Here is a 72,089-nt window from a genome sequence, read left to right as displayed (position 1 = left end):
CGGTGATCTAAAGGGCCCGGAGCTCTGCTGCAGTAGCAGCGGACAGAGCCCGGGGCCCTTTAAATCGCCCCTGAACCCGGGGGCTCCCAGCTGCCTCTGCAGCTGGTAGCTCTGGGGGTGATTTAAAGGCCGCAGGGCTCCCAGCCGCAGCCGGAGCCCTGGGGCCTTTAAATATTGATTTAAAGGGCCTGGGTATTAAATGCCTCGCCTCGCCTCGTTCGGTTGAGGCCACGCCCCCTGCTCAGGACTCCGGAGTACCGGTAAGTCCTTTAAGTTACTTTCACCCCTGACTGGAAGGGAAAAATTGGGCATGCAGAGCTCACGTCCTCTATCATGCTCAATACCAATACCAAGGGTCAAAGTCCATATAGGGATATAAGGTACAAGAGTGGGAAGGTTAACTGTTGCCCCTGCATGGATATGTAGTTCAAGTCGCAGTCAAGCCCTTTCTCTTGTATGCTAGCCATATTGCTACTAGTACTGTTCAAAACAGCTCCAATATTACGCAGCGTACTTGTTGAAAATTCTGTCAAGCCAGAGCTAACGGCAAGGAGGCACTATATGTACATACATCTGGTATGTACACAAACCATACTTCCATGTACAGCTGTTCCCTTTATAATATAAGTGCCTAATCCAGCAATAACCAAAACAAATGTAGAAGTAGGCCCATTCCTTCAGTGCCTTGATGTGACTGAACATGAAATTGATCCAGTGTTTAATCTAAGCTGAAGGTAAAATGAATGGGTGTTAAATAATACTCTAGGTTCCTCTCAGCTTGCTTCAGTGACTAATTCCATTTTAAACAGTTAAATGATTACAAGCTTTGAAATTAAATTTTAGAATGAATTATTAAGCAGCACTCTCCAGTGTCTGTGAGAAATCACATTCCCTCTTGTAGAAATACTTGGGATAGTAGATATGGGAGTAGATTGGTAACAGACTTCGGATTCAATTTGCTGAGTGTTGAGTGACTTCTCATACAATAGTGAGCAAAGCACATTGCTACATGTTTTGGTAATTCTGGAAGAAATTAAGAAATCATGAAAACAAAAATCCTCAGTGGAAACCATCCCATAGAAATGTTTTATTTTTACAAGTAGTCACTTTGATCGGAAATTTATTTAGAGGTCTTTAATCTGTGATCAAACAATTAGTGAGTACAAGCCCTCTGTGCCCCTTAAATCCTCAAAATGGGGCTTACATGGGGTTTAGGCTTGCAAATTTCAACCAGAGTTTCTGCACTTTTAGTCTTTCTTACGGAGCTGGGGGGGGGAGGGGGAGGGAGAATAAAAACCAAAATATTTTAAAGGTCTGTTAATCAGTGTTTGATATTGGGGGTTTGCTGGCTGTAACATGCACCAATACTTAATTTCAGCATTGCAAAATGTGTGCAGCAAGTTGCAACATTTTGGTAAAATGTATGGATTTTCATGCAATGCATTCAAAGTCATGAACCCAAATACAAAATATCAAAAAATGTATCCCCTGCATTTATTCGGTATGTTGTGGTTTGCCTTCTGGCCATACACTTGATTATCTTATGCTAGACAAAAAAAATAACATTTTCAAAAATGCCTAAATAATTTAGGATCCTAAGGTATTGTGTCCAGCCAGGGTCATACCAGCCTGAGATAACCGAGTGTGTGGTTAATTCCCACCGTAACAGCCCCGAAAGCTACAACTGCAATCAACTTCCTAATATTACCAGTACTAGGTCCTCAAGACTGTGGGAGTGCTGCAACCAGTCTTCCAATAACAGTTGTTTTCAATTAAACTTAACTGAGATTCATGTGAAAACAGCCCTATGGATCTTTCTAAGCTAAATCACATGCTGTGCACATACTGGAATAGCTATGAGCAAGACCTAGGCAATGGTAATGCGTATCAGTCACTCATGCTGTAGGGGCAGCAAAAGCAAAGTGCACTCTCTATATCCTAGCCTTGAAATCTGTGAACTCATTGATACATTCCAGACTTCCAGGCAATGAGTGCTGAGGAAGGTGTGTGTGGTTGGAGTAATCCTGTGGATTTTTTTAGGTCTTCGTAATATGTGTTGGATGCAGTCATGTCCCCCTTAAGCTGTGATCTCATCAGATTTAATTCAATACATGGAACTTTTCCTTCTGAGTCGTTGCTGAATGTTCCAACACGGTGCCAAGGAACATTCCGTACTGTCTGTCCTTAGCTCTCTATAAGTACTGTATACTCTAAGCTTCAAAGAAAACAGGAGGAATAATTATGAAGTGAACATATCATACTCCATATGGGTGTTATGCTGTTCTCTTATTGTCTTTAGTATTCATCAAGTACAGTTACTCTTCTGCAAACACACTCCAAAACTCCAAAAAGTTCTTGGCTGTTCTGCACCTTGGGAAGCGTTGCTGTTCCTAATTTCTCCCTACCATTAATAAGCTGACCCCACAGAGTGGCAACTTGGTGACTTTTCAGCAGGTCCAATAGCCCAGCTGAGTCCAGGTCCAAATATCAGAATCTAGGGCCAAATCCAAAGCTTAGTGAAGTCAATGAAACATTTCCATTGATCTCAATGGATTCTGGATTAGGCCCACATTTTCAAAAGAAAAGAGCACCCAGTACCTGGGCCAGATTTTCAAAGTAGGGCAGCTCCCATTTTGACACAAAAAAAGTATGTAGATTTTGAAAAAAGTTCAGTACATTAACAGCATGGCTATTTTGAAAATCTGGCCACAAATGTCACAACGGGAGTTGCTGGGAACTGAGCCCTTTTGAAAATCTGGCCCTTAGCTTGTGATCATATAACAGTATATTCACGGTTGCATTTACCTGAATGAACAGATTAATCCATAAAAAGTGTGTGTTTCTTTAAACTATTGCGTTTGTTCCTATACAAGCTAAGTAATCAGTGAACATTTCACCTATTTCAAGTCCTTGGCTTCTGTGTAAGGAATCTGCAGATGTTATTTTTATTCGCTAATACTGTATTTCAGCTCTTCAGATGTGGCCTTTTGTTTTGCAATTGTTAGTATTAGGCTTCCCAGATTCATTCCCCCCTCCCCCCATTTATTACAGATATAATAATTTGGCCAGGAACAGAAGAACAACTATGAAACAGAGGCACTGACTCAAATTCTCTTGGCATTTTTCTCAGTGGTTTAAGGTGTTAACCCAATGCTTATGGTCAAATTACAGTGATAATAAATTTCATGTCTCTTCATTTTCCAATCACTATGCAATTAGAAAGTAATTATGATCTACCTACCTATTTTACTTTGTTACTCCACCTATATACAGTATTCACCTGGACACATCCACAGAATGCCTATTGGGGTAGGAAAAACTATTAGTTAGGGCCTTCATGTGGCGTAAGTCAGAGCTGTAGGTGCATATCACCTCTCAAGATCAGGCCCACAGTTGTACTAGCAATGAGTTAAGTCACATAATTCAGGTCAGATTTAGAGATCCAGTTAGGAACTTTTCCAAAGTACAGGGAAGTTTGGCATTTGTGTTCTGGTTTGGTCTGTTGGGCCTGATTTAAGCTAAGGAAAAAGTGAGTCTAGAACAGAGGCTTCACTCGCAGACGACACACAAAAGGCTGTTTTTCATTAAGATTTTGCAGACATAGACAGATGTTCTCAGATCAAAAGCAATTTCTCTGGTGGTTTATGTTTGCTGCCAATGTTAAATTCCACTATAGTTACATTTTCATGCATGGAAAATTTTCCCATTCAAGATTTTTTCCTCTAGCATTTTTTGCTTTACCTTGTATCAGCAGAAAACTGGCATAGGTTTTGCATATCTAGAATGTCTAAAATCTGCCTGTTCTTTGCATTAAGTCTGATTTCTAATTTAATGAAAATAGCAACAATTTCAAATTCCCTCTTTCAAATTCCTATTCTGCTTAGCGTACAAGAAATTAAAAAAATCAAATTAAGGTTGTTATTAAAACATATTTTGCTTAAATTTCCATCATTATGGGTATCATAATAGTTTAACACAAACACAGATATTTCCAGTACCTGCTACATAGCACAGTAGTTCCAGAAAGGTAAACTTCCCTCAGCACATAACACATGGACAGGCATATTTCCAATACATGTCCCTCACTATGGTTTTTAACCATTTCAGTTGCCAAATTCTTTTTAATATTTAGTGAGGATATACGGCTGAAACTTTCAATGAAAAATGGGAATCCAAATCTCAGAGGCAGCTTTGAAAATCTCATGTGAAATGTATAAGGTATATCATCCCTCATGCTCTAGAGCTTAAACCAAGCCAAACCTATTGTTCAATGTGCAATATATTGAGCATTCATTGATTTTAATGTTATAAAATATTTGCTGTTCTATAAATAATGGCTTAAGGAATGTTTGGGACTTCTTTTTATTGTAATCTCAGAGCAAATGAGGAAATTAGCTGTCAGTATGCTTTGGTGTAAAACCAATAAGTAACAGCAAGCTAAATCCTAGACAGGGTCCTTGCCTCAGAGAACTACAGGTATACAGTATGCAAATAGCAGATGCCATGAACATGTAAGTCCTTAAACTCTAGAGACTAAAGTGCTCTCTGATCCCATCTGTGGGCAAACAGGGGGAAGAACAGCAACAAAGCTGCTGTATCTGCAAGAACGATTAATCCAGAGCTCCAGTTGGACAGAAGCCCCAGAGGAGAAGGAACCCTCCTCCTTCATATATGGGTAAACAGGGGGAAATACAACTGGGGGGAGCTTCAGGGCATAAGCTTTGTACCCAGAATTCCTCTAGTGGCTCTTTGGGAGGCACCATAACTGAACACAAACTCAGAATTGGTTGGGTAGTGGAACTGACAAGAGAAAGGAGAAAAGGGCTTCTATTTCACAGTAAGGAGTGTGTTTGTGCTGGCAAGGATTCTGTCCAGTTGTTCTGTATGCTACTGGTATTCCTCCACTGAGAATCTGGTGCTATTAGGAGGATTCTTCAATTAGAAATAATGTGGAGATAACGCCTTGAAGGGGTAATAATACAGAGAGTCTCTTCACTGAAGCTATAGAGGACAGCAGCAAAGCTCTAGTGAGGCCCCATCTACCCAGCCACTAAATAAAGCAGAAATCATTATGGATGGGTTAGGTGAATAGCTAAGAGTGAGGTCATGCTTGCGGGTCAGGACAGTAAGCTCTTCAAAATAGCATCTCTGTGCGACGTGACCTCATGCACCGTGTGTGTGAGATCACGTCAACCAGGACAGAGGGGCGTTCTCTTCAAAATGGCATCCCCCATTAGTGATATCAGACTAAATCTCACCCAGTTTTGTCTCAGTACCAGATACACAACAAGCCATTTAAACACCGGATGGTCCGGCTTAAAACTGGAGAAATGGCCTGCCTAGATCCTACCCATTTAATACCATATGAAACCATACTATGTGCCTGTGTTCAGAGTGCACAGCATACTTTCCAAGCAATGAATCTGGCATTATATACACCAGGCAGAAGTAAAGCGGTTCTGTAATTATCACCACTCAAAAAACACAGCTCCTCTTCTTTGGCATCATCTCTATCTTTAGCTTTAAAATCCACACTCCTTCCCATTACAGGTTCTAGGTTCATGGTAGCAGTCAGCACCTTTTTAGCAGCTTAAGCTAATCAATTCATGGCTGACAATGCTCAGAATTCTTACCCCAGGGCATAATTGCTAATTAAATTCTCATTCCAGATTTTATAGTTTCTAGTTGCAGTCATTCATGAGATGTGAGGAACGAAACCAGGTTTGAACAACAGTGCTCTTCATCTGGCGTCTTAAAGTGAGTCTACAAAGCTGAAGCTAGGCCTTTGAATGGTGCCATTGGTGCTGTAAATCTAGTAGATGAGCTTGCGTGGCTGGAGATATTAACTGCAAAAGGATTAAATCTTGACCACCTTGTGTGATCAGAGATTTAGTGTAATTCCACAAAGCTCATGCACTCATTGAAATGTACTGTCGGTGCTTGTGGAAAAAAAAGCTGGCCAAGTGGTTCACTACAGGAAACATTGTGATAGTGTGAGCTGTCACGTGTGGGACAACACTACCGTCACTCCCAAAGCAGGTGTTTCCAATTAATCCCTCCTCTCAGGGGCTGTTAGGAGTGGGAGGGGACCCAGCTCATTCTAGGAGGAGAGACAACATTCATGAAGACTGGAGGCATGCCAAGGTGAAAAAATAGCTCCAGAAAGGGGTAGGAGGAGAGATACAATCACCATAGAGGGAAAAGGTACTGAATTTGCAATGAGTTGGGCACAGGCTGGGGCCTGCCTCCTTGGGAAACTGTGGACTTGCCTTAGAGGTTAGAGAAATTATGGGGGAAAGGGACTAAAGACTTTGGTTGTAGACAATAAACTGGATACTGTGATGCCCCCTGTTATAAGTACTTCTACAGTCTCTCTGATCTCCTTTTTTCCACACCTTTTCTGTGGTGATCAGGTCATCCTGGTCTACCAAGCACTGGCTTGGTAACATTTGAAGCTGCAGGATTTGGGGCTTAGCCTGCAGGCCAAATCACTTTATTGATTGTCTGCCAGAGACTGGGAATGCACTGGTTCACATGCTGCTGGCTATAATCTGAATGTATCCGGTTACCATCATGTTTCCCAGAGATTGTGTAGGGAGAAAGCAGGTTTATTCTGTGACTGGGCTCAATAGAAGTCCATCTGGCAGAGGCTTCCATTGGAATCAGCACATTTCCCTAAATGCTGTGGTCATGCCCCCTCTCCACCCAATTCTGGAGGTGCATGAGCCATCGGTGCAGTTCCAAGTGAGGTGGAGATGTAGGCACCTTGCAGTGACACAACTCCATCCAGGTGAGTGTTCTGCTGCCATGGCCCTGCACAGGGGTTCAAATCAAGTACTGACAAACCAGGTCCCTTATCCATTTACCTGTACAGACATGAGCTTGGAGTAGTTTCCCTCCACCCAGGAACTGATATGTCAGTCACATACAGTATAGCAGAGAGTAAAGGCCTCCTGTGTCTGATGAGATCACATTTGGCAAAAAAAAAAAGCTTTGGATTTCATAAGAAAACCTTTTAAAGATGAATCCCTTGTAATTTGATTAGAGCCTGGTACATCTAACAGCCACTTCCCACAACAGGGAACTGATACAGCATGACATCTGACTACAAAGAGAAGTTGGGTAAGTAATAAGGAGACACAGACTCCAAATTTCAGGATACAGTTGTCATGTCAATGTATAAATTCGGTTTAAAATTCCCATTTCATTATGGAGGGATCTGCAATTTCAGTTCATTAGGTTATATTTTATATCTGTTGTGCGACACAAGCCTTCTCTGTGCGTTGACTGGTGGAGGATGGATAGCCATCTGTCTTGGATGGTTTAGACACTACAAATCCTGCATCTTGGCAGGGGGTTAGACTAGATGACCCTTACAGCCCCTTCTAACGCTATGGTCGGGGTGCTGGAACAATTTTTATAGTGGGGGTGCTGAGAGCCATGGAACCAAACTGAAAACCCTGTATACAATGGAAACCACTTCAAGACAGGGGGTGCTGCAGCACCCCCCGTATCCCTAGTTCCAGCACCTATGCCTATGATTCTATGCCATGTGAGAGTAGTGAGTAGAGCACTGGACTGGGACTTAGGAATCTATATACAGCTCTGCTGCTGGTTTCCTGGATGATCTCCGGCAAGTCACTTCATTTCTCTGTACCTTGGTTTTCCCCATCTGTAATGGGGGAATAATGTTAGGGACTTCTTTTGTAAAATGCTTGAAATCTCCTGATGACAATACCTAGTTCTATATAGTGCTTTTCATGTTGGATAAAGCATCTGTGATTGTGCAGGCTGAATGATTCACTCTGCCAAATGCACCTGATGATGGTAACTTATTGTAAAAGTAATAATTTTGCCTTCCCTCTTCCAACCACTTTAACAGCTGCCAGACATGTCCGGTGTATTGGGTGCTATGCTGTACTAGAAACACTGTAACGTTCCATTGATATCAGGTGGGATTTTCAAAGCTGCATTAGGGCACAACTACACCATTAAAACAACTACCCGTGACAGCAAGTCTCCGAGCCGATGTCAACTGACTGGGGCTCACGGGGCTCATGTTGTGGAGCTAAAAATAGCAGTGTAGATGTTTGGGTTTGAGCCGGCGCCTGGGCTCCAAGACCCTCCACCTTCACCTCTTTCAGAGCCTGGGCTCCAGCCCAAGCCTGAACCTCTACACTGCTATTTTTAGCCCCACAGCACAAGCCTCACAAGCCTGAGTCAGTTGACCTTGGCGCTGAGACTTGCTGGAGTGGTTTTTAGCTTTTTGCTGTGTAGACGTATCCTTAGACTGCTTTGAAAATCCTAGCCTTACTAGTTTTTTTTAAAGATGGATTCACAAATCAGATATCAAGCATAGCTGCTCTTCTGATTACACAGATTTGATATCTAGCAAAAGCAGGGCAACCCATATATTATGATGAAACAATCACATGCACAGAACTCATCACTGCAGTAGTATGTTAACAGAGCTGGGTGAGATCATAATAAAAATTTCAAATAAAATAGAAAAGTCAACCAGGAGCGGATCTTCCAGCTAAAAGATCCAGTGCCATAGAAGATGGCACAAATGCTGCCACTTCTGGGGGGGAGGAAGGAGAAAATCCCATTGATTTCAATAAATTTCCAGAGAGAGAAAATATCTATTTCAACTTTCTTAAATCATTCATACTCCATGGAAGTGGCAATGTGGACACCTGATCTTTCTAGCAGTTCTTGGAACATTAATGCTAGCCATTAAAATTCCATTTCTAAAATATGCTGGTAAGGGACTTATCAGACTACAGAAAGCAAAGAACAAAATCAGGAGTACAAAGAACTAAACTGCCATTAATTTCCCGCAGGAAAAACACTCAGTGTATGAATACTCAAGGCCTTTAGTATTGTCAGGATGCAGCACTTCGGGAATGCTAAATGAGCGTTGCTCTACCATGCACAGTAAGTGCTAGGTAATGGAGATGCTTATTAACTCTTCACCACTTTTAACAAAGTTAAAAGATTTCTTGACTTGGCTATTAGTGTTCATGAGATGTTAGACGAGCTAAGTAATAAATGACAGGTTTCAGAGTAACAGCCGTGTTAGTCTGTATTCGTAAAAAGAAAAAAGAAAAGGAGTACTTGTGGCACCTTAGAGACTAACCAGTTTATTTGAGCATGAGCTTTCGTGAGCTACAGCTCACTTTATCGGATGCATAGCATATTGTGGAGACTGCAGAAGACATTATATACACACAGAGACCATGAAACAAAACTTCCTCCCACCCCACTGTCCTGCTCGTAACAGCTTATCTAAAGTGATCATCAAGAAGTTTTGTTTCATGGTCTCTGTGTGTATATAATGTCTTCTGCAGTCTCCACAATATGCTATGCATCCGATGAAGTGAGCTGTAGCTCACGAAAGCTCATGCTCAGATAAACTGGTTAGTCTCTAAGGTGCCACAAGTACTCCTTTTCTTTTTTCTTTTTAAGTAATAAATGTCATTCATCATGGTGAAAGAACTTTAGATGAAAGAATAGCTATTTTGATTAGTTTTACTTCTTTTCATTTTGTTGTTCTCTTTCAAGCTGGCTTGTCATAATAGTTATTGAAACAGAGAAAGGAAAAAACTTCTTCCATTTTTATGTGTTCCTGGAGCTAATGTTATACAATACAGAAGTCTGGCACTTGCATGTAACCCCCTTGATTTGTTTTTGCATCCCCCATAGTAAGATGACAGGGAGACTGGTGTTTTGTTTGATTACTTCTAGAATCCTTTCAACAGGTTATGTGAATTTGATAGTCAGTGTGTCCTCATCCACTATAGAAAAGCCTTTGGCACTGACCTCAAGGGGCACACTTTACTCAGAGGCTTCAACAAACCAAGAGATCACTAGCTGTCTCCTGCTACTTGTATAGTATTCCAGCGATCAGCTCTCCTCAGACCAGACTCTTTGGGGCTGACATTTCAACAAGACACTCTTGTTTCAGAATGCTACATTTAATTAAACAAGACATTCAGTGATCAGGTTCAGGTTGGCAGACTCAACAGGGCTTATGAGTTTGATTCCTCATTCAACCAGCCCTAGATTTTTCTGCAGATGTTTTACTATACAGAATCCCATTTTGTCCAGGTGAAAGGGAGGCTGGGATAACTCAACGGCTAGTGCACCACTGCAATTTTTAAAATCACAGACCATATCACTAATTCTTTTATATGAGGGAAGGGATTGCTTCGTGACAAGAGGTGGTGAATTGCTCCAAGGCTGCCCGCAAGCAGTCTGATGCAGTGACTGGTAGGGGTAGGGACACTATAGAATTGAAAAGGAGGGGGGGGGAATTCATCTTATTTGTCAAAGCTTAGCTTGCTAAGAAGACAGCTACATTTGAAGGAAGGATGTTATTATTTCTCTGGAGTGCATTCTGGACCCATAGATATTTTCAGAGCATAGGCACAGATGGGACATAATGGTGCTCATGGGTGAAGAATCGTTAGACTTTAATAAAGAGCAAATTAGTATCATTTTGCAAATTAACTTCCCTCATATGCCAGCTATGTTCTGTGGGAATTAGATTGCTTAAAGGGTATTTAAATTACATCAACAGTAGGATCTGGGAAGCTTCATACCAATAGTTACAAAAAACCTGAAGATCTGAGCTACAGCATTAAAATAAGATTCTTTAACTTTCCTGTCAAGACTGATATTATCAGAGTTCCTTGCAAGGAATTGGAAATAGGAAAAATATTCACTGATTATTAGGCTTGCAAAGGAATGAGCTGGCAGGCTAAAGAAATGCACATTGTATGGATGAGTTTGTTCACTCAAATACAAGCTTAAGTAGTTAAAGTTAATACCCTCTAAACTTGATAAAGTTAATACCCTCTAAGGGTGTGTGCTCCAAAGTGCAATGCACCCAGTAGTGTATGCAAATTTTTAAACTGGTGCTTCTCAGAATCTATAGTAAAGCTGCCAGACCTGGGAAATGTGATGGATATTAAAATGTAGGGAGAAAGCAGGAATGGGATGGACTCCCTTGGTGCAGGCAGGGCCCATACTAGCTAAGAACCCTATGCTCCTACAACTTTCAATGAACTAAACACATTAAAATTTCCAAATAAAAATATCCAAAGGCAAACAAAATAAACTCAGCTTCTGGGCTGACAAGCAGCATGAGAAATTTCATGCCTGAAGGTAATTTGAGGTTTGGACCAAATAGTGGTGTTCTCATTGTGTTCCAGAGTATTTAGATGCCTAACATTTTCATCTGCATTAAGGCCATGCTGCACTACACAGTTTTTCACGTTGGCATACAGATGCTGCAGTTCGTATATTGCTTGTGCGCATGCATACGTGGCTCCTTGCATTAGTGCAGTATGTATCCACCAGGAATGCTTGTGTCGATGCGCAGTGCGGTGCACCATGGGTAGGTATCCCAGTGTGCAACCTACCACCGTTCAGCACATTGTCTCTTGAGTCATTTTAGCTGGAACAGAAATGACTTGCGCAGTGGTGACAGGGAGCAAGGGGTCGACTTTCCAGAATGCAATGTTCTCCATCCCATAATATCATCTCTACCCCATAATTTTGCACCTATTTCCAAATTCCCGTAATCCTGCCCAGGTCTTGTCACTGTCTACCAACTCTGACAGAAGCACAGCTCTGCACTTTGTCGTGAACATTGGAAGCACAGGATGCCTGATCCTCCAGTATTTGCAGAACCACAAGAACTACTATAGAGAATATGATCATTTCCTGGTCATCAGATTGCTATGGGGACCTGGCGAGAACCACTTCAAGGCTGTGGGTAGCATTCACGGAGCAGCTACAAATGATGGAAGACTGCTTTTGGGACCAAGAAAAGAGCGCTGACTGGCGGGATCACATCATAATGCAGGATTGGGATGATGAGCTGTGGCTGCAGAACTTTCATATGCTCAAGGCCACATTCCTGGATCTGTGTGCTAAGCTCACCCCAGCCCTCCAACATGGGGACGCCAGCCTGAGAGCCACACTGACAATGGAGAAGCGAATGGCAATCACACTATGGAATCTTGCAGGGCTGAATTGCTACTGGTTAGTGGGAAGTCATTTTTGAAGTGGGAAAATCCATTGTGGAGGCTATTGTCATGCAAGTGTGCAGGGCCATTAATCATCTTCTGCTACGCAGGAGCGTGATTCTCAGCAATGTGGAGGATACAGTGGATGGCTTTGCAGCTCTGGGGTTCCTGAGCTGGGCTGGAGCAACACACAGTATGCACATCCCCATTTTAGCCCCAGAGCACATCAACAGAAAGGGCTATTTTTCCATGGTTATGCAAGCATTGGTGGATCACTGGGGGCACTTCACTGCTATCAGTGTTGGCTGGTCAGGGAAGATAGATGACACTCATCTTTAAGAACACAGGACTGTTCAGAAAGCTGGAAGCAGGGACCTTCTTTCCTGACTGGGGGATTACCATTGGCGATGTTGAAATGCCAATAGTGATCGTGGGGGACCCAGCCTACCCCTTACTCCTATGGCTCATGAAGCTGTACATCAGCCATCTTGACATCAGCAAGGAAAGATTCAACTACTGGCTCAGCAGCTCCAGAATGACAGTTTGAATGTGCTTTTGGTAGATTGAAAGGACGCCAATGTTGTTTACTCATTCGATTGGATCTCAGTGCAAAAATTATCCTAATGGCTATAGCTGCCTGTTGTATCCTGTATAATGTTTGTGAAGCAAAGGGGGTAAACTTTCCACAGATGTAGAAGGTGTAGGAAGAGTGGCTGTCTGCTGAATATGAACAGCCAGACACAAGGGTTAATTGACAAGCTCAATAAGGAGCTATATGGCTTAGAGAGCCATAGTAATGTACTGTGCTCAAACTGGGGTGGCAGTTTGGGGGCCTGTTAGGAATTGTATGGTGCTTGCTGCACATAGAATCATAGAATTATAGAATCATAGGACTGGAAGGGACCTTGAGAGGTCATTTACTCCAGGCCTCTGCACTCATGGCAGGACTAAGTATTATCTAGACCATCCCTGACAGGTGTTTGTCCAACCTGCTCTTAAAAATCCCCAATGATGGAGATTCCACAACCTCCCTAGACAATTTATTCCAGTGCTTAATCACCCTGACAATTAGGAAGTTTTTCCTAATGTCCAACCAAAACCTCCCTTGCTACAATTTAAGCCCATTGCTTCTTGTCCTATCCTCAGAGGTTAAGAACAATAATTTTTCTCCCTCCTCCTTGTAACAACCTTTTACGTACTTGAAAACTGTTATAATGTGTCCCCTCAGTCTTTTCTTTTCCAGATTAAACAAACCCAGTTTTTTTCAATCTTCCCTCATAGGTCATGTTTTCTAGACCTTTAATCATTTTTGTCTCTCTTCTTTGGACTCTCCCCAATTTGTCCACATCCTTCCTGAAATGTGGTGCCCAGAACTGGACACAATACTCCAGTTGAGGCCTAATCAGTGTAGAGTAGAGTGGAAGCATTACTTCTCATATCTTGCTTACAACGCTCCTGCTAATACATCCCAGAATGATGTTCACTTTTTTTGCAACAGTGTTACACTGTTGGCTCATATTTAGCTTGTGACCCGCTATGATCCCCAGACCTCTTTCTGCAATACTCCTTCCTAGGCAGTCATTTCCCGTTTTGTATGTGTGCAACTGATTGTTCCTTCCTAAATGGAGTACTTTGCATTTCTCCTTATTGAATTTCATCCTATTTACTTCAGACCATTTCTCCAGTTTGCCCAGATCATTTTGAATTATAATCCTATCTGCCCCAGCACTTGCAACCCCTCCCCGCTTAGTATCATCCTCAAACTTATACATAAGGCTACATTTATGTCACAGAGACTTCCATGACATTCTCTGCTTCAGTCCCAGGGGCTGAGGGACTGGAGCTGGCAGCCACCAGGATCCCAGTAGGGTTCCAGAGGCAGGCGACAGCCTCCTGAGGGAGCCCTCCCCAGAGTTCCAGCAATGGGCAACGGGGGGTGGGGGGAGGAGGAGGAGGGACGCCTCGAGCGAGTGGCTGGGGGTGTCCTGTTTTCTGTCCGGGAAATATGGTCACCCTACGGCTCCCAGCCACCACGGTGCTGGAGGAAACCATGGAGCTGCAGCAGCAAAAGTCAGACAGGTCAAGGCTTCTGTGAATTTTTATTTATTGCCCATGAACCGTCCATGACTTTTCCTAAAAATAAACATGACAAAATCTTAGCCTTAATTATACATCATGTTTTGTAAACTAAGATGAATAACTCAAAACAAAAGCATTTTATTCACTAACAAAAAGAGCTCCAAAATAATCTGAAGAATGTAAAAGTAAATACATTGTAACTTAAAAATATTTAGGAACCCTAATAAATAAACAAGAGGAAGGAATACTGCTGTCCATTGTAGCTACACATACATCAACTGTGCCTTTCACAGGTCAGTGAAGGTGAAGGCTGCAGTGACCACAGCTACAGAAAAAACACGCAAAGGTACCACTGTCAGTATAGTAAGATTGGAAAGCAAAACTTAAGCTTCAAAATGCCCCTTTCCCTTGCTCCCCTAAAGTGTTAAATGAGACAAACTTATGACACTTCTGCTTTGGAGTTCCTGATCCCTCGTGCTACTCTCAGCTCAAGCCATGGTGAGTATGACCGGCCAGGGGTGAGGGAAATGAGGGGGGATGGCTTGGTTGCAGGAAACTATGGGTATAGGGCCATGGCACTGACTACTGGTACCATTTTCCACAGGTAGTGATGATTTTAGTTGATATCTCACTCCTGGCAGAGAGAGCACAGCGGCTGTTGGCACCCCAAAGGCACCCGGGCCTATATACCACTAGCCTGTTTACTGCAATGGTGCCTGCTGAAGTTATAGCCATCTGGAGCAGGAAAGTGACCTACTGCAGAGGAAGAAATAAGGCTGCCATTCCTAGAAACCTTTGGGAGAGGATTGCAGCCTACCTCCACGGAAGTTACATCAAGATGTCCCAAGAGGTTTAAAGGGATATCCCTGTGCACATAAACTGTTCCGCATGCCCTCTCCCACCCTAACTCTAGAGGGAAATGAAAAGCAGGTAGCGATTCTACCTCTCTTTGTTGTACCACTACCTCTTCTACTCTGAGTAAATTAATGAAAAGTCAGAAGACGTGTCCTGCTGATTTGGTGGTGCCATCCCTGTACTGGAAAATTTCTTTACACACTTACCTGAGGTTCCATCCCCTGCACTGGGGTCACCCATACTCAACTGGCAGAACTGCTATGGAGTCAAAAACAGGTCCTGGATCCCCTGGTTGCCTGTCCCCCATACTCCTCTTCCTCTTCCACCTCCTCCTTGCTGTGCATGGCAGGGCTCTGTGATTCATTGCAAATTATGGATTTAACGCCAAATGATTTTTTCCCCAATTATTCAGATGTGCAGGTGAACCAAAAAATCCATTATTCACCCAGCTGTAATTGACTGGACTTTTTTTTGTAAACCTAATGGTCACACCCATAGAAAGAAAACTGCTGCTAAGTGATGAGATAAGTTGAATTGCCATCAAGAGGGACTCAAACATAAGCCAAGAACAGTAGCACTATTGTTAGATTCCTTTGTTAATAAGTCACTTTGCATTGAATTGGCCATCACAATTTCAGGAATCAGAAAAAAATATGCTTACACTATTTCCATATAAAATACCATTCACGTTCATAATCATTGGCCTCTATTAAAGGAAGCTGTTGTATCCTCGCGCAGAAGTGAAACATGAGGCATGGACCACCAGGATACTCTATCTGAGAGTGAATGTGAGCTGTAAGTGGAATGTAATTGCACAGCTGTTGAATAGGGCTCCCTGTTTCTTTGAAATGTAAATATAATCTAGAATGCTGATTACACTACAATTACAAAAAGGACAAGCGATAATCTTAGTCTTTGGCTTTTTATATTTCTTTCAAAAAAGCTTTTTTCCTTTCTTCGAGAAATTACTAGATGCTGCAATGTGCACAGGAGCATGTTGTGTGAGCAATAAATGTCTCAATTAGCATGACTATTTAGGTCACACCTAATGATGGAATTCATATACACACACAAGTCCTAAAATAGGGACAGGAAAATAATACAAAGCCTTTAGAGTTTAACAGTAAATGACTGTGGCCTCACAAATGGGTGTGGACGGGAGTTAAGAGTATTTGTTTGCTCAAAATGCGCTAAGGTTTTGTAGTATTGAGCCCTAGCTTAGGTTAAGCACCTGGTTCAGAAGAACATCAAAGTTGGATGAAATTGACCCCAAATGTTTGATTCTGTTGGGGGAGAAGAGTGAATATGGGGCTGCAAACCCTCCCTTTCATCCTAGTATTTTGGCTAAAACCATGGAGGGGTGGGGGTCCCAAAAACTTCTTGAATTTTACAGCATACTGAAAATGAACTGGAATGATCCAGAAATGTCCAGCCTGTGTCAAAAGGATAGATTTTATACTGGATTTGGGGGGATTTTCTCACTCCGCCTCAAAGATACTTATCACCATCTTCTCTGGTCAGGACCACCAGCTACCTCTTCACCCCAAGTCATTCCCATCCAGTTGGTTTGCATCCCTGGGATGCTACTAGGGAACACTCTTTCCATACCACCTTTCTGGGCCTAGTTACTCTGTGGGTGAGTTAAAGACTTATTGTGTCCTACCTATGAGTATAGTAGCCAGGCATAATCTAACCATAATGTTAGTAATGATGGTGCAGAACAACTGTAGTGAGTTTATAGGCATAGCACCGATTAGCCCAAACAATATTTATTCATGCGTATTGGGGGGGTTGAGTGATGAGAGCTCTGGAGGACTTTAGTGGGGATTATTTTAATACTTTTAGTGTGCTTTAACTTCACAACAGGTTGGCCAATTATAGCAGGTCATAGTGCACTCAGTTGCCTGCCCACAGAGACACAAAGGCACATGACTATGTGGAACACGGCAATTTTGTTATAGACAGGTATGTGAAAAGCTTTTCGTTTACTCAAGCCCTAAGCAGTTAAACTCAAGGTTAACAAACAGTGCAAGGCTTTCATCTGAAGGAAAATAAGCTACTGTAGTGTCAAACAGCAGGGACTAACAGGTATTTATATTTCATTCCAGTGTTGCAGTGATGGTGAACTTATAACTACCTGGGAAAACAGGAGGGGAAGGGACACTGGTTGAATGAATCACTTCCAACAGGACAAAAAATTAGTTATAAAAGTGCAAATGGTGGTTAAATGATAGAAATGCCCAGGAAGGAAAAGATTTTATGGCATAAATGGAGGCAGCAGCAGCTGCATCAGAGCATTGTAACTAGACATTGGCATTTGCTAGTTCACAACTTACAAATCAGTGGCTGCTGTGAACAGATGACAGCGTTTCCATATTATAGACAGAGTCAAACAGAACTAGAAATGTAGCATATGCTCATTAATTTGCCCTGAACGCTATAATGTGGGTGGTAAGACACTGAGGTATAGATTGTTATAATTATAGAATATTCTTATGATGCACACTGTATTTGTATCTGTGCTTCAAAGTTACTGCACACAATCAAATTCCCAGAGGTCAGAATCTCAGAGAAAAGGTACTAACTGAAATTTATGATATATTTTCTTGGGCCCTGTTCTGCAGCCCCAATAGTCTGAGTAGTATCAACTCACGTGACAAGTCTTATTGACATCAAATGTTTCATCTTCACAGAGTGGACCCAAACCTTTAGTAAAAGTGGGAAACCACCACTAGTAATATAGCATAGTGCAAAGAGTTGCCTACCCACAGAGAGAAGGTGAGTGCTAGGGCTGCAGAATTGGTATTACTGATAAGTACTAAGGACAAGTCAGTTTTATACAGTTATCTGAATTGCTTGGTGAGCTGGGCTCATTTGAACAACATGTACATTAATACAGCTACCTGCAAAGTCATGCAACTAGGAACACTTGCATGGTAGTGCACTATGGTCCTAGAAAACAATGTCCCTGTAAAGGCCTTTAGTTAGTTATCCACCATGACCCTGAACTTGAGTGCCTAGCGTGATGCCATGGCTGAGAACTAATGTGACACTTGTATGTGTCAGAATGGGAATATCAAGGAAAAGTAGTGCATACAGTCTCAGTGAGAGCATTATTGGAACTTTGTTTCTAGTTCCGGTGTCTTCACTTTAAAAAGGATGTTGAAAAATTGGAAAGGGCTTTGAAAAAAGCTACAAGAATGATGTAAGGTCTGGAAAATAAATCTGCCTCACAGTACGAGACTTTTATCTAACTGACAAAGGCATAACACAAATCTAGTGTCTGGAAGCTGAAGCTAAGCAAATTCAGGCTAGAAATAACACACAATTTTAAAAGAGAGAGGGTAATTAATAACTGTAACAACTTACCAAGGGAGGTGGAAGATTCTTTGTCACTTTAAGACTTAAGTCAGGATGAGACGAGGTCTTTCCTAAAGATATGCTATTGCTCCAACAGAAGCTATGGGCTTGATGCAGAAATTGATGAGTGAAGTTCTATGGCCCGTATTATGCAGGAGGTCAGACTATCTGGTCACAATAGATTTTAAGGCCAGAATGAACCATGAATTAGACTCCCACTCTCACTGACTTCAAAAACAGTGCAAGGAAAATACAAATTCCTGATAGTTGCATTATGTTTGAAGGCAGGTGAAGGGGCTCAGAAACTCACACTACCAGACTCTAGATGAGTATTCCACTCTAGAATATATTAAAATGAATTAGTTTTTATGCTGCTTGAGAAAGAACCATATATTTAAATAAGGACCAGTTTCTCCAGAGCAGCTGAGTTGTGTTCAGTGCAAGTGGGTGGGGACAAAGATGACACTAAGACAGGGACATGCACAAATGGTTCAAGCAGAAGCAGCCCCTCCAATCAGTGGGGCACAGAACTCCTCTGGGGCTGGAGTGGGGAAAGCAAGCTCCACCGCCCCCAGACTGGTGCAGGAGATGATTGCTCCTCTGGCCCTGGGGCCGCTGGGGGAGAGCCAGCTCCACCAGTGCTGGGGCCGCGGCAGGGGAGAGGGGAGGCAGCTCCTCTGGCCGCGGGGTGGGGAGGCAACCCTTCTGGCCACAGGGGGCACAGAAAGTGCCCCTCCAAAAGTGGCCAAATTTTTATTCCTGTGCACGCCCCTGCGTTAAGCCACTTTTACATCTACCTGATCCCAGGGCCACTGGTATTAATCTTTAAGGATTGATCCATAGAATTGGCTCAAGCTACATTGGAGTGTATCTCCCTCTTTGCAATAATATCCTCCCTCAACAACTACCTCAGTCAGCCTCAGGGTGAGGCTAACTGCAGGAGTCAAGGCCTTCCAAGCATAGGGCAAAGGCTTTGGATCTCATTCCCAGAAGTGACATATCTTAGGTCTTCAGCACACAATACAAAACTCACTTCTTCAGCTTAATTTTCCCACAGCTACAGCCATACACAACAAAGAAGAAGAGAGAAGCAGTAAGGAAAAGAAGTAGAGGAAGAATCAGAAAGGAAAGGAGGGGGGAACAGAGAAAAGAGAAATCTTTAAAAAATTACCCCCATCTGCTACAGGAGAAGTAAGGAGGAAACTAGAATTGGCAAGTTCTGATACTGATGACAGCCTCTTGGATTATAGCGGATACCTATTTAATAGTCTAGATAGGTAGGTAGTCACTGAAATGTCTCATCTCATAAAAAAACTAGGTCAGAGAATTCATTTCCACAAATAGCTACAGGCTTGACTTTTGTCACCCTTACATGGAGGATAGCCTTTGTCTGAGTAGTCCTATTGATTTCAATGGAATTGTATGGATACCAGAAGCTGGTTCTAAATAGGATAATAGAGCAGATGAATAATGAAAATCAGAAACTGGGACTGAAGCTAAAGCTCTGCCAAAGAAAAAAAGCAGTGAAGAAAATAAAATTTAAAAGTAAAAATTACCTGTCACTAAATTGAGGCACCTTTTGAAATTTGGAACAAGAAAGGCTTGGGTATTACTTTCAGCCTGTTTGGATGGAAGCAAATAGAGCTAGGACATGTTTGGACTCTACATATCAGTCCCTTTAGCATGAAACTGAGAGCCAAAAGCTATGTATCCCTTCAGCATTGACATTACGTAACTGGAGAGGTGGTCTGTCAACAGCAATATGAAGCACTAAGTTCCCATCACCCAGGGCAGGGGGAGGGAAAGAGAAGTAGGTGAAGAGATAATGGACATGACAATGAGTTAAGATATCCGACATCTCAGAGCAAGATCAAAAAATGCACACACTATAGTTAATGCGCATAGCCAGAAGAAAAGATTAAGAGAAGGCTGTTCACATGTTTACCTTGTTGGAAGATAGACAGATTCCTGAAAGAGCGATAAAACCGATAGTAAAACCTATGGCCACTTCAATTTTGTAAATTCCTAAACACAAAAATCTTTGAGGAGGTATTTATCTAGCACTGGAGATTTTGATGATGATGGATAGTAATGATTAGAGAGATTGATTTGCAGCAAATTCATTTCATCATCACTTCTGATGAAATTTTAAAGGCACAAGTCCTTCAGACCTGCCAATTTATTAAGGGGCTGATTCCCAGGACTTTACATGGGCAAATGGATACATATTTGCATGCCTACGCTACATATCATAGAATCATAGAATATCAGGGTTGGAAGGGACCCCAGAAGGTCATCTAGTCCAACCCCCTGCTCGAAGCAGGACCAATTCCCAGTTAAATCATCCCAGCCAGGGCTTTGTCAAGCCTGACCTTAAAAACCTCTAAGGAAGGAGATTCTACCACCTCCCTAGGTAACGCATTCCAGTGTTTCACCACCCTCTTAGTGAAAAAGTTTTTCCTAATATCCAATCTAAACCTCCCCCATTGCCACTTGAGACCATTACTCCTCGTTCTGTCATCTGCTACCATTGAGAACAGTCTAGAGCCATCCTCTTTGGAACCCCCTTTCAGGTAGTTGAAAGCAGCTATCAAATCCCCCCTCATTCTTCTCTTCTGCAGACTAAACAATCCCAGCTCCCTCAGCCTCTCCTCATAAGTCATGTGCTCTAGACCCCTAATCATTTTTGTTGCCCTTCGCTGGACTCTCTCCAATTTATCCACATCCTTCTTGTAGTGTGGGGCCCAAAACTGGACACAGTACTCCAGATGAGGCCTCACCAGTGTCGAATAGAGGGGAACGATCACATCCCTCGATCTGCTGGCTATGCCCCTACTTATACATCCCAAAATGCCATTGGCCTTCTTGGCAACAAGGGCACACTGTTGACTCATATCCAGCTTCTCGTCCACTGTCACCCCTAGGTCCTTTTCCGCAGAACTGCTGCCTAGCCATTCGGTCCCTAGTCTGTAGCGGTGCATTGGGTTCTTCCATCCTAAGTGCAGGACCCTGCACTTATCCTTATTGAACCTCATCAGATTTCTTTTGGCCCAATCCTCCAATTTGTCTAGGTCCTTCTGTATCCTATCCCTCCCCTCCAGCGTATCTACCACTCCTCCCAGTTTAGTATCATCTGCAAATTTGCTGAGAGTGCAATCCACACCATCCTCCAGATCATTTATGAAGATATTGAACAAAACCGGCCCCAGGACCGACCCCTGGGGCACTCCACTTGACACCGGCTGCCAACTAGACATGGAGCCATTTATCACTACCCGTTGAGCCCGACAATCTAGCCAGCTTTCTACCCACCTTATAGTGCATTCATCCAGCCCATACTTCTTTAACTTGCTGACAAGAATACTGTGGGAGACCGTGTCAAAAGCTTTGCTAAAGTCAAGAAACAATACATCCACTGCTTTCCCTTCATCCACAGAACCAGTAATCTCATCATAAAAGGTGATTAGATTAGTCAGGCATGACCTTCCCTTGGTGAATCCATGCTGACTGTTCCTGATCACTTTCCTCTCATGTAAGTGCTTCAGGATTGATTCTTTGAGGACCTGCTCCATGATTTTTCCAGGGACTGAGGTGAGGCTGACTGGCCTGTAGTTCCCAGGATCCTCCTTCTTCCCTTTTTTAAAGATTGGCACTACATTAGCCTTTTTCCAGTCATCCGGGACTTCCCCCGTTCGCCACGAGTTTTCAAAGATAATGGCCAAGGGCTCTGCAATCACAGCCGCCAATTCCTTCAGCACTCTCGGATGTAACTCGTCCGGCCCCATGGACTTGTGCACGTCCAGCTTTTCTAAATAGTCCCTAACCACCTCTATCTCCACAGAGGGCTGGCCATCTCTTCCCCATTCTGTGATGCCCAGCGCAGCAGTCTGGGAGCTGACCTTGTTAGTGAAAACAGAGGCAAAAAAAGCATTGAGTACATTAGCTTTTTCCACATCCTCTGTCACTAGGTTGCCTCCCTCATTCAGTAAGGGGCCCACACTTTCCTTGGCTTTCTTCTTGTTGCCAACATACCTGAAGAAACCCTTCTTGTTACTCTTGACATCTCTTGCTAGCTGCAGCTCCAGGTGCGATTTGGCCCTCCTTATATCTTTCCTACATGCCCGAGCAATATTTTTATACTCTTCCCTGGTCATATGTCCAACCTTCCACTTCTTGTAAGCTTCTTTTTTATGTTTAAGATCCGCTAGGATTTCACCATTAAGCCAAGCTGGTCGCTTGCCATGTTTACTATTCTTTCGACTCATCGGGATGGTTTGTCCCTGTAACCTCAACAGGGATTCCTTGAAATACAGCCAGCTCTCCTGGACTCCCTTCCCCTTCATGATAGTCCCCCAGGGGATCCTACCCATCCGTTCCCTGAGGGAGTCGAAGTCTGCTTTCCTGAAGTCCAGGGTCCGTATCCTGCTGCTTACCTTTCTTCCCTGCGTCAGGATCCTGAACTCAACCAACTCATGGTCACTGCCTCCCAGATTCCCATCCACATATGCAAATGACCAGTGAGATGTATTTTTATATGTACATTTGTGCAGGCCAAGTTTTGAAAATCTGACCAATTCTGAGTCTCTGTGTAAGTGTAAGAGATTATACAATGTATTTAGCCAAAATTTCTCTGTGCTGTTGTGCATTGTGCTGTGCACGAACTGGTTGCTGCCTTCCACCCTAAAATAGTTGTATGTATTTTAGTGATGCTGTATATATATGGTTTGTTGAATTTTTGGTATGTATAAAATCCATGCAAAATAATAGCAAGGGGAAATGTCTTCCATTATGTCGAACTGCTTGCATAACTGTACATTAATTTCTTCTCACAATAGAGTACAGCTTTAGGGTCTGATTCAGCCGTTTTACAACAGTATAAACTCATTGACATTAATAGGTACCCCTGTTTTACACCAGTGCAAGAGGAGAATCAGGCCCACAGATCATGGGGGCACATTTTTCAAATTTCAAGTCAGCTGTATACAAATAATGAGTTTCATACCATATGTTCCCCTCCTGCTCACTGTTAGACTTGTGTCTCGCCATTTAATAATCTCTGTTCAGAGTTTGGTCATGTGCCACAGCACTCAGCACATGATTAACTCCTCAATATCCATACTGGGGCCAATAAATGTGATGTGTAAATCTCATCTTATGTGCCAATTTTAAAAAAACACTTTGTTTATTGTGGATGTGTGGTTGTTGTAAGCATCTCTGATTTAGAGAATGACAGCACAGGACTGGCACATATAAATGGGATACCCTTGTCTCACATACTGTGGGACTCAAACGCATATTTTTTTGCATTCCAGTGAATGCAAGACTATTGGCATCTACTCTTTGTATACATCAACTATCTATACCAAGTTAGAAGCTTGCTGTGCTCTGAAAAATGCCAACAGCTCCTAAAATTGGGATTGTCAGTGTCAGATTAGGTTAAACTACAAAAGGCCTCCCTTGCAGACTGGTGCATGACCTAAGGAATGTAAGAACATCAACATTTATTTGTTTTCTCTTTGCTTCAGCATTCACTAAGAGAACTCCAGAACAATGTGGGAAAGCCCGATAGAATAAAATTAGACCAATAAGATTCTATAGACATTCAATAGGATTGGATAGAAATTACCCTAAAGACTTATAGGCAGGGGTAGAAATCGCTATTTTAGCAATTCTCAAACTCTGCTCCATGTACAATTTAAACACTTAACTAGAATTGGCTACTTAGCTGGAAATGTTTATACTTGCTCACTGGGAAAAAAAATAGCTGCCAAATTTTCAAAACTGACGAATGATTTTAGGTGCCTCACTTTGTGTGTTTCTAAATTCAAACACTACGTAGGAATCAGATTTTCCTAAAGTTGGCGCTCAGCCCTGAATGCCAATGGAGTTGGGCACCTAACTCCCTTAGGGCCTTTGCTAAAGTACATTAGTACAGGGATGGACTTGATAATCCATCATTGTTATAGGCACCTCAGGCCTAGCGTAGCCCTAGGAGCCTTTTAAAAAAAATACAAGAAATATTGGCATCAAAGTACTTAAAGGACTTCAGTTTATTTCTGCCCTTAGGCTGTCATTTGACGCAGGTTTAACTTGTTATTAGTCTGTAGCATCAGTAGAGTGTCCTTTGTTTCACTGTTAATTCACTCTGGAACAACTTCTGTTTGGGAGTCTAGTGCCCTGAAAATTGACAAACTAGCTCTTTTTACTTGTTTTTTAAAATACTCTGTTCTAGCTGTAAAATTTGTGCACAGAGATTGGGATTTTCAGAAGAGACTAGTGATTATAGGTGCCTAGATTTTGGGATGCTCATTTGGAGGCAATTAAAATGCCCTGATTTTCAACAGTGCTGTGCATCCACCTTCACATCCAGCCTCTTTAAGGTGTCTCAACTTGGGCATCCAAAACTTGAGGGATCCAAAGCATTAGATACTCCTGGAAATTGAGGTATTAACATACGTATGCAGGAAGTACTGTGAGTAACCAAGAGATGAAAGACAAGTGCCACTGTACAACAACCACTGAAATCATAGAAAGGTAGGACTGTATGGGTCCTCTAGAGGTCATCTAGTCCATCCCCCACTGAGGCAGGATTAATTTATCAGACTATCCCTTTTCTCTAACACAGTTATGGTCTACACTACAGACCTATATGGGTATAACTACCTTGCTCAGGGATGTGAAAAATCCACACCCCTGTTATACAAGCGGCAGTATACCTATCTAGCCCCTGTTGTACACAGCACTATGTTGGTGGGAGAGTTTCTCCTGCTGACATAATCCACCTCCCTGAGAGGAAGTGGCTAACTAGGCCAACGGGAGATATCTCTTCCGTCAGGATAGAGCATCTTTATTAAAGCACTACAGCAGCACAGCTCCATCTGTGCAGCTAGGCTGATGCAGCATTTTAAGTGTAGACTTGCCTACAGTAAGGCCTGGTTGTGACAATCTGAAACCCTATGTTCACCCTATTATACAGGACTTTGATGAATTTTGTACAAAGTATGCCCTGTGGGGTGTCATTTGAAAACTCAATTTGCTGACCATTATTGTCCTGGTAAAATGTGTGGCAATATTGTATGTAGAGTTATTAGATTCTACTGTACGATGTTACAAAGACATGTTGCAGATCTGGGGAGCAGTCACAAACCAGTTCCTCAGCCAGATGTCAACAAAATCAAATGGACCATCACCTGGTTAAGTGGCCATTCTTTGGCAGGAAAGAGGATGCAGGCAAAAAATCTAAATCTTGATAAAGAAACAGCTTGGGATTCCCATCTACACAGACTTTCTGTCTCCTGAACCTCAGATGGAGATGATTCTTGAAGAAGAGAAAGTATTGTAAGAAGGGAGAGGAGACACACTTACCTCTCCTTTTCTCTTTACCCACAGCATCAACAACACTTGAAGAACAAAGGAGGCAGCACTGGATTGAGGAAGGAATCCTGACTGAAATGAATTCATCCAGTAGAGACTGCTGAAACATGTGATGAGAGAGACCTTTACTTTGAATTCACTTAGCTTGTTAAATTAGGTATTAGTTGCATTTTATTTTTATTTTCTTGTAACCAGTTCTGACTTTTATGCCTCATTACCTGTAGTCACTTAAAATCTATCTTTTGTAGTTAATACATTTATTTTATTGATTTATCTAAATCGGTGTGTTTGAACTGAAGTGTTTGGGAAAATATTTAACAGGATTTGTGCATATCATTATTTACTAATAAAGTGACAGACTTTATGAGAGCTTGTATTGTCCAAGAGAGAGCGGGGCAGTACAGGGCATACATTTCTGGGGAAAGTCTCTGGGACTGGAAGTTGCTGGTGTTACTCTGCAGTGTAATTCAAGAGCGGCTGGCTGCAGTACTCATATGCTATAACTGGGAGTAACTTACATGCTGGCGGCTGTATCTGAGCAAACCAGGAGTGGTTGCTCTCACAGCGAAGCAGTGTAACAGGCACCCCAGGTTGGAGAACTGAGGGGACACAACTGTTCATTAGTCCAGATTGTACCGTGGGTAATTTCCTACTGGTCTACACTCAGAAGTTTTACCAGCATCACTATGTTAGTCTGAGGTGTGTTGGAGTTTGGTTGCTTGTTTTTTACTCACATAGCTATGCCAGTAAAACCCCTAGTGTAGATACAGTTATACCAGTATAAGGCGCTTTATACTAGTTTAGTTAGTTATTTTGTTTGGCCAAACTGGCATAAGCTATACCAGTATAAGCTGTATATAATGAAGAGATCATCTGCAATTATTTTCACCCCAGGCAGCCCTTCCAGCACTTGGGTGAGTCTTCTCTGGAACCCCGCTGGTGCTGGGCCCATCAGCAAGCGCAGTCATCTGTAGTGATCAGATGGTGTTGCAAAGTTTGTCAGCATGCTGAACTCTTTTTCAGGCTTATATGCCAAAACCTGTTCCTCACATCAAACCATAAAGACGCTGGCTTTGGAAAGTTCTGGCAAGGTGTCATCGGTTGTGGGCAGTGGACAATGGCATCCTTTCTGTGCCCAGTTCAATTGCTTGAGGTCTGTGCATATACCTAATTTGTCTGATGGCATCTTTACCAACACCTTGCTGCTTATCCAGGCGGTACTGGCCTGTGCAGGTGCTATGATACCCCTGCTCTGCAGACTTTCGAGTTCCTTGTGTACTGCATTGCATAGTGCCACTGGAATTGCCTTCATAATAAGCACGGGTTCCAGTGTAGAGTCAACTTCCAGTCACTGCTTTTCCTTGAGACACCTATTACCTTTGGAAACATCCCCATATGCTTTTAAAATTCTTTCCATTGTCATGGGACTACTCATTTCACTTCTTTCACTGCAGCTATATAATTCTGACTCTGCATCCTGACCAGATCTATGGCTTGTATAACTATATTCACCCAGAGAGGTCTGTGGTACTTGCCATCCTCCACCACAAACTTCAGTTTTTTAGGTTAGTTACTGTTAGATCGCATTTTCCTATTGACTGCACTATGCTCCTATTGTAGTACATTAGATTGCTCCTGCTCTCTGTAATGGTTGTGTTCGAGTCCAATTCATCCTAAGGGGTCACATTGAGGGTCCCCACATTGAGGGTCCCTAAGGAGTCACATTGTTTCCCTAATAACATTGGTGCATGCATGGAGGTTGATATTTTTCCTGTCCTGACAGCCTGAACTTGATACGCTCTTGGACTCAAGGACATCATGACTCTCTCATTACCTCCCTGTAATGTGCCGTCCCCCTCTTGTACAAGTCTGACTGAATCCTTCTGAGACCTTCCTCTGCTCTTGCACGCCCTGCCATAATGGTTGCAATGTTCTCTTAGTAAGGGTACTTTTCCTTCACCCACTTACGTTGTTTCCCACAGTAAATGGATATGGAACCCTGGCCACCTGCTCTCCTTTGCTGTTGTGTCACTGCATGTACTTCTGGGGGTCCTAGGACTTTCATCTTTTCTCCTGAGGCTTCAGCTACACACCCCATGACTAAACATCTGTCCAATGTGGATAAAAAAGCTATACTGGTGAACCAGTGACACCGGTGTTGAAAAAGGTGCACGCCCAGGCAGGGGCAGGCCATGCCACATGGAAATGGCACAGCATGGGCTACATCCTTATCCTTGCCTCAAGGAATGAGAGGACAGTCCCAATCTCCTTTCTAAGGAATGCATGGCCTCTCTGCTGACATGGGTAACAAGGTTGTCAGTTAAGGCCAGTTTTGATGGTAGATTTTTCTCTACTCAGAGCTGATAGAAACCACTGACTCACTTCACTCCACTGCCAAACAGAAGGTTAGATTGTACCCTATTGATCAGTGGTAGCCCTTGAACCCATCAAGTCCAGGGATTCACATGGGGGTGAGGGGCAGGGAGAGGGAATGGTGAGCAGGCTGGAGAGTGGAGATCTCTAAGGGAAGGTTGTGGCAAGGGGTAGTCCCAGGCAGGGAATCCCTGGAAATGTGGCTTCAATGTCCTTGCTAATCTTTGAGATCTCTACAGATCTTAGGGAATCTATGAGGTTTGTGGGCTAGGCACAGTTCTTCTATAGGAAAAAGGAGCAAAATCCACCTCCCCTGATGGAAGGATGCATAGGAAACTCCACAACAGGATCCTCGCTTCCCTGCCTTCTTTATGCGCATTACCACCCAGTGGGAACAATCTGGCATAAGAATATCAGTATCACACCTGAAGAACTCTGCCTAGCTCAAAAGCTTGTCATTCACCAACAGAAGTTGGTCCAATTAAAGATATTACCTCAACCCCCCACCCTTGCCTCAGTTATATCACAGTTCAACGTTTCATGAAATGCTGTACCGTATCTCTGAATGTGAAGTCTGATTTGCAATGGGCATTGTTACGCGGCCGATACAGAATGAGCAAATTGATCAACATATTCATAATTCATTTGCCAGTCACATGCACCTACTAGACTTCACTAATTTAACAAGACTGCACCTAAATTACACCATGTTCAGCAGGTAAAAAAATTATGCTGGCAATAATCCTAGGGACAATGCTATCCTCACAAGGAAGCCTTAATGCTTTGTTTAATTGCTTGAGTCTAGGGTGCCAGACAGTATGTTAGTACTGATTTTTTTACCCAGCCACAATTAACTTTCCAGATAACCTTTTTTCCTTGTATGTGTTTTAGAAGATGATAATTTGGGGGAGAGAAAGAAGCAATTTCATGCTTCAGGTGTAATATAAATTGAGACTCCTTATCCGGTACTCTCACTATGAAATGTGGTGTTGTAATATCAGACATTGCTTCTAATATGCATTCATTCTGATTCTGTTACTGCATTTGCTATGGTGAAGAGAGCCTCACTGGTGTTGATAGCTTTTGACTTTTAAGAGGACAACGGATAACATTTGGAAAAGAGGGTTGGCAAATGTCCCCAGTCAAATGCATGTTATCTATGCAATCTGCAGTCCTCGGTTTACCTCACATCTGATATGACACAATTTGCAATCAATTTAAAAAGCAGAACTGCAGTGAGATGTTAGATAGAGACTGCCTTTGGCTAGCTTGCAATAAAGGGTTTTGTCTCCCCCAAAATAAGTTGTTGTTTTCTTTTTTACCCCTAGAACAAAAAAATAAAGAAAAGAATAGACACGGTCCTTTTGATTATTAATTGTCACGTGATTGTCATGGGAAGAGGAAAACACCATTTTCTATTGTAATAAATAAAATAGCTCATCTAACAATACAAACTAAAGCTCTTCTTTTCTTCTGAAAAGAGAAAAAAATCCCATTAAACTGCACTGAGCCCTTTGTTGCTCTGTATATACATGATAGTATATACATCTTTCCTCTCTGGGGTAAAGTCCCTGCACTATGTGAAACACTTATCTACCACTCTGCGCAGTAGTGGCACTCGGGTGTTAGAGGATAATGTCGCTGTTTAGAAGTTCAGGAATAGCTGGCAGATTGATGGAAGCCCAAAACAAACAAACAGTTGGCTATTCTGGCTGTATTTCTGAAAAGTGAATGGCCTGCCTTGTTAATAGTGTGCCTCATATCATAGCAATGACTGCATGGGAACGTCTGCATTCATTTTGTGCACTTATCAGCATTCTTCATTGTATGCATCTGATTCCAAAAATTCCTGTAACCTTTGGTGGCAAATTTCCAAAAGCAGCCTCTAAAAATCACAGGTGCAATTTTCTACTTCCAAGATTTGGGACTCAGATTTCTACACCTATGTTTTTAGGTACAAATATACAGATCACAACTGAAGTTGTGGCACCATCTGAGAGTAGATACTGTGCCTTGTCATGCAACATGTTAACTTTATAATCCTAACCCACATCATATGATTGGGACCTGGATCAGAGTTACAAAGGTCAATACGCTGTCATATGGAAGAGGTTACTATCCACTGATACCAGGGGTTACTATTCATCAAGCTGGATTAGCAAGCAGGTTAAGAGAAAGGAGAAAGCCTATAAGGAATGGAAGATGAGATGGATCATTAAGGAAAGCTACCTCCTGCAGGTCAAAAAGTGTAGGGAAAGTGAGACTTGCCAAAAGCTGAGCAGAGTTGGACCCTGCAAAGGAAATTAAAGATTACAGCAAAAGATTATATAGCTATATAATAAAAAGAAAACAAGGAAAGAAGTGGGACTGCTAAACACTGATGATGGGATGGAAATTAAAGATAATCTAGGCATGGCCTAGCACCTAAACAAGTACTTTGTCTCAGTTTTTAATAAGGGTAATGAGGAGCTTAGGGGTAGTGGCAGGGTGACTAATGGAAGTAAAAATTGCTATATCAGAGGTGGAAGTCAGACTCAAACAGTTTAATGGGACCAAATCAGGGGCCCTGATAATCTCCATCCAACAATATTAAAGGAACTGGCACATGAAATTACAAGCCCAATACTAAGGATTGTTAATGAATCTGTAAACTCAGGAGTCATATCCTATGACCTGAGAATTGCTAATGTAGTGCCTAATTTGAAGAAAGGGGGAAAAGTGATCCAGGAAACTACAGACCCATTAGTTTAACCTCAATTGTATGCAAGGTCTTGGAACAAATTTTGAAAGAGAAAGTTGTTAGGGACAGAAAGGTAAATGGCAATTGGGATAAAATAAAACATAATCGTACCAATGGTATATCATGTCAGACCAACCTGATCTTTCTTTGATAGGATAACAGATTTTCTAGACAAAGGAAAAACATTAGATCTAATCTACATGGATTTCACTAAGGCATTTGGTATAGTTCCACATGGGAAATTATTAGTTAAATTGGAGAAGATGGGGATGAATATGAGCATTGAAAGGTGGATAAGGAACTTGTTAAAGGGAAGATTACAACAGGTCATGCTGAAAGGTGAACTGTCAGGTTGGAAGTAGGTTACTTGTGTAGTTCCTCAGGCATCAGTCTTGGGACCAATCTTCATTAACATTTTCATTAATGACCTTGGCGCAAAAAGTGGGACTGTGTTAATAAAATTTGCAGATGACACAACGTTGGGACATATTTCCAATACCGAGGACTGGAATATCATACAAGAAGAGCTGGACAACCTTGAAAACTGGTGTAATAGAAATGTGATGAAATTTAATAGTGCAAACTGCAAGGTCATACACTTAGGGACTAGCAATAAGAATGCTGTAAACTGCAGACGTAGTTATTAGAAGCAACAGAGGAGGAGAAAGACCTGAGCATAATTGTTGATCACAGGATGACTATAAGCCACCAGTGTGATGCAGCCATGGAAAAAAAGCTAATTCAGTCCTAGGATGCACCAGGTGAGCTATTTCCAGTAGAGACAGGGAAGTGTTATTATCATTATATATGGCACTGGTGAGACCTCATCGGGAATACTGTGTGCGGTTGTAGTGTCCCATGTTTAAGAAAGGTGAATTCAAACTGGAACAGGTGCAGAGAAGGACTACTAGGGTGATCCAAGGAATGGAAAATCTACCTTATGAGAGGAGACTCAAGACATGTGGCTTGTTTAGCCTAATCAAACAAAGGCTGAGGGGAGATCTGATTGCTCTCTGCCAGTATATCAGAGGGATAAATAGCAGGTAGGGGGAGGAGTTAAGTGCCAGTGTTGATACAAGAACAAATGGATATAAATTGTCCCAAAACCAGTTTAAGCTTGAAATTAGACAAAGGTTTCTAACCATCAGAGGAGTGAAGTTCTTGAACAGCCTTCCAAGGGGAGCAGTGGGGGAAAAAGACCTAACTGGCTTCAAGACTGAGCTTGAAAAGTTTGTGGAGGGGATGGTATGATGAGACTGCCTACAATGGCTTGTGGCCCATATCCCAAGTGACTGGAGATAGGGAGAGTTCTGAGTTACAACAGAGAATTTTTTCCCAGATGTCTGGCTGGTGGGTCTTGTCAACATGTACAGGATCCAACTGATTGCCCTACATGGGGTCAGGAAGGAATTTCCCCCCAAGTGAGATTGGCAGAGACTCTGGGGGTTTTTACACTTTCCTCTGCTGCGTAGAACATGGGTCATTTGCAGGTTTAAACTAGAGTAAATGGTGGATTCTCTGTAACTTTAAGTCTTTAATCAAGATTTGAGAACTTCGGTAACTCATCAAGAGGTTATAGGTCTATTACAGGACTGGGTGGGTGAGGTTCTGTAGCCTGCGTTGTGCAGTAGGTTAGACTAGGTGATCATGATGGTCCCTTCTGGCCTTCAAATCTATGAATCCTCCCTTTTTTCCAACGCCAAGGGATGGTAGGGCCAATTTGTGGCAGTTTCTTCGCTTAGTAGTTAGACTAATAGCCACCTCAAGTCTAAGCCCATTTTATGGATGGGGAATGAGGTACAAAGAAGCTAAATGCCTTGCCCAAAGTCATACAGAAAATCTGTTGCAGAGCAGGGACTCCAACACACATCCCAGGAGAGCATCTTAACTGCTGGACCATGCTTCCCTTCCATCGGGGTTACTACTGCTTACCCCTTAATGTTCTATTGAAAGTTTTGTCTAGGAAGATAGATGTTATTGATCATGGTGTTGGGCATTTTGCCAGAGTTTCTCTCAGGGGATTCAATGAGGTGCCTGCTCAGTACAGCTCCACATCACTAGCACATCTGTATTTTTCTAGGCACTTTAGATCCATTCTATTTAAGTTCTTATTCTGTGCTCATCACTGTAGTATCTCATAGATACTATGGATTTCATCCCAAGTCATCGAGTGGCCATTTTGCACATAATCTTGCGTGTGTTGAATACCAGGGAAGTTCCATCTCTCCAGTCCAATGACATAGGCCACAAGCCCATAAGAGCTTAAGAATGGGTATATTGCGGCAGAACAATGATGAACCGAGCCCAATATCCTGTCTTCTGATAGTGGCTAGAGCCAGGTGCTTCAGAAGGAATGAACAGAACAGGGCAATCATCAAATGATCCATCCCCTGTCACTTAGTCCCAGCTTCTGGCAGTCAGACATTTAAGAATACCCAGAGTATGGGGTTGCATCCCTGAGCATCTTGACTAATGGCAGTGATTGACCATCCTCCAGGAACTTTTTTTCTTTTTTGAACCCAGTTATACTTTTGGCCTTCACAACATCCCCTGGAAATGAGTTCCACGGGTTGACCATGGAAGAAGTACTTACTTTTGTTTATTTTAAACCTGCTGCCTACTAATTTCATTGGTAACCCCTGATTCTTGTGTTATGTGAAGGGGTAAATAACTCCTTCCTATTCACTTTCTCCACACCATTCATGATTTTATAGACCTCTATTGAATCTCCCCTCAGTAGTCTCTTTTTCAAGCTGACCAGTCCCAGAAAATTTAATTCCTCCTCTAGTGTATTGTGTTGGGTGGACAGCCCACCACAGGAGACATTTCTGGAGTCAACTCATGTTGTGGTCCCACCTGACCCATGGTCAGGGCCCGAGGGGCATGTCTTGGCTCTGGGGTTCATCAGATGGTGTGCGTGTAGGCAGACCTTCACGCAGAACTTGGATCAGAAGCTAACCTGATGCTCCTGCCAGAGGATGTGTGGATCTTGAGCCACCAGCCATGAAATGCCAAAGATTATGAGGAAGTGTGGTGAGTGGATCGTTCTGAACTGAAGGACTTCCTGATGGTCCTGAGTGGCAACTCCAGAGGCACTGCCCCCAATAACAGGTATGAACCATCTATAGTTTCCAGGAGGTTAGGGACAGTCTGGGTATTCTGATTCAACCAAAGGGCTTGGATTGTATGAGCATCTATGAAGTGGTCTGCTGCTCCAAAGTCCACCAGCACCCACTGTGGGGGGATTCAGTAAGGCTCTCCTGGAACAAGGAGTCAAATCTGGACTTCAAGGTGCAGTGAGTGCTCACCATGCCTGGGATGTGCCTAGGTGAGGAGTAGGGGTGCAGTATCTTGAGGATTACCCAGGCGAACCCCTTCTAGCTGGCCTGGGTTTGATCATTTCCCAAACTGCTTGGACTAGAGCTCAGGATGGGCAGTTGGCACGAGTATGGCTGGATCCTTCAAGGTAGAAACACAGCCTGTGACAGTGCTCCTTTTCCTCAGGGGTCACATGGCAGTGGATGCTACCCAGCTGCATGAGTTCGGGGTGTGGGTTGGCAAAAGGTACCAAGGGGCACTGGCCAGGTAATAGCACAAACATCCTGTCTTCCCCATGTTGCTTGCTGAGCCTAGTATCAGTGTGTATGACAAGGTCAATGAAGGTATCCAAGTTTGTTGGGGCCTCCACATGAGCTAGCTCATCCTTAATCTCCTCACGTAGTCCTCCCTGGAACTGATAGAGCAGAGCTGCTTCATTCCACTCAGTGTCAGAGACTGGTTGCCAAAAGTGGGAGGCATAGGAGGAGGCCAGTCCCTGCCCCTACTAGAATTTTTGCAGAGCCACCTCAGCCAAATGTGCACAGTGGGCATCATAAAATATGGCAGAAAATGCCAGGAAGACGGCATCCCAGTCCAATAGTGTCGGACACACTCATTCAAGTAGGGGTGAGGCTCAGTCCAATGCATCTCCCCATTAGGAGGCTAACTTTTGCTTGGTCAGTTGGGTAGGACTAGGGACGAAGCAGAAACAGCAAGGAGCACTGATTAATAAACCTCCTGAACTTTTGGTGGTCCCCGTTAAAACGTACTGGGAGAGGAACTGGATCCAGGTATGTGGCCGCAGTGCATACCTATAGTGCAGCATTCTCATCCTGCAGCCAGGCCACCTGTTCTTGTACCAGCTGATTGTCTGTGGTGTGCTGTGCCAGTTGGGTCCACAGCACTGCATTTTCATCATGGAGCTGAGTACCTGCGCAGAGCTTGGTTCTCTGTTGCGAGCAGCGATACTTGCACTTGAAGCATGGGGAGCTCCTCCTCAGAGTGGCCAACCCATTCAGGCATCTCCAGTACCCCCTGGGGCATGCCGAGCAGGAATAGCCCACTGCCTCCATGTTCCCCCAGTATAGGCCTTCACCATGGGCTAGGGTGGTCCAGGCAAACTGTTAGGATCCTAACAAGGACCGTGAGGACCAAGGATCAGAGCTGGGTCAAACCTGAGGCTGAGAGTAGCGGAGGAGCTCATGGTCAGGTTCCAGGCGAGGGTCTATACCAAAGGTTAGAGTCAGGTTTCAGGGTCCAGGTCAGGAGGCAAAGTCCAAATCAAGCCAAGGTTGATGCCAGGAGTTCAGGAGCAATGTGCAGAAATGGTCATAGCAACCACAAAAGATCCACACTGTAGCCTGGACACTTCCTGGAATGCCCCTGGTGTTTCTATAGGGTGGGAAGCCAATCAGGAACCATGCAACTACTGCTGTCAGACTTCTTGAGGTGGGACTTCCTAAGGTCTGTGTCCACAGCAGGTTGTGGGCAATAGAGCACAGGCTGGTTACAGTTGCTGCTGGGTGGCAGCATGGAGTCCTGGGTTCTAGACCCATGAGACCCTACAGTCCAGGATATACCAACTGAAAGCAGCACCAGACCAGATGCAACATCTGTACACATATCTCCACTGCTATTAAGATCAACACACCCCACAACAGACCTTTCAAGATCCATGCGTCCCACACATGACTATTACAACATGTGATATACCTCATCCAGTACACTAATTGCCCCAAGAATAACTATGTGGGTGAAATCAGACAATCACTATGCTCTCAAATGAACTCATAGATAAAAGACAAGACCACATATCACCTGTGGGCAAATGCTTTTCACAAAGCAATCACTCTATAGCTGACCTTTCAGTCCTCAGTCTCAAAGGAAATCTGCACAACACCTTCAAAAGATGAGACTGGGAGCTTAAATTCATAACTTTGCTAGACACTGAAAATCATGGACTGAATAGAGGCATTGGATTTATGGATTATTACAACAGTCTATAACCCACTTAAACTGCACCTCCACCAGCTTTCTTTTTCCTCTCCCCCATCCCGCCCTAGAGGGGTGTTAATGGGCCACTTCACCTTGAATGATTCCATGAAATATGTAAAAAGAAAAGGAGTACTTGTGGCACCTTATAGACTAACCAATTTATTTGAGCATAAGCTTTCGTGAGCTACAGCTCACTTCATCGGATGCATACTGTGGAAACTGCAGAAGACATTATATACACGGAGACCATGAAACAATACCTCCTCCCACCCCACTCTCCTGCTGGTAATAGCTTATCTAAAGTGATCACTCTCCTTACAATGTGTATGATAATCAAGTTGGGCCATTTCCAGCACAAATCCAGGTTTTCTCACCCTCCGCCCCCCCCACACAAACTCACTCTCCTGCTGGTAATAGCTCATCCAAAGTGACCACTCTCTCCAGCGAGAAACTGCTGAATTGGAATTCATTTGCAAATTGGATACTATTAATTTGGGCTTGAATAGAGACTGGGAGTGGCTAAGTCATTATGCAAGGTAGCCTATCTCCCCTTGTTTTTTTCCTACAAACCCCCCCCAAGACGTTCTGGTTAAACTTGGATTATTGCTGTGCACATTGTAAGATGAGCTATTGCCAGCAGGAGAGTGAGTTTGTGTGTGTGGTTTTTGGAGGGGGGTGTGGGGGGGGGGTGAGAAAACCTGGATTAGTGCTGGAAATGACCCACCTTGATTATCATGTGCATTATAAAGAGAGGTTTCAAAGAGGGATGGGCTATTACCAGCAGGAGAGTGAGTTTGTGTGGGGGGGGGGAAGGGTGAGAAAACCTGGATTTGTGCTGGAAATGGCCCTACTTGATGATCACTTTAGATAAGCTGTTACCAGCAGGAGAGTGGGGTGGGAGGAAGTTTTGTTTCATGGTCTCTGTGTGTATATAATGTCTTCTGCAGTTTCCACGATATGCTATGCATCCGATGAAGTGAGCTCACGAAAGCTCATGCTCAAATAAACTGGTTAGTCTCTAAGGTGCCACAAGTACTCCTTTTCTTTTCTCTTTACAATGTGTATGATAATCAAGGTGGGCCATTTCCAGCACAAATCCAGGTTTTCTCACCCTCCCCCGTTTTATTTTTTTCCAAAAACCACACACACAAACTCACTCTCCTGCTGGTAATAGCTTATCCAAAGTGACCACTCTCCTTACAATGTGTATGAAAATCAAGGTGGGCCATTTCCAGCACAAATCCAGGTTTTCTCACCCCTCCCCCCCTCAAAACACACACACACACAAACTCACTCTCCTGCTGGTAATAGCTTATCCAAAGTGACCACTCTCCCTACAATGTGCATGATAATCAAGGTGGGCTGTTTCCAGCACAAATCGAGGTTTTCTCACCCTCCCCCACACACACACTTAGCTCACTCTCCTGCTGGTAATAGCTCATCCAAACTGACCACTCTCCTTACAATGTGTATGATAATCAAGGTGGGCCATTTCCAGCATAAATCCAAGTTTAACCAGAACGTCTGCGGGGGGGGGGGGTAGGAAAAAACAAGGGGAAATAGGCTACCTTGCATAATGACTTAGCCACTCCCAGTCTCTATTTAAGCCTAAATTAATAGTATCCAATTTGCAAATGAATTCCAATTCAGCAGTTTCTCGCTGGAGTCTGGATTTGAAGTTTTTTTGTTGTAAGATAGCGACCTTCATGTCTGTAATTGCGTGACCAGAGAGATTGAAGTGTTCTCCGACTGGTTTATGAATGTTATAATTCTTGACATCTGATTTGTGTCCATTTAGTCTTTTACGTAGAGACTGTCCAGTTTGACCAATGTACATGGCAGAGGGGCATTGCTGGCACATGATGGCATATATCACATTGGTGGATGTGCAGGTGAACGAGCCTCTGATAGTGTGGCTGATGTTATTAGGCCCTGTGATGGTGTCCCCTGAATAGATATGTGGGCACAGTTGGCAACGGGCTTTGTTGCAAGGATAGGTTCCTGGGTTAGTGGTTCTGTTGTGTGGTATGTGGTTGTTGGTGAGTATCTGCTTCAGGTTGGGGGGCTGTCTGTAGGCAAGGACTGGCCTGTCTCCCAAGATTTGTGAGAGTGTTGGGTCATCCTTCAGGATAGGTTGTAGATCCTTAATAATGCATTGGAGGGGTTTTAGTTGGGGGCTGAAGGTGACGGCTAGTGGCGTTCTGTTATTTTCTTTGTTAGGCCTGTCCTGTAGTAGGTGACTTCTGGGAACTCTTCTGGCTCTATCAATCTGTTTCTTCACTTCCGCAGGTGGGTATTGTAGTTGTAAGAATGCTTGATAGAGATCTTGTAGGTGTTTGTCTCTGTCTGAGGGGTTGGAGCAAATGCGGTTGTATCGCAGAGCTTGGCTGTAGACGATGGATCGTGTGGTGTGGTCAGGGTGAAAGCTGGAGGCATGTAGGTAGGAATAGCGGTCAGTAGGTTTCCGGTATAGGGTGGTGTTTATGTGACCATTGTTTATTAGCACTGTAGTGTCCAGGAAGTGGATCTCTTGTGTGGACTGGACCAGGCTGAGGTTGATGGTGGGATGGAAATTGTTGAAATCATGGTGGAATTCCTCAAGGGCTTCTTTTCCATGGGTCCAGATGATGAAGATGTCATCAATATAGAAATATGTGTTAACTACTTATGCTAAACAATCTGTTCCACCTCCTATTTAGCTGTGACATCCTGAGTACATTTCCCAAACCCGAAGAAGAGCTCTGTGTAAACTCAAAAGCTTGTCTCTCTCACCAATAAAAGTTTATTCAATAAAAGACAGCCTCACCCGTCTTGTCTTTCTTATCTCCTGGAACCAACACAGCTACAACAGTACTGCACACAAAAATGTAAAAGAAATTAAGAGTTTCTGGAACTCTCAGAGATTAATTTTTGTTCATTTTTATCTGAAATAACTCTTTTGTAGAATATAGGCAGGTATTTATTTAGCAGCCTTTTGCTGAGAAAGTTCTTTTGGATATTCCTACACCAGCGTTAAATTCTTTTCTACTTGGAACATCTTTGCTTGCAACTCCTGATGGCATTAGAGAAACCCACAATTTAAACATGGAAAATTGAAGAATGACTTCCACTGATTGTTTATCAGGGAGTAGTAATTTCTACTGAACAATTCTCAAGCTTACTTTTTTACTTCAATAAATCAACAGGCTGTAACATGAGATTTAAAATCTGAGGAGGTATTTAATCCTGGTTTGGACACACACACACACACAGTCTGCAGATTTCAGAATCCTCTTAGAAGTTTGTCAAATGTAGTAACAGGAGAGAAATGAAGGATGGCTTGTCTAGTTCCATCATTAACTAACAATAGTGAATGATTTAGGTGACTGAATTATGTGATGGCTGGCTGCCCCAGAGCCAAGGCTGCTGAGGAGCTGCGAGCTTGGGACCCAGGGCTTGTAGGTTCTCAACTCCCCATCAGCCCACCTGGCAGACTGCCATGGTGTCAGGCAGGGAAGCAGGTTGGAACTTTGTTTCCGTGAAATATTTGTATCTTGATGAATTGACAAATTCTGACAAAAGAATGCTTTGTCAGAATTTTCTGATCACTTCCAAGGCTATCTTTTTCAGCTAATGTAATTAAAGGTTTCCTCTGTTCAAATCTAGAAAAGTGGTTTTCAACCTTTTTTCATTTGCGGCCTCCTAAAAATTTTCAAATGGAAGTGTGGACTCCTTTGGAAATTCAACCTGTGGTCCCCTAACATGTACATCTTAGACTGAAAACTGACTGAACAGAATTCAGGTATAAATGTTGCATGTGCTCAGCATGGCATTAGATGCAGCGTGAGAAAGGGCACTAAACTTAGGGCTCCTTTGGTAGCAACAACACTTCTAGGTTTGACCTTTAGGTGGGGATGTTCACATATTTATTTATTGATCAGAAAAATGGAATGCCTTTTCTGGGATCTGAAACTTTATTTTTATAGTCACCTTTCATGGACCCCCGTATAGGTGCTGGAACTAGGGGTGCTGCTGCACACACACACACCCCCTGGCTTGAAGTAGTAATAACAACCCAAAATATGTTGTTTCTGCCTTCAGCACCCTCACTATAAAAACTGATCCAGCACCATTGGGTCCACGGACCACAGGTTGAAAACCACTGATCTAGAGAATTCCAGGGAGTTTTGTGCTTCCAAAACAGAATCTGAGAGTTGCTGGCTCCCTGCATTGTTTGGTTTCCTCTCTGGAGTGGCTTTTGGTGAAATCTTAAATTTCATTTACTCCCTATGTTTTAGGAATTCAGGAAGGCAGACATCAGAGTTAGTTTGAGTAGAGTACAATAGGGTTAGCCAGAGAAAGGTACAATGAGAAAAAATATTGTTAACCATGAGACCTTTCTACTTGGTTACAAAAGAAAGGCAATAGAGAAGCATGACAGCACATTAGCTTCTGCCAAGAATATTCCATGTAATTCGACAATAACATTTTTTCAGTTTATACTTGCATTTCCTGACCAAACCTCCCAGACAAACCTCATGTATCTCCCATTCTGTGACACCCCCCCCCATCTTTCTGTTTTCCATGTCTTCTAACCATGCTCCCATCTTTCTGTTCCCTTGATTTGAATTCAACGACTATGATTCTTTGTGTCCCTCCTCTCTGTCCTACATCCTAATTATAGTATAATTTCTGTGCAACTCAGTTCAAGGTGTCCTTTGGCTCCAGCAGGCATATATCTCCATATGCTCCTACCCTTACTGATCTACACCTCAGTTTAGGTCTAACTAACTATATCACTCATCTTGTTCTGGTCTGAAGCAGTATGTATGGTGGGTCAAGTTCTCTACTGATATAGTGGAGTTATGTCAGAAAACCATGTGTTTTTGGTCTCAAGGTAATCCCAGAATGGGCAGAATTTGAGGAGGGCAGTCTGCCCAGCCATGGTGGCCAGACTCCACATTTCAAGTACTACACGAAGGCCCATGGATTTGGGGAAGGGATGATAAAGGTAGGGGATCTATGCTATCTAAGGACCCCATTGCTGTAGTACCTGAGCACCTTACAATCTTTAATTTAATTATCCTCACAACGTCCCTCTGAGGGTAGGAAAATACTCTTATCCCAATTTTACAAATGGGGAACTGAGGCTAGAGAGACTAAGTGACTTGTCCAAGGTCACACAGGAAGACCATAGTGGAGAAAAGACTTGAAGCCTGATCTTCTGAGTCCCAGGGTGGCACCATAATCCCTGGACTATCCTTTTTCTCTGTTAAAGGCAGTCTAGACCTTAGATTGGGCAGGGGTGAGGGGAAGAGTAATTATTCTTTCTAATAAAGTGAAGCTTTCAAATAAGTTCAGGTTTCAGTCACATTTGGATTGAGGTTTGGACCAGCTCTTGGGTTGGTTTGTTTTTTTTTTTCAAATAGCTTCACCCACCCTGAAGAATACTGCCTTGTTCTGCTCCTTACACAGACACACTGCACTGAAATTTAATTGCATCAGCTAGTCTCACATAAGCTCTGTAATTCCACATGCCAGAAAATATTACTGAGGAGGAATATAATACTGCCCACTAAAAAGAGAGCCTGGACATATGGGATTTCAATTCTTCAGTTTACAGTAAAAGATGGACCTCTTAAGTACTGAACTATGGGCCATCTTCTTCAATGGGAGCAGTATCAGTCCCAGAACTTTTATGTCCTTCTGTGCCATCTAGTACCTTTGATTGGCAGATTTAAAATAAGCACAGAAAAAGAAGTAATTGTTCCACCAACTATTTGATTTATGTTGTGTACCTGAATTTGTAGATTAAAAAAAAGAAGTTCAGTGTGGAAAGACTCAACAGAACAAGGGGCTCAGCATGTCTGAACTTTCTGCTGTTATATTTAGAGCTTCAAAAGCTGCAGGAGCCTAGCAGAGATGGAGAAAACTGCATCCAGTTATTTTAAAGAGATAGGAAGAGGCAAAAAGGAACTTTCATGCTCCATTCTAAGCCCAGTTTACACTAAGAACAGGGGAAGTAATTCAGCTTTATAGTGGGAAGATATTGGGCTGTGGTTTTTTTCTGAGAAGTATTTTATGATTTCATAGATTCATAAATTATAAACCCAGAATGGACCACTGTGATCATCTAATTTGACCTTCTGCATAACACAGGCCATAGAACTTCCCAAAGATAATTCCTGTTTGTACTTGAGCACCTCTTCTAGAAAAACATCTACTCTTGCTTTAAAAATTGCCAGTGATGTGGAATCCATCCAAAGATTTAAGGTATCTTCATATGTCATTAGTGTAGCTTTTAAATATGATCTGTTTAGAGGCAATATACTCAGTCCCTGGGCGGAAAATGTGCTTCCTTAAAGTCAACAGCAATCTGTACTGATGATCAAAGAGCAAGTGCTGACAGGCTTTTAAGGGAGTCTCATCCAGTTTTCCTTAGCTATCAAGTTGGTGACTAAAATGTGGGAGGAGATGTAGGATGCTCCGTGAGACATATGGAAGCATCCCTTCTTCCCCTCTCAGGGAAAAATAAGTGGTTTCGTTTTCTGTACCGTAGGAGTTCTCTCAATGTAGAAAGCTGGCTCTAAAAAGAGAATTTCAGACTGTTTGATGATTATGAATACTGGGAATTCAAATGAACTTTGTGGCCACTGCCAGTTTCATAAAAGAATAAAGTCTCCAGCAAAGCACAGATGGTATTTTTGAATGATTATGCCAAGAGACTAGTGTGCCTGGGAATGCATTTTATTGATATATGAGTAAAGCTGTGAGAAGGACAACTATGAAAAAAAGAACCTGATTCCTTCTGGAACACCTGAACAGCATGAGAAATTAGATGCAGGGCTGAGGTTATTTACAGTTTTCTCCAGTTAACTTTCTGTGCATTATTTGAAACAATATCCAGAAATCCTGTGTGAATAAAATGGTATTATGCTAAATGAGAATCACAAAAGCCATGTCACTGTAGCCAGACAGCCAGCCACCCCCCTCAGACCAGCATTGCTGGAAACACACGGGAGCCAAAAACCACAGGGCACTTAACATGAATTCCAGCACAGCCTTTGAAGCTGAGAGAAGCACAGGTGTGCTGCTACAACGTGCCACTGGGAACATATACAACAATTGGGCTCACAGCAGGCAGAGGCGCTGTGACAGACATGGCTCTTAGCCCCTACTAAAACAGCATGATGCACACACACCAACATCCTAGGTGGGAAAATATTTACCCTAATAAAAGGAATGTCCAGTAGTCGACACTTATTGTTTCTCTCCCTTGCAAGTGTAAACTACTCTTGCGAGAGCTGGCGTCACCCAGATAGACCAGCCCCAGTTTGGCACACGAAAGGAGAAAGAGAATAAAGGAGTACAGAGGTATAAGTAGGGGACCTACAGCACCATGATTTTTGAGTGCTTTTCACTATCTATCTGCTGGTCAGATAAGTGACAGCCTCCCAAGGCTTCTGCAGCTAAGAGGGTTCCTAAGCCTTGTCCCTTATTCGTCTTTCCGCGGAATTGCGTGACCGATCCTGGCTTGGCACCGCTGGAATCGAGAGATGCAAGGAGGGTAAGAAGCACCCACACCTGATCTCCTATCTTTAGTGTACACATATTTTGAAATAGAGCTCTATGCTTTGTTTTCTTTCTTTGGGATTGTAGCTTCAGTTTTGTAACTTGTTTGTGTGTGTAACATCTCTACATTTAAATAAGTAGGCACTAGCAATTTTGTAACCACATGATTAGAATCTAGTTTAATAAATTTTGGTAACCATTTGTGCATAAGCCTGATTTGTTTCTCTGGTTTACTGTAAAGCAGCCAACACAATTAAAGAACCTCAGCCGTTTTGACTATAAAGCCTGGCCATTAGGTGAGAGTACTAAGAGCCTAGCGTTGAGTTGTGCCGCCTCCACGGGGCAAACTCTTGGGGCACCTGTCAGTCAATCCTGACTGCCCGCTGCGAAGGAGCTCTGAGCTCTAGCAGTTAAAGTCATGGGTGTGGAGAGGCTCTTAGTGCTGCCATTGGGGCACCTGTCAGTCAGTGTTGACTGCCCGCTGCGAAGGAGCTCTGAGCTCTAGCAGTTAAAGTCACAGGTGGTTAGGACCTTGGGGCATCCGTCAGCCTAGCCCGAGCTGCCCGCCACGAAGGGACAGTGCGTCCTAGCGGTTAAAGTCACGGATGGTATAAAACGGGCATAGCTGGCACCTCACCAAACATCCTTGGCCATCGGCTAACAGTCACCCACAGAAAATATTTAGGAAACTGAATATTTTTTAAAAAAGTACAGACTAGCTGTAGGACTTAAAAGCAACAGCAAAGGGGAGAGTACATAAAATGGCCCAAATCCTGCCCTGAGTCTCTAAAAACTTACATATGTACTTTACTCAAGTGAGTAGTCCCATTGATCTCAGTGGGTTGAATCACAGTCATAAAATTGAAGGGCAGAAGGAACCACCACATCATCTAGTCTGACCTCCTGAATGTCACAGGCCACCAACACCACCCAGTAGCCACACACCAAACCCAGCAACAGAAACCAGACAAAAGCACCACAGCCCATGGGAGCCTAGACTATTACGTGCCACAGGCAGAGAATAGGAGAGACTGAGGTGCACCGGTGCATTAGGCCCTCACAATGTCAGGGAAATGATTGAGATATATCCAGATAATCCTGGCAAATGACCTGTACCCACATGCTACAGATGAAGGCAAAACACAGAAACAAAAAACAAACCAAAAACCCAGGGGTCAATGCCAATCTGACCTGGGGGAAAATTTCTTCCAAATCCCACTTATGGTGATCAGTTAGATCCTGACCCCCTGAGCAAAAACCAACCAACTAAGTATTTGGGAAAAAAAAAAAAAGCTCAGAGCCCTTGCCCACCCTGTCCAAGATCCCATCTCCAGCCATGGCCATCCTTGATGCTGCATCAGAAGGAGATTAAAAAAACCCAGAACACACTAGGTGTGTGGAGGCAAAAATCTTCCTAACCCCGCAGGTGGCTGGCTGAAACCCTGAAGCATGAACTTTTAGGAATACAATATATAAACTGGAAGTGAGCGACAGGGCTGTTGAGCCTTGCCCCTTAGCGTCACAAGCACCCCATCATACAACTGCACTAACTTTGTCCTGCTCTCCTAAAACTAACTAAGTTGTTTGCCTCCACAATTCCTATTGGGAGGCTGTTCCAGAACCTCGCCCACTGCTGGTTAGAAACCTTCTAATTTCTAGCCCAGTGGTTCCCAGACTTGTTCCGCTGCTTGTGCGGGGAAAGCCCGCCGGGCCGGGCCGGTTTGTTTACCTGCCACGGTCACAGGTTCGGCCGATTGTGGCTCCCACTGACCGCAGTTCGCTGCTCCCAGCCAATGGGAGCTGCTGGAAGCGGCGTTCAGTACATGCCTGCACAAGCGGCGGAACAAGTTTGGGAACCACTGTTCTAGCCTGAATTTGCTCATGGTCAGTTTAGATTCATTTCTTCTTGCGCCAGCATCGTCTTTCGGCTTAAATAGCTCTTCACCCTCCCTACTATTTACACCCCCTATGTATTTATAGAGAGCAATCATATCCCCTCTGAGCATTTTTGCTAGACTAAACAAGACAAGCTCTTCCAGTCTCTTCTCATAAGATAGGCCCTCTATTCCCCCGAGCAGCCCTCTAGTTGTTCTCTGCACCCCTTCCAGTTTAAATTAATATTTCTTGAAAATGGATAACCAGAATTATACACAATATTCCAAATGAGGTCTTAACAGTGCCTTGTACAATGGCAGTAATACTCTCTATCTCTACTGGAAATGCCTTGCCTGATACATCCTAGGATGGCATTTGCCTTTTTCACAGCCACATCACATTGGTGGCTTATAGTCACCCTGTGATCGGCTCACACACCCAGTCTCTCTTCTGGTGCTTCCAGCTGATGAGTCCCCAGCTTGTATCAGAAATTCTTATTAAACTTTAAGTGCATGACTTTGTACTATCGAATTTCATCCCATTTCTGTCACTCCAGTCTGCAAAGTCATCCAGATCATCCTGTATAATATTCTGATCCTCCTCTGTATTGACAATGCCTCCCAATGTTGTATCATCAGCAAATTTCATTAACACGCTCCTACTTATTGTGCCAAAGTCACTGATAAAAATATTAAATAAGATTGGTCCCCAAACCAGTCGCTGAGGAACTTAACTACTAACCTCCCTCCAATCCAATAATTCACCTTTCAGCACAACCCATTGTCTTGTCCCCTTTAGTCATTTCCTTATCCACCTTACAATTCTTCTGCTAATCCCCGTCTTCGCTAATTTCCCATGTGGCACTATGTCAAATGCTTTACTGAAGCACAAGTACATCAGACCTACTGCACTTCCCTTAGCTAAATAATGAGTTTTTTTCTCAAAGAAGGAAATCAGGTTAGTCTGGTATAATCTATGTTTGGTAAACCATATTGCATTACATCCACTTTACCATTTACCTAATTATTCTTTCCTTGTTCTAAAGCCTTCCATACTATGGAGGTCAGACTAATCATTCTGTAATTGCCCAGATCACTTTTTTCCTTTCTTAAATATAGATACAACATTAACTATTCTCCAATCATATGGTACTACCCATGAATAAATAGATACATTAAAAATCCTTGCTACTGTATGAGCAATCTCATGTTTCAAGTTCCTTGAATATTCCGTGATGAAAATGATCTCATCCTCCCTATTTGAGTGCATTAAGCTCTTTAAGTGTTTCTTCCACCATAGATGTGGTAATTTCCATTACTAGACACATATCTATCAACCATACTGCTTTCATGCACGTCCCATATTATCATCTCTATTGAAAACCAAGGCATAGTATTCATTTAGTTTTTGAGTTGTACCTAAACTATCTTTAATCTCCTTCCCATTCACACTGCATAGCAGCCCAGCCTCCTCCTTCCTTATTTTCTTTGTATTTATGTAACTAGAAAAACCCTCTTATTTATTTTAATTTCCTTGGCAAGAGCTAATTCAGCTTGACTTTTAGCAATTCTTAGTTTATTCCTACATTTTCTAACCTCCATGATGTAACTTTCTTTGCTGATCAATTGCTTCTTCCATGCCCTATAGGTTCTCTGCTTACTTCTAATAACCTTTTTGAAGTGGATATTCATCCAGTTAGGTGAAATTTCAGCTAGTTTTTGTATAGTTGATTTGAAGAAATTCCAGGCCTCCATATTTAAGTCCTTGAGCTCTTGAATCCTGTTGATTCATTTACCTAATTCCCTTAATTTCCCAAAGTCTGCACTTTCAAAATCAAAAAACATAGTTAATGACCGGGTTTTGATTATTGTTCCATTTAATTTAAAATGAATCAGTTTGTGATTACTCGATCCAAGGTTATTTCCTATGACTAGCTCTTCTGTGATATCCTCACTGCTTATCAAAACCAAGCCTAAAACTGCATCACCTTTTGTTGATTTGGTGCCAGTTTGACGAAGAACACTATCATCTATTGCATCCAGGAATAATTAGGCTCTACCCGTATTAGTAGCATTTATTCTCCATTCTATACCCAGAAAATTAAAGTCTCCCATTTTGACACAATTCCGAAAAGTATTTCTCTCTCTAATAATATTAAAGAGATCCCTATCTATATTGGAGGCTGACCATAGGGTTCTAAAGCAGGCCCCTAACATTATCCTAATAGAATCTCTTTTACAATACTTTCCCAAAGTGATTTTGATCCAAACCAGTTGTTTTGTCCATATTATTAGTTATTTCTTTAGTTTACAACTTCGTTGATATACAGTGCTAGTCAGCCACCTTTACCTTTATTCCTAGCTCTCCTAATCAGCACATGCCCTCGTGCCTGGAATAGGGGTACTAAAGGGTTATTTCACTATGCTTCTGTAATCCCTATAATATCCTGTTTGACCTCCTGCATCAGTAGTTCCAGTTCACCCATTTTATACCCAGACTCCTTGCATTCATGTACAAGCATTTCAGCTGTTTCCCTCGGACCTCACCCAGTTTTCTAGTCAGATTAGATATTGTCCTGTCACTAATTGTTACACCTCCATGACTACTACTCCAATTAATATTTATACTTCCTTTCACCTTGCTGTCCATACTCTTATCCTGTGGTGTTCCATTATCCTTCAGTATGCCTTCATCAACTGATTTTCCTGCTTCTGTGTATTGAATCCAGATGTGGAGATTTCACAAGTCTCTCCCAAACTTCTCCCCTCATCTCCTAGTTTAAAGTCATTCTTATCACTCATGTCAGCCTTTATCCAAGAAGGTTAATACCCCAGAAGTCCATTAGCCAAGAAGAAGTCCTTAGCTAATGTGAATGCCTCCCAACAGTCAATCTTTCTCATAGCACCTTTCTCATAGCACCAATCCTTGAGACATCTGTTGATCTTCATTATCTTGTCACACCTTTGCCTTCCTTCTCTAGGGACTGGAAGTATTCCACTGAAAATCAGCTGAGCTTCCACTTCTCTAAGCATCTTTCCCAGCCCAGCATAGTTGTCCTTGATCCATTCCAGTGCGAAACTAGCAGTGTCATTCATCCCGACATGCAGCACTATCTGTGGATTTTTCCCTGTTCCCATCAGGAACCTTTTCAATCTCACATCCACATCTCATATCCTTGCTCCTGGCTGAGAGCACACTCTTCTGTTCTCTGGATCTGGTTTGGTGCCAGCCTGTAGATTCTTCTGAGTACAGAGTCCCCTATCACATAGACCCGTCTCTTCCTGGTGCTGGTATGAGTCTGTCTTCTGTGCTCCCTTGCAGTGCCCTGTACATCATCCTCATTTCTCCTTAGGCTCCAAATCCCTAGCTATCTCCATCTCTTCCTCCCTTCTGCAAGGACTGGCTTCCCTTCTTTTCTTCCTTAGCACCCCATCTTCTGCCTGTTTCTCCTCCTCATTCCCCAGTGCAGCAAACCTGTTATTCAACTCAAATTCACCACTGCTAGCTGGCCTCTTCCTCAGACTTGTCCTCATGGTCACATTCTTCCATGGATCACTCTTGTCTTGTGGCAGTTCACCTTCCAGTTCCTTTTGTTCAGCAGGTGTCTGTAAATCTTGATTTGTGTCTGCCACCTCCTCTCTTTTCTCCTGTGTTATACTTTAAAATCCCCATCTGAATTCCATCATCATCATCTCCAGCTGCATCTCAAATCCTTGGATCTTCTCTGCCATGAGCTCTATCAGGCAATAGTTCATGTGTAAGTAGCTTCCATCAGACACCCACTCAAGGATGATGTACATCCCACAGCTTCTGCATCTGATCATCTTCGTCTCCTCTCCTCCTCTGGTCATTTCTAGTGCTGTCTCCGTAGCCATCATTGTCTTCTTTTCCTAGACCCTATTCCTAGAAAAAAGGAAAGGAAAGGAAATGGAAAAAAGTCCCCTCAAAATCCCACTTGCAAACTCCCACAGAAACTTCTCTGTTACCTTCTAGTTCCAGTGTTCGCTAGTGCCTGGCTTTTAAACCTAGCCAAACTAGGTCAGCAATGCCCCCTCACAAAGGGATATCAGCAAGCACAGAATCAAGCCACCTGCCTGGAATAAATCACTGCATCTTCAGAACACGAAATCAACACTCTTGTCTCAGGCCAAACTCCCACAGAAATTTCATCAATTGCATAGAGTTAGGATCATGGGTATTTATGAGATCTTGGACATCATTCTGATGTCACTTACAGTTTTACACTGCTTGAATCCACTGAGTCAAGTGAGGTTACTCCTGATTTATGCCTGTGCAAAATGAGAAGAGAACCTGGTCCATTGACTTCAGTGGGATTGCTTTGATTATAAATCAGGAACCAGATGGTCCTGTGTGAATTGTTTTAGTAAAATAAAACTAGCGAGAAGAGGGGAGGGGGAAAGAGTCACATGTTTTACCATCAAGGAGGTTTCACAAAACGTGGCTCTATATTTGCCTGACTATTTCCAGCAGAACTTGAACAGCATGCAGGAGCATCTCAGCAAGGTCTGCTGGGGTATGTCTACGCAACCTGTGGCAGCAAGGCTCCCAGCCTAGGTCAACAAACTTGGCTCGTGGGGCTCACAGTAGCACTCTAAAAATAACGGCCTAGTCTGCATTTTGAAGTCACCGACCAGGCTGGAGCTTGGGCTCTGAAGCCTAAGGATGGGGATGGGAATAGTCTATACAGCTATTATTAGAGTGCTGTCAGAGCCCCGTGAGTTCAAATCTGTTGACCTGGGCTGGGAAGCTCACTACCGCAGCCTGGGTAGACATACCCTTTACGCCTACTGTGAATAGAAGACTTAGGACCTGATTCAAGATCTCACACCAGTTTAAATCACGTGTAGCTCCACTGAGATCAATAGAATTTGCCCTAAGTGGTAACTAGGAAAGCACCTTCTCACCAGCAAGATGACAAAAAAAAAAAGAAAAAAAAAAGAAAAAACCAACTAACCACATTGCCAGCATGGTACCCCCTTGTGTCCCTTCAGGACCAATTCACCCAGCTATGGGTCTCTGCTAGTACATTTCTGTATCTGTGAGGCCCAGTCCACCCTTCAGCTCTACCCTTTCCAGGGCATTAAGGTCCAAAGGTAATGGGAACAAAAGAAATACAGCTCTGGTCATCCCACAAACCTTCAGTGGGATCCCACCCTTCTATTCAGGGCTTGTCTCCTAAACAGTCCATGCTTGCACCAGTCCCCCAGGCTCTGGTTGTCCCTTCTATAAGGGCTGAACCAGCTAGTAAGTGAGCTCTTTCTCAGGACTGCAACCAGGCTTATCTCTCATCAGGGTGTAGCCCCCCTCCTGCTCACTGGCCCAGTATAAGGTTGTTCAAAATAGGGCAAGTCTGCCTTGTGACTTTTTACTCAACTTTGGGAAACTGGGCCTGAGGCTCCTCTGTGTGCTCTGCGTTGTGTGTCAGTGTGTATTCATGTCAGACCAGGGCCACTCAGACAAACCACCAGAAACAAGGTTTTATTCCATAAAGAAGCATAGAACAGGATTACAGTCCAGCAGCCTCTTCTCTGCTTGCCTGCTCATGCTCCCAGCTTCAGTCAGTGCTGAAACTTCCTGCCGGGTGAGGCAGAAGGTACATCCTGGCAGGAACCAGGAAGTTCTCCCAACATGCCACAGTTTAGTCCACAACTTGTAGGTCCCACAGCTGCTGTTGAAGCACACTTGGGCTACAAAGGGAAGCCAAGCTGTGCTCTCCTCGTCATCCCCAAACTGACCTAGTTCTCCTTTTAGCTCTCCTCTCCACACCTGACATTGGCTGCAGGTGTAGCAGGGCAGGATCAGCTGGGTCCACCAGCTTTCCTTAACCTTCTCATTGTCCGCATGGAGGCCTCTCTGCCCCATCACATGAACACATAGCACTCTCGGAAAATATTTGTGCAGATGCAGGTGATGAGGACAATACACAACAGATTAACAACAATATTTAAAGACTTCTCCGAATTTGTGCTGCATCAGATATATAGACATCAGCATCCAACCAACTTATCCATCAAGTTACATGGAGTTCCTGTTGAAACAAGTAGAATTTTTCAAATGCTCAGTCAACCACCAGAGGGAGCCAATACGTTCACATAGATGTAACTGAAATGTACTGAAACTGCCAGTGAAAATGTACAGTAATTAAACTTTTAAAGAAAGGGATGATCAGTTCAATGTGCTACTTCAGGCACAGTTGTATATGCATAATGTTTCATGATAATGAGAGCTAATACACTAGAGGTTTCGCTGCTTCAGATGGGAAGTACACAGGGCCTCAGGCCAGACAGAGCCACTATAAAAGAGCAAAGATAACTTTGTTTACTTCCTTCCTAACCCTCTTTTGTTTCTCATGTAGTCTGCAGGAGACATAGAGGAAAACAACCCTACCCTATGGCACCTTTCCAAAGACTGAGCTTTCTAGGTAGGGAGAAGATTTGACTTCCTAGGGCCCCCGGCGAGAGAAGATAGTCAGAATTGAGAGTCCTTCTTTGGTTCCCTCGCCCTAGGGTGACCAGACGTCCCGTTTTTGAGGGACAGTCCTGTATTTAAGGTCTCCTGCAGGTGTCCTGACCTTTTCTTAAAAATGGGCAAATTGTCCCGTATTTTCTGCCTCTTCCACCATCAGTACTGGAGGTCCTGCTGCTGGCCGGATCCTGCTTGCCAGGCACCCACCCACCAACGGTGAGTGGGAGGGTCCAGTGGCCGACAATGCGGGTGGGGTGTGCGAGGTTGGTGGCGGGGTGAAGTTTCAGTGCATGGGGCCAGGCCACTCCCCCTGCCGGTCCATCAACACAGCCCCTGTTGTGTGCCGGCTCTGGAGTGGGGCAGGAGAGAGGGGAAAGCGATTTCGAGCCTCTCCCCGCCTTGGACCTTCAGGCTCCACAGCTGCCCCCTGGGCAGGGGCTTAGTACCCTCTTCAACTGCTCCCCCCACCCCACAGCCCTGTGTCCTGCCCCTAGGGAGCACAGAGCAGCTCTGTCCCCTAGGCACCCTCTCCTGCTGAGCCACCTCTTTGGCTAGGCTTCATGGCTGCTGAAGCCCCTGCAATATTGTTGTTGTAACCTCCTAAACCAGGCAAACAACATCCATGACAAAAGCCAGGAAGGGCTGTAACAAAACAACTACTGACTTAGAAAGTTTTTGTATGTGCCTCAATTTCCCCAATAGGTGCATTTATGTTGTTGCTTTTTTTTACCCTTTTGCTTTGTTAACAGAACAAGGCAGTAATAGCGAGAGCCCAGGAATACCCAAACAGGAGTGGTGGGACCACTCTTACTGCTTCAGGCCTGCAAAATTTATTAGTGTAATACAGTGTATGTATGGTAGCACATATCTATGGGAATCCTCGGGTGTCCGACTCTTTTGTCCTCCTTTATTAATTTTACCACTGTTCAAAATTAGCCATAATAAAAAAAAAAGGTCAATTATCCATTGGTGGGGGGGTGGCAATTGTGGCTTAGCATTCTGGGAATGTGGCATCATGTATTATCTGGAATTGGGTGGTCCATCGCAACGTGTGGGAGGTGGCTCCCCACAATAACATGGCTAAGCTGTATGTGCTGACTACATCTTCTGACTATCAGCACATATGGATTGCAGAGGGCAACACTTGGCAGCTGTGGCCTATGAAGCCCCCTCAAATGATGTGTAGAGAAAAGGCAATGCCAGACCACTTTTATAAGGTGCGTCAACACATCTGCTGGGAAAGGGAGGCATTGGGATATGCCCCCACTCAGGCCCACATGTTTTCCAATACCTCTGCATGTGTTTGGAGAACCATCTACCCCAGGGTGCCCCTTGATTTGCTGTTACACTGTCAGGCACAAAATTTTTCTGTGCATTGGCCCGTGGTTATGCAAAGTATGGCTAACAACTCTAACTATGTTGTGTTTAATTTTTCATGAATTACACCCAATGTTTTCCTGCCCTTAATGCACACCTGGGAACAACTGACCGTATTCCAGACAGATGCCTCCTCCTTTACCGTGTTGCAGCACACGTTTAATTTGAAAAAAGCTGCCTTTGCCCCTGCCATTTGGAGGGGGCATCTATGCCAACAGGGGACATGTTATGCTATGTTACTAATAAAGCCAGAAGCCACTACTGGCTAGTGTATGCAATTGTTACTGCCCTAACCATTTTGTTTGTGTGATATTGCTGTTTATGTAGGAGACCAACAGTGACCCTAGCCACCGTGTCAAAAGAAGGGTGAAAACCTAAGTGGTGACCCCTCACAACAAAATGTTGACTCGGGGTCCAGGGGGGGAATGTCACAACCCAATGGCCCCTTCCCTCAGGGGGTCTCCTGGGGAGGCAGATCAGCATTGTATGTTGCTAACACTGTTGCAGACATCACAAGGCATTTTGGGAAGGGTTAAAGGTGTGAGTGTGGAGTGGAAGATTCCTTTTCAGGTTGCGAGGGGCCGAAGAGGGAGGAAGAGAGCAAAGAACGGGTTAACTTGACGCTTTGGCTAGCTCAGTCCAAAAATAAGATGTTGGCCCCAATCCAAGGTCACGGCGCTCAACAAGAAGTCTGCAGCTGCGTTCATATCTTATCCAACCCCAGTCAGCCATGAGAAAGAAGAACTAAGCTGAGCAGGACTGCAGAGATTGCAAAAATTAGTGAGACGGCAAAGGCCAGCAAGGGGAAAAACAAAGTCTCGCGTCCCTAAAGCCAGTGTGTTTTGGGAAAGCTGAGGAGGGCACAGAAAGCCGGTTTGGACTAGTTCAAAGAGAACAAGAAACAAAGTCCCTGAACAAAACACCCCCAAAAAACCCAGGACTTAAAACCCTCCTAAAAGCCAAAGCAAGTTGGAGATCAACAGTGGACCCTGAACGACCCGTGCACGGGACAAGAACTCTGATCCACCCTTCCCCACCTCTTCTTCTTATGTTATACCCGGGCTGGCCAGCCTCGGGTCGTGCGTGTGTGAGTATGAAAGTGGGTTAGGGCTGGGGCACTAACACTTTCTTTCTTTCTTTCTTTCTTTCTTTCTTTCTTTCTTTCTTTCTTTCTTTCTTTCTTTCTCTGAGTGATGTGTTACTTTATTATTTTATTAATAAAGCTTTAAACTAAGTCACTTAGTAACAATCCTGTGGCCTCAGCCTGATCACCTGACACCTCAGGCAGATTGGTAACATAAATCTGTCACATTGGTGCACAATGCATTCTTAGGGCTTAACCCCTTATGTGAGTGGCCACCAGCAGCCTGGAGGTGTTAGCTGTCTTTCGACACTAAGCAGGCAGGAAGAGACAAGCTGCTTCCAGCCACAGGGTGTGTGTGGGGAGGAAGTGCTCTGCAAAGACATGGGCCAGGTCATCCCTTCCCCCACCCCTCCATCCCTGGAGCTGGAAGCAGATCCTGTCCCTTCCCTCCCACAAACTGCTGAAAGGTTACTGCTGGCCATGTTCTGGTATGAATCCTGGCAGAAATCAGGGGTGGGGGGATTTGACCCTGTGAGCCTCTGCCGCCCACCCCGCTGCATTGCCTCAGGAACATGTCCAGCCAGGCATGGAGGGCGGAGAGTGCTGGGCATGGAGGGTAAGTCACAACCCCTGTGTGAGAGAGGTGTACGGGATTGTGTGTGTGTGTGTCACGTCTCCCTGTGGGGGGGGGTATTTGTGTCACCCCTCCCCGTGTAAACCCTAAAGCTTTAAAGATAAGAAGGTAAATGAAAAGAATCCAACTCCACGGTATTTCTTTTTAACGGGGGCTCAGTCAACTTGATGTTAATTTGAATGTTTGTACTGCATAGTTCTGACTGATTGCCATTGAACTCACTTGAATATGAGTAATTTTACCAGGTGTCCCATATTCAGTGTAGGGAAATATGGTCACCATACCTCTTCCCCTGGGATAGAGAAAGAGAGAGGAGGGAATAGACACCACTGGGATCTCAATTTCAAGTGAGAGGAGAGGAGGAACAGAGGGTCTCATCTTCATTATCCATGTCAGGGGGAGTGAAGATTATGTTCTCCTTTCCTCCAATTTTGGCTAGCCCATGAGGTGGAGGATTCTGGAGAATGATCTCAGCACTTGTAAGTCACATCCATTTTATGACCCATTTACAGCAGCTGTGTGTGTTTTGGAATATATATTTACCTTAAACACTGTTTCACTTAACATTGCATTATGGGAAATTATAATGAATAATGCATATTAAATCAAACATTTATTTACATTTCAAATATTTAAGTAAAAAACATACCGCACGTACTTATACAATGGGAACATTTTCATTGTATACTTAACTATAGAATAGAGTTTAAACAATTGTGGGAGATTATTATCAAGGTGATCTCTCCAGACTCTTTGAGCAAAATTCCTATTTGTTGAAAATTATTGATCTGCTGAATACTACCTGCACTTAAATATAATTAGGCTAAGTTCCATTTTGATACCAATAACATACAGTCTAAAGAGAAATGATAAAAATAAATACAAATTATTATCTGACATAATTCTGATGTAACATAAGCAGTGCCAAATGAGCACTTTGGTGAAAATTGCTATTCCGAGGGGATGGGTTGCCTAAATTGTCTGCAACCACATTTATCATGCAAGTAGTAAAACAAATTGTACTGGGACAAAGCAACCTGTAACATTTTGAGTTGCTCATTCAACCTCACAGAAAATCATTATCTGATGATTAAATATGAGACCTGAAAATGAAGAAACCTAGCAGAAAAAGTAAGAGGTTTACCAAACAATGTGAAAAGAAAATGAGTACTTGTGGCACCTTAAAGACTAACAAATTTATCTGAGCATAAGCTTTCGTGAGCTACAGCTTTTATTTTTCTCTGTACAGGATATTAATTCACCCATTTTATCTTGTCTCTGTCCCATCTTTATTGTCCCCATACCTAAGTGTTGCTTAATTATCTCATCATCAACTACAGCTGAGTAATTTAGGATGTTTCATAATAGGAATATTCTGATCAACTCCAGTAGATTGAAATTAGTTTTAAAGGCTACAGCTCATGAAAGCTTATGCTCAAATAAATTTGTTAGTCTGGAAGGTGCCGCAAGTACTCCTTTTCTTTTTGCGGATACAGACTAACACGGCTGCTACTCTGAAACCAAACAATACTAATCAGCCCCAAATCTGTATAATTCAGGATCACTGTTATACCCTCATACAAGATTCAGGATCATGGTGACTTTGAAACTCCATTGCTGGTGACACTGAAAACTGGACTGGATTACTAGAGGAATGGAGGACTAGAAGAACTAGGAAGCAATTCTGCATTGGAAGTGGTATGATCTAAATGATCTAATAAGTCTTTCCCATCTCTATTATCTTTGATTTCCTAATTCTATGACTTATCTATACCAGTGTTTTCTATGGTTAACGTTTTGGGACTTAGGAGTCACAACAAATTGCTAACCATTACTATAAAGGAAAATTGACCTACTTCAAATGATGGGCTGTGTTTAAATAATTTCAGTGCAGCAGAGCTAACAGTGTTCATAATAATTTATTTTCATTTTTAAAAAGTTGCATTTCCAAAGGAAGTATCATCAATAAATATACTTTATTGAAAGTGTACATATGGTCACAAGAAAGACTGTTTAAGTGGCATCTTATTCAACTGTGCATTGTGTGTACTCTGAGCTTTAATGGCTTACTTGGGCGACTAAATACACTTTCACTCAGAAAATACACTTTTCACTCACTACAGAGCTGACATAGGTATAAAAAGATGGGCTGGATTGTTTTCTTTCTTAAGCATAATCAACAAAGCACTTGTCTATTACAAATGCAGGATTTTTTTATTGCTTGTTAGGATGAGTGAAAGTGAGCTGTAGCTCACAAAAGCTTATGCTCAAATAAATTGGTTAGTCTCTAAGGTGCCACAAGTCCTCCTTTTCTTTTTGCGAATACAGACTAACACGGCTGCTACTCTGAAACCAAATAGATATAATGCTTGACTTTCAGTTTGTAGATCTGGCATTGGTCAAGGCACCTTTGCACTTGCCAAATGAGTGAATCTGATTTGACAATCACTGAAAGACAATAGAACCCCATATTACAATTATTTGGAGTGTCACTTTTCTGACTACAGTACACTACAAAGGATCTGCTTACAGGAAATTCAGCTCTGGAATTGTCAATCTTTCTTTATACTCTAGACATAGTTGGGCAGGGGGCAGGATCTAGATCCTGAAGAATCAGGTAATGAAGACATGATTTCCCTCTTAAGACAGACTGTTGCAATATTTCTAATGTAATGTATGAGGCTCCAAATATTGTGTAAACTTCCTTCCACTCTGAAAGAACCCGACATCCCACAAAAATATCTTGTCTCATCTCAGAATTGATACTGAATGCAGTGTCATGAGATGGATGTCTGCAACAAGCATCACAGCTCAGGGATGCTTAGCCCTGCACTTGTGCTTAATTCATCATTCTGCTCAGGGATCTGTGTAAATCCAGGTGGCTGCCCAGGGTACATTTCAGGGAGCTACAGTGGCTGTGACAGTAGTATTTTTCAGTGCAGGAAGCAGTCTTCTGATGAAAGGACGCCATGGACACACTGCACCAAGTTCATCCCTGGGTGTGTGTGGGTTGTGAATGGAGTCTGAATAGTCTAAAACCAAGTTTTCTGACCTAGGCCTGATCCCACCATTAAAGCCAATAAATATTTCAATTGACTTCAATGAGAGCAGGATTGGGCCTCTGTTGAAGGGGAGAAGAACAGAGATGGGTTGGGTAACTTATACAATGGAGGATGGGAGGAAAAAAGAGATGATGGATTCATTTTGATGACTGTAGTCTGGGGCCAAAGCAGTTCTTACCTTGTTTTGCTCTAGCTTCACTATCATCCTATTCTGTAGTACATGATTTGGGAACCACAGAGCATACTGGTGACTACGAGTGTAACTTTCACAGTTGCACAAAAAAAGATGTTTTGTAACACCAAAATGTGGGATTTGGGGGGGAAAGAGACTTAGCATCTAACCTGGAGGACATTTGTTAATGCAACACCATTAAAACAGCAAGATAGGTACAAATCCCACTGAATTTTGTTTTCTTAGTCAAAAATAGATCTGATGAATAAGGCTGATCATTTTCACAGAGGAAAGATGCATTAATTTGCAGAAATGCCAACACCTGGGTAGTGGTTAAAGATTCATGAATTTGTGAAAAATCTCATATTTTACTCAAAGTTCACTCAAGTGATCAGATATAGCTGCTTATTAGGATGAGTTCAACTTTATCCAGCTTCCATGGAGTCTTTCCATTGACTTTGGAGGCTATTGGATCAGCCTTGAGCGAAGGAGGGACCCAACCTCCTTTTCCAAGCAAAGCTTTCATTGTTGTTGATGGGAGTTTTGACTGAGACAGGCATGCAGAATTAGGTTCTGTGAGCCCGATTCTCTACTAAATTACACCAATGTAAATCAGAAGTTACAGCACTAAAATCAATAGAATCACAACAGTGTAAAACTAGGGTAAATGAAAGCAGAATCAGCCCGTATAAATTAAGAAAACAGAATGCAAAATCAGATATAGCATTTTAGCTGCAAGTCTTTTTTTTAAAGCAATGACAAAAATAGAACCAACACAGTAACCTAATTATAAAGGCCAAAAATAGTCTCACAATTAAAGTTCTACGTTTATCTCAGATTTTTATTTTTCTCTATACAGGATATTAATTAACCCATTTTATTTTGTCTCTGTCCCATCTTTATTGTCCTCATACATAGGTGTTGCTTAATTATCTCATCATCAACCACAGCTGAGTAATTTAGGACGTTTCATAATAGGAATATTCTGATCAACTCCAATAGATTGAAATTAGTTTTAAAGGCATAAGTCCGGATGAAACCAGCACAGACATGCCATTGAGTGCTGTCTCTCTGATCTCCATTAAAGCAAAAGGTACAAAGCACCCAAATATTACTTTGAAGTCACAGCTAAACACACCAGACGTAATACTTCTGTGGGACTCATAGCTGAACTGTGCTGCAGGCCCTAAACCTCATGGCTGACTCAAATGCATTCTTACTAATTAGCTTGATGAGGCTTTTAAGTATGCTCAGTGTTGTTACAAAGATGAGAGGCATTAATCATAAAGCCAGATGATCTGTTCTGATTTAAAGGGTAATGATTAAGGCTACATTTTAGTCATAGGTATTTTTAGTAAAATTCATAGACAGGTCACGGGCAGTAAACAAAAATTCACGGCCCGTGACCTGTCCATGACTTGTACTGTATAGCCCTAACTAAAACTTGGGCCTAGGAGCTGCAGGGACATGCCAGCGACTTTCGGGGAACCCCCTCCCCAGGTAAGCATCACTCCACACCCCAACTCCCTGCCCCAGCCCTGAGTCTCCTCCCATACCCAATCTGCTGCTGCTGGGAGTGGGGGGTGGGTGGCCAGAGACTGACCCCGCAACAGCTGCCTGATCTGCTTGGGCAGCCCCAGAGCCAGCTGCACCAGCCGCTGCAGAAGTCATGGAAAGTCACGGAATCCATGACTTCCATGACCTCCGTGATAGACACGCAGCCTTAGTAATGATAACTAGTGCACATCACTGAGCGAGGGAGACAAAGAAAGGTGATATAACCACCACCAAAAGATAGGTATAGCCAAATTATACTCTCTGGTTGAACAGACCAGAAACATTCAGATGCCTGCCTAAATAGGGGGTTATTTTGAATAATTTTCTGATCCCAACCCCAGCTGATGCCAAGAAAACCCTAAATGAACAGACAAAAGGAGAAAGAGAGAGACAGAAGGTGAAACCTTGGCCTAATTGAAGTCAATGAAAAAACACCTATGGAATTCAGTGGGATCAGGATTTCACGCAGATGTGTTTTCAAACTCAAATTGCTTGCCACTAGTGATTAATAAAACTAGCTCTGAAAATTCCAAGTAATTCCAAGCATTACAGGGCGGTGTTATTTTTTTATGAACATAGTTTGCCATATTGGATGAGTTCATTGGCCCATCTATTCTAGTATCCTGCCTCCTGTAGTTGTCAATATCTCATGCACAATCTCCTGGCTGACCACTGAGGTTTTAGTACTTCACGCTCCCCATGTGAGCTAGCAGAGTGGAATAAAGAAAAATTCTTCTGACTCTGAAATTATTTGATGCCACGTGGTCTCCCCATTTCACAACTTTGCTCAGTGGTTTGAGTATTGGCTTGCTAAACCTAGGGTTGTGAGTTCAATCCTTGAGGGGGGCCATTTAGGGATCTGGGGCAAAAATAAGGGACGATACTTGGTCCTGCTATGAAGGCAGGGGACTGGACTCAACTCGATGACCTTTCAAGGTCCCTTTCAGTTCTATGAGATAGGTATATCTCCATATTATTAAACAGGATAGTCTTATTTGGCAAATCATAATTTTTCCATTGACACATGACATTCTTTGGGCAAGATTTGTTGCAATTGTCTAACGGTGGCAATATCAGTGATACAAATGGTCATATTTCAATCATACAGCATCACACCGACATAAGCTGTTGAAAAATGTGATTGCAGGGCTGTAACTAGGGCGGGCTGAGAGGAGCAGAGCTGGCAGGGGCACAAAAATGGGGCAACACAAGATTGGGCCCTGTGGCATCAGAGCCCCCAGGATTGGACCCAGCTGCATCAGCCAGAGTCCATGAGCATAATTTGGGAGAGGGGGGCATTGTCCTCCAGACAGAGGCCCGGGCCAGGAGCTGAGGGCGTATGGAGCTGCTTCCCCTACCGCTGGTGCCGCTGCAGCTGGACACTGCCTCCTGAGTCCTAGGGCCGGTCTGCTTCCCCTTCTACATGTGCTGGGTGCCCTATATAGCCATCATCCTGTACAATGGTGAGTGCCTGTGGGGGCGGGGGAGGGAAAGGGGTGCAAGGCAAGGCGGGTGTAGGGGTGGAGGATATAGGGTAAGGGAGCTGAGGGGGATATGATGGGGAATAGAAGAGGGTAAGGGAATGCGGGGGAGTGGGAGTCACGCATGCAGTGTCCCCTCAGCAGCAGCAGTAGCTGGGGCTCCCCTATTAAGCCGGCCTATCCCACCCCACAGCCCACCTCTCATTGATACCCCTGCCACAGATACCCCCTCCAGTGCCTCCAAATACCCCCTCCAGCACCCCTGAATCTCCTTTACAATACACAGACACGCCTCCATCACCCCCAAAGCCCACTCCAGCTCTTCCTCCCCCTCCCACCAACAGTGTCCTCTATTTGGGACCTTGAAATATGATAACTCTAGGGGTCGCTCCATTCTCACAGCCTTGGTTTCGGGAGCTGGTGGAAGCGAGTCTCCCCTGCCTGTAGCCGCCTGCCCCCAATGCCTGGGCTGCACAACGGGCTCACATGGCTGAGTTCAGAGCTTGGGCTGCGTGACCGCAAGCCTGGCAACCATGGGGCTGGGGCGGGGCAGCCAAGGGCCCAAGCAGATCCCACCAGCTTCCAATCTGCCAACTTCTGGCAGGAGGTGACAGTTTTCAAACTCTGGGCCACATCCCCCTAGGGAGGCACGCCCCACAGTTTGAAAACCTCTGTGCTAAATGGGAGGCAGAAATCTAGGAGGTCATGTGCCCCCACGTGCCCCCTCCACACATTGCCTCAACAGGGAGCAAATATTACTGCTCGCCCCGGGCACTAAAATGGTTAGTTATGGCTCTGTGTGAATGTGACAAATTTCATGCCTTCCCTTCTTTCATACCAGGTACTTATGGCCTACTGGCTAAAGCACGGGACTGGGACTCAGGAGAACTAGGTTCTATAGATGGCTTTGCCATGGCCTGCTGCATAGCCTTGGGCAATTCACTCCACCACTCTGAGCTTCAGTTTCCCCATCTGTAAAATGGGGCAATGATATTGCCCTCCTTTATAGAAGTGCTTTGAGACCTATAGATGAAAAGTGCTATATAAGAGCCATATATTATTGTATGTATCCAGGTGATAGTTTTATCAGTAGAGTTAGATATACTCAGGCATATGAGTGATTCTTGTCCCTAAAGTCTATAGGTAATGCTGTTCTCTCTAATCTACATTATATATTCCACACTCTCATTGCATATGGAATGCTCATGAATGTAACTGAAGATCTTAAGCATGGAACGAGTAAGCACAAAGGATCTAACAGGGATCAGTACTGTGAATATTGTTTATACAGAGAGGATAATTTTGTTGTATAAATGGAAAAAAGCTTACATGGAGCTATGAAGTAGCAGTTTTCCCGAGGTCACATGCGGTGCAGCATATGAGGAGTAAAGGCAGTCAGTAATGTAGGAGGTGTATAAGCATATTGCGAGCATTATTTTAAAATAGCTAGTTTCTCTTTGTGCAGTTTGTGCATGATGGCTTTCAAAACTTTACAGATACAAATCAGCTATACACTTTTTTTCTGGGTACTGGAAAGGACGGATTAACCAATCATCCTGGAGAAACTAGCCAGATTCCAGTTGGTTATTCCTACCACATCCATATCTATTCATCACCATTTTATTCATGAGAAGGTACAGTGATGGATTCATCAATAAAAGCTCAGCCTGTCAACTATCCTCAAACAAGAAATGGTTAAGTACAGCAAAGACTCTAGAACAAACCAAAGAGGCAGATGTCAAACATTCTGAATAAATGATATCATTGAAACTCTATGTGAGACCGACAAATGACCTGATGACTTGAAAAGGGTAATAATGATAATGCCAGCCATGAAAGGAACAAACTACAGTACTATGGGAGTCCAGAAACAGGATTATATATAATATGGCCATAACTACTGGAAAATAACTGAATTTAAGGATTGCAGTGTTGTAGCTGTGTTGGTCCCATGATATGAAAGAGACAAGGAAGATGAGGTAATATCTTTTATTGGTCTAATAAAAGACATTACTTCTTTCAAGTTGTCTAGAGTGGCTCATAAGTGCCAACCTCAGGGCAGACTGTCAAGGAAGAGGGCACAAACTCCAAACTAGCTGTCTGTTGTATAATTAGATTTCATCAACCAAGTAACAAGTGTGAACTCCTAAAGCACTATAACAGCCTTAACATGAAGTCACAGAGAGTCCCCTTGGGGATTCCAGTCTATGTCACCACCTAGGCAAGCCTGCCTTTGTAATATATCATCCCTTACACCAAAAATCACAACAATATTCAGGTTACGCCCAGTCCCAAAGGACCAGTCACTTACCCCAGGTCAATTGTACCTTAGATCTCATACCAAAAACAATGCTTGTACCTAATCCTGTAATAAACTAACTAAAGATTTATTAACTAGGAAAAAGAAATGAGAGTTAATCACAAGGTTAAAGCAGGTAAACATGCACTCACCAATGAGTTACAGTCTTAGGTTTCAAAAGGTAATAGTGCTACTGTAATATGCAAACTCTATATGTCCTTTGGGGCTAAGGATCCTTTGGGGATCCCTTGCTTATGCCGTCTCCAAATTCCAAGCAGCACAGTGATACAGATCTTTCTGGTTAGGAATTTCTATTCCCTTCCTCCAGAGTTCAAACTGTGATGGAATGAGGGTTTGTGCACATCCCCTCTTCATGTGTTTGGGGGGAACAATCAGCAAAGGCTTTTGTTCACTGATGTTCCACAATAGTTTGTCCGGTGTCCATAGACCTGCTTTGGGTGGGCAGGAGATGACACCTCTATGGTAAACTAGTATCTCACACTTGGTAATGCTTCTCTCCTGACTATGTGGGTTTCCAGTTTCATATCAAACACTTTTAAAGTTACAAAGCACATTGAAGTATTACCTTATAACACAGGATACAGATCTTATAAGTGAGATTAAGGCATGGAGCAACTCAAAAGCATTTCATAAAGTCCAAACACTAGACACATCTCAATAAATCTAATATCTGTTTTAACAATACTAACATGGACATGAGCCAGACTGGTTTCCAGCTATGCATTTGTCAGTTTCAGTGAGGTCTAGGGACCTTGGCATGAGCTGGCACCTGGTCACAACCTTACCTACCTTGATTTAAGGATGTTTAACTGAGAAACTTCTAAAGGTATGGGCTGTGAATCAAATCACTGAGAGCTAAGAAGAATTGTATTTTCCCATGAGGGTGTGGTTTTTAATTTCTGGAACTCTCTTGCTCTTTGATTTGTGAATAAAGCTGTTCTAAAAGGTTTTATATTCTATAATCCACAATCCTTATTGACAGAATCCAAGGCAGCAAGGATAGGGCAGTGGAGAGGAGACACCAAAAGAGGAAGCTATGATCACATAGGGCCTATTGGATATCCTTTACTCAGATTGAATAAAACCTTGCTACACTAATAGTTCCACTATAGTCAATTCAGCTGCTAGTGTAGTAAGATTCTACTTGATGTGAGGAAGGGTGGCACAAGTGGTACCATAGTGATTTATGAGCTAGAAAGGACAACATATGGGTAGGTTTGGATAGGATGGGGAGTTCAGAATGCCATAAAAAGGCATCACATAATTTGTAATATCTTTGGAGTAGGGGCCATCTTTTTGCTTTATGTGTGTTCAGTGCAGAGCGGAATGGGGCCCTGATTCCTTATCAGGGCCGCTGGCACTACCTCAATACAAATAAATATTAATACAGTAGTTATAATTTACTGCTGAAGGTTACCATTTCAGACAACAATCTGGGATGAGATGGGAAACCTTTCCTCAGTTTGACTCTTTTGAATCCTTTCTATCTTGACTCATTTGATCTGTCCCAGCTCTATTTTAATTTTTAGAAGCACTCAGGAGCCTACAAAGAGATTCAGAAAAACAGCTATAAACATTATTTCAGTGTACCCAGGCAGTAACTATTCCAGTTTCCTCACACCTGACAGTGGAGCTGACCCAACCCAACCCAACCCAGCCCAACCCATTGTAAGTTAGAAAGGGAATTTCTCTTCTAAGCAAAAATGAATGCATAATCTCTTGTATAGAGCAGCCTGGAGATCACAACAAGGAGGACTGAGATATGGAGCTGGACAGGGGAGAATAAGAGGGAAAAAAACCTTTGAAAATAATTATTGCTGAATTTTATGTCTTCAGTACTTTTAATATGCGGGGGAGGGGGGAGGACGGAGGGAGGGAATGAAGATATTTCATTGGGAAGGAATAAATTAACATTGTCACAGAATTTAGATGATCTTTCCATGGAATTTTGTCTCAGGCCCTGGCTTTGTTATACTGACCTACAGTGTCAGATTTTCCTCAAAATGTGATCACTACATCACTTTCCTACCTTTCCAATCTGCAATTGCCTGCTCAGAGAGAAACTTGCAAACAGCCACAGAGACTAACGTCCTCCTTTAGTAAAACCTAAAATTGCATTGTTCCTTTGCTTATGTACAAAGGGATAAAGGAGCATACCGACTACAGACCCAACCCCTGATTCTGCAGTAACCTCTGCATTCAGTGGGGCTCTACCCACATGGAGCTTATTGTAGGATCAGGGTCAAAAAGTCTAACAGTTTAGATCTGTTTCCCTACTAGTCTGATGCAACTCCTATTAAAGGAAGTGAAAGATTGCCATTAACTTCAGTAGGAGTTGAATCAGGCAGTACTGGGTCTGAATAGTAGCTATATCATTGGGCTAATGCATTTCTTCTTAATTAAACAACTGGAAAGAGCAAGAAACCATTTTTTTATATTCCCATTGATTTGTCCAAGTTTATAAGAGACTAACAGGAGCACTGTGGTGTGGTACGGATAGGAAGACAGTATCAGAAAAGCAATCAATAGCAAGACTAGAACTATAGATTTATTTAAGACAGCCTTACTAAGATAAAACTCATCAGCTCATCTGTTTCTTGGCTGTCATCAGCAGTGCCTTTTAAAAGGAACTAGAATTATAATGTTATAAGCTGTAGAGCATTAAATCACAAGTTTTCACTAGGTCTCATGCCTATTATGAGCTAAAAGGTTTTGTAAAATGCAAAAAGAAAGGTGGCAATAGGCTGAGTTATTAGTATTAGAGCAACAGTATCTCTCTAATTAATAACTGGATGGCTGCCAAGCTCTACAAATGTAACCACCACTTCCCTCCCGCAGTTATTTTATTACTGAAGATAGCTCTCATAATACATATCCTTGCAGACTGGTTTAACAATAATGACAAAGGCCAAAATGAAAGTGGAGGAAAGTGCAAAAGAGGAAATGATAGATGCTTGTTTGGAACAGAAAAGTGTATCAAGTGCTTTGTCATGTGTAAGCCTAACAAAGGTGCCATAATTGAGAGCTCAGATGTGAGGGAGTTTGCTAATAGTTGTGTAGACTCAACCCTAAGACTTTAAATGTTGTTTATTGATGTTATTTCTGTCCCTGGAGCAAATTCTTCCTTAGCTCTGAAATGGACATTAATTAGACCACACAGAGCACATCCTAGAAGCAGGTGGGAAAAGAGGAATGATTCAGTTTGTGAAGTGTGTTGTGGGTGTTAAATACTTGATCTATTGGGTTGTAATTTAAGACACAGACACCTATAGCAGAGAAATGCAGAATATTTGTATGGACTATATATACTGTACCTGTTGAAGCCTCCTTTTGATGACATGCACGTCATTCTACTTGTTTTTCTTCCTTATTTGATTCTCTGAGCAAGGAACACTAACCCATCAACCTAACTCATCTGCAATTTCTTCTTCAAGGTTGTTCATCTAACTCTAAGAAAGAGTAAGCATACATCAGAAGCCAACAGGGTCAAGAGATGTACTTTAGGGGTGTGATGATTTGGGGAATCTGTCTGTATAAGTTATTGATTTTGGTTGATATCATGGAAGATATTATGAAGTTGTTACTATGGCAATTGCTGTATTACCAATGCCCTGTGTAAATGCAGAATTCATCATTTTGGACAGGCTCTGCAGCAGGTCTGAACCAGAACAAGGACAAAGGGGAGTACTTAACTTTAATGACAGTGTTTTTTTCCACATGATAGTCATGCTAAGGACAGTGCCCAAAGGTGGAACCAGTTCAGCTAAGTTGGTCTGCTGGGATGGGGGCTGGAACTGGACAAACACAAAACAAAGACACCAAGGTGTTGATACCAACCTTTAAAAGTCAGAGGGGCTGGGTTGGTTAGAGGAGAAACCCACAAAAGCCCACACAGGAAGTTTGGGCAGGAGGAAGGAAAGGAATGGACAGGCCAAAATCAGAGGAAAGCATGCTGACCTAGGGAGAGGGGCTCCCTGTTTCGGAAAAGTCAGATAGTTGCAGGGGAAGGAATCTGGATCCCACAGAGGATCCTAATCCTAGCCCAAAGAATGCTCTGGAGTGATGAGGAAACTAAGGCAGAGAAATGCTTATAGATCTGTGTATGTCTCATGTGATTAAGTAAAGATCAATAATGTGTTAGAATTCTGTACAAAGTGTCTGTGTGTGATATGCTATCTATACCTACCATGTCCCCATGTTAAACTGTAACCCAGAATGCTCACACTTTTGGCAGAGTTCTGGGAAAGGGTGATGCTACTGGAGGACTTGGGAGGTCAACATATGTCCTGGGTGGACTTCAGGGCTCCATTTCTATGAAGGGGTATAGACTAAGAGTCAGCACCCAGGAAACGTGCAAAAGAGGCTGAGTGAAGAAACAGTGCTGCAGCCCGCTGAGATCCAGGGAACCGTAGCGCACATGGAGGATTCAGTGAGGGACCCCCCACCCTCTCCATAATTTGGTGGGCCAAAAGCAGAGGGAGCCCAGCCAGATTGGTGATGAGGGGAATACACATTTCCTTCTTCTACTATCCAAATAGCCTCTGGGATTTGGGGTAAGCAGTTGCTATGCATGAAGAAGGAGACACACTGAGACAGCAGGAGAATAGGGAGGCAGCCACCAGGCCCACAGCTAAAGACACAGGTGATAATTAGTGGAATCCTGGAATTGATGCAGAGTGGGAAGAAAGCTGGCCAGTTGGATGGGGCAAGGAAATTCACTAATTTGCTTTCTGTACAAACCATGTGACTGTAGAACACAGTCAACCTCCATCCCAGGCCCTCCCCAGTCCGTACCCCCACCCTGTGCCCTTCCAAAATGCAAGTGTAGGTCCTCTACTTAACAGGAAAGGAGAGCTAATAAGAAGACATCAAGAAGGCTAAGGTGTTCAATTTTGCTTCAGTCTTCACTAAAAAGCTTAATGGTGACCAAATACTCAATGCAATTAATATTAACAATAAGGAGGAAGGAACACAAGCCAAAATGGGGAAAGAACAAGTTAGAGAATATTTAGATAAGGTAGCAAACACAGTACCTATCCATAAAAGGATGTGGGACAAAGAGGACCCGGGGAATCAGAGACCAGTAAGCCTAAGTTCAATAACTGGAATGAGACTGAAACAAAATATTAAACAGTCAATTTGTAAGCACCTAGAGGATGGTAGGATTATAAGAAATAGCCAGCATGGATTTCCCAAGAACAATCATGCCAAACCAACATAATTTTCTTCTTTGTATTGTTATTGGCCTAGTGGGTGGGGGAGAAGCAGTCATGTGATATATCTTAATTTTAGTAAGACTTTTGACACAGTACCACATGACATTCTCATAAGCAAACTAGGGAAATTGGTCTAGATGGAATTTCTATAAATTTGATGCAGAACCGGTTAAAAGACCATACTCAAAGCCCTGGTCTACACTAGGAATTGAGGTTGAATTTAACAGCGTTAAATCGATTTAACCGTGCACCCGTCCACACGACGAAGCCCTTTTTTTCGACTTAAAGGGCTCTTAAAATCGATTTCCTTACTCCACCCCAGACAAGGGGATTAGCACTGAAATCGGCCTTGCTGGGTCGAATTTGGCATACTGTGGACACAATTAGATGGTATTGGCCTCCGTGAGCTATCCCAGAGTCCTCCATTGTGACCGCTCTGGACAGCACTCTCAACTCAGATGCACTGGCCAGGTAGACAGGAAAAGGCCCGCAAACTTTTGAATTTCAATTTCCTGTTTGGCCAGCGTGGCAAGCTGCAGGTGACCATGCAGAGCTCATCAGCAGAGGTGACCATGATGGAGTCCCAGAATCGCAAAAGAGCTCCAGCATGGACTGAACGGGAGGTACGGGATCTGATCGCTGTATGGGGAGAGGAATCTGTGCTATCAGAACTCAGTTCCAGTTTTCAAAATGCCAAAACATTTGTCAAAATCTCCCAGGGCATGAAGGACAGAGGCCATAACATGGACCCGAAGCAGTGCCACATGAAACTTAAGGAGCTGACGCAAGCCTACCAGAAAAACAGAGAGGTGAACGGCTGCTCCGGGTCAGAGCCCAAAACATGCCGTTTCTATGATGAGCAGCATGCCATTTTAGGGGGTTCAGCCACCACTACCCCAGCCGTGTTGTTTGACTCCTTCAATGGAGATGGAGGCAACACGGAAGCAGGTTTTGGGGAAGAGGAAGATGATGATGATGAGGTTGTAGATAGCTCACAGCAAACAAGCAGAGAAACCGGTTTTCCTGACAGCCAGGAACTGTTTCTCACCCTGGACCTGGAGACAGTACCCCCTGAACCCACCCAAGGCCGCCTCCCAGACCTGGCAGGTGGAGAAGGGACCTCTGGTGAGTGTACCTTTTAAAATACTATACATGGTTTAAAAGCAAGCATGTTTAATTATTAATTTGCCCTGGCATTCGCGGCTCTCCTGGATGTACTCCCAAAGCCTTTGCAAAAGGTTTCCTGGGAGGGCAGCCTTATTCCATCCACCATGGTAGAACACTTTACCACTCCAGTCCAGTAGCACGTACTCGGGAATCATTGTAGAACAAAGCATTGCAGTATATGTTTGCTGGCGTTCAAACAACATCCATTCTTTATCTCTCTGTGTTATCCTCAGGAGAGTGATATCATTCATGGTCACCTGGTTGAAATAGGGTGCTTTTCTTAAGGGGACATTCAGAGGTGCCCGTTCCTGCTGGGCTGTTTGCCTGTGGCTGAACAGAAATGTTCCCCGCTGTTAGCCACGGGGATGGGGGAGGTGCTAGCCATGCGCTGGGGGGAGGCAAAATGCGACCTTGGAATGAAAGCACATGTGCTATGTATGTAATGTTAACAGCAAGGTTTACCGTGAAAGAGTGTACCCATTTTTCTATAAAATGTGTCTTTTTAAATACCACAGTCCCTTTTTTTTTTCTCCACCAGCTGCATGTGTTTCAAGGATCACAGGATCTTCTCCTTCCCAGAGGCTAGGAAAGATCAGAAGGCGGAAAAAACACACTCGCGATTAAATGTTCTCTGAGATGATGCTGTCCTCCCACACTGACAGAGCACAGACGAATGCGTGGAGACAGACAATGTCAGAGTGCAGGAAAGCACAGAATGACTGGGAGGAGAGGTGGCAGGCTGAAGAGAGTAAGTGGCGGGCTGAAGAGAGGGCTGAAGCTGAAAGGTGGTGGCAGCATGATGAGAGGAGGCAAGACTCAATGCTGAGGCTGCTGAAGGATCAAATATGCTCCAGCGTAGGGTTGAGCTGCAGGAAAGGCATCAGGAGCACAGACCGCCGCTACAGCCCCTCTGTAACCAACCGCCCTCCTCCCCAGGTTCCATAGCCTCCTCAGCCAGACGCCCAAGAACGCAGTGGGGGGGGCCTCCGACCACCCAGCTACTCCACCCCCGAGGATTGCCCAAGCAACAGAAGTCTGGCATTCAATAAGTTTTAAAGTTTTAAACTTTTAAAGTGCTGTGTGGCCTTGTCCTTCCCTCCTCCACCACCCCTTCTGGTGCTTCTCTCTTCCACCACCCCTCCTGGGCTACCTTGGTAGTTATCCCCCTATTTGTGTGATGAATTAATAAAGACTGCATGAATGTGAAGCAACAATGACTTTATTGCCTCTGCAAGTGGTGATCGAAGGGAGGAGGGGAAGGTGGTTAGCTTACAGGGAAGTAGAGTGAACCAAGGGGCGGGGGGTTTCATCAAGGAGAAACAAACAGAACTTTCACACCGTGGCCTGACCAGTCTTGAAACTGGTTTTCAAAGCTTCTCTGATGTGCACCGCGCCCTCCTGTGCTCTTCTAACCGCCCTGGTGTCTGGCTGTGTGAAACCAGCAGCCAGGCCATTTGCCTCAACCTCCCACCCTACCATAAACGTCTCCCCCTTATTCTCACAGATATTGTGGAGCGCACAGCAAGCAGTAATAACAGTGGGAATATTGGTTTCGCTGAGGTCTAACTGAGTCAGTAAACTGTGCCAGTGCGCTTTTAAACATGCAAATGCACATTCTACCACCATTCTGCACTTGCTCAGCCTGTAGTTGAACAGCTCCTGATGACTGTCCAGGCTGCCTGTGAATGGCTTCATGAGGCATTAAGGGGTAGGCTGGGTCCCCAAGGATAACTATAGGCATTTCAACATCCCCAAAGGTTATTTTCTGGTCTGGGAATAAAGTCCCTTCCTGCAGCTTTTGAAACAGACCAGAGTTCCTGAAGATGCGAGCGTCATGTACCTTTCCCAGCCATCCCACGTTGTTGGTGAAACATCCCTTGTGATCCACCAGTGCTTGCAGCACTATTGAAAAGTATCCCTTGTGGTTTATGTACTCGCCAGCTTGGTGCTCCGGTGCCAAGATAGGGATATTGGTTCC

General features: G+C 43.3%; 1 protein-coding gene across 4 annotated transcripts; it reads left to right on the top strand.

Moving 5' to 3' along the window:
* The first annotated feature begins 54,101 nt into the window (after positions 1–54,101).
* On the top strand, positions 54,102–71,239 carry LOC141981302 (uncharacterized). Of its 4 annotated transcripts, XR_012637725.1 has the most exons (3): positions 54,123–54,505; positions 56,696–56,834; positions 70,650–71,239. XR_012637725.1 is itself a non-coding variant. In XM_074942981.1 (2 exons), the coding sequence occupies exons 1-2, from the start codon at positions 69,490–69,492 to the stop codon at positions 70,733–70,735; spliced, it is 666 nt and encodes a 221-aa protein (XP_074799082.1). In that variant the 5' UTR covers positions 69,427–69,489; the 3' UTR covers positions 70,736–71,239. The 4 variants fall into 4 exon arrangements, 1 of the variants encoding a protein (XP_074799082.1); XR_012637726.1 differs by lacking the exon at positions 56,696–56,834 and having other exon boundaries at positions 54,102–54,505; XR_012637727.1 differs by lacking the exons at positions 54,123–54,505; positions 56,696–56,834 and adding an exon at positions 54,938–55,118.
* Positions 71,240–72,089: the final 850 nt, after the last annotated feature.

Source organism: Natator depressus, chromosome 2 (assembly GCF_965152275.1).
Source record: "Natator depressus isolate rNatDep1 chromosome 2, rNatDep2.hap1, whole genome shotgun sequence".
Lineage (NCBI taxonomy): Eukaryota > Metazoa > Chordata > Testudines > Cheloniidae > Natator > Natator depressus.
Note: the sequence above shows the minus strand (reverse complement) of the source record. Positions and strands in the feature narration are given on the sequence as shown.

Bases quoted from the DNA above. Each gene is read 5' to 3' on its own strand.
- LOC141981302 (XM_074942981.1), top strand. From the start codon at position 69,490: ATGCAGAGCTCATCAGCAGAGGTGACCATGATGGAGTCCCAGAATCGC. The intron at 70,070-70,649 runs GTGAGTGTACCT...TTTCTCCACCAG, and splicing joins AGGTGGAGAAGGGACCTCTG to CTGCATGTGTTTCAAGGATC.